The sequence below is a fragment of the Haliotis asinina genome, chromosome 7 (assembly GCF_037392515.1).
Source record: "Haliotis asinina isolate JCU_RB_2024 chromosome 7, JCU_Hal_asi_v2, whole genome shotgun sequence".
Classification (NCBI taxonomy): Eukaryota; Metazoa; Mollusca; class Gastropoda; order Lepetellida; family Haliotidae; genus Haliotis; species Haliotis asinina.
In genome coordinates, this window is record NC_090286.1 from 65,747,975 (window position 1) to 65,809,786 (window position 61,812).

General features: G+C 45.4%; 2 protein-coding genes across 4 annotated transcripts; one reads left to right on the forward strand and one right to left on the reverse strand.

Annotated features, from left to right (window-relative positions):
- Positions 1-671: 671 nt before the first annotated feature.
- LOC137291539 (annexin A5-like) lies at positions 672-54,010 on the reverse strand. 3 transcript variants are annotated; one of them, XM_067822916.1, is made up of 9 exons: positions 53,874-54,010; positions 5,516-5,597; positions 4,893-4,987; positions 4,078-4,191; positions 3,902-3,989; positions 3,579-3,730; positions 3,025-3,205; positions 2,654-2,766; positions 672-2,033 (listed from the first exon to the last, which is right to left on the reverse strand). In XM_067822916.1, exons 2-9 carry the CDS (start codon positions 5,580-5,582, stop codon positions 1,869-1,871), a joined length of 975 nt encoding a protein of 324 aa, XP_067679017.1. In that variant the 5' UTR covers positions 5,583-5,597; positions 53,874-54,010; the 3' UTR covers positions 672-1,868. The 3 variants fall into 3 exon arrangements, with proteins under 3 accessions (XP_067679017.1, XP_067679018.1, XP_067679016.1); XM_067822917.1 differs by having other exon boundaries at positions 53,671-53,953; XM_067822915.1 differs by lacking the exon at positions 53,874-54,010 and adding an exon at positions 6,510-6,734.
- On the forward strand, positions 43,498-59,649 carry LOC137291540 (uncharacterized). Its single transcript, XM_067822918.1, has 2 exons — positions 43,498-43,751; positions 59,094-59,649. The coding sequence occupies exons 1-2, from the start codon at positions 43,498-43,500 to the stop codon at positions 59,575-59,577; spliced, it is 738 nt and encodes a 245-aa protein (XP_067679019.1). The 3' UTR covers positions 59,578-59,649.
- The last annotated feature ends 2,163 nt before the right edge of the window (positions 59,650-61,812 follow it).

The window sequence follows — 61,812 nt, forward strand, 5'->3', positions numbered from 1 at the left end:
AAACTTGTTCACTGCTCTGTATTCAACTGGCTCCATTATCACGCCTTACTTACTTACAGTATGGCACTTGTCAAAGATATCTTTCATACTTCAATGCTGAAATTATAACATGACTCGTAAACATATGTTTCATTACTCACATGAAGTTTCAGCCACATGTGAAAACCAGAAGTAGGTCAGGGGAAATCTTTAATGAAAGTCCCTAGTATATGTGGTGAACAGGGGTTTTTGAGTGTCAGCTGCTCTGGACACAGCTAGTGTCAAACAGACAGGTGTAAATGCTTCAAAGCCAAGCTGAAGTGCAACAGTCACTGCCACAATAATTTTTCCTGTTCAAAAAAGTGATGTTGAAATTGTGATCTGCTTTTGTAGATTAAGTGAAATCCGGCATTTAGCACATACACCCCCTCATATGTCAAATATCTACACAAGTAATTGTTATGAATTATGTCATTGGTCTGATCCACTGATAAGAATTTCTGTCACCAGTGGCCGATGTTGAGGTGGGAATAGATCTCCAGTGACTGATGTTGTATGACAAAGCGAATGGAAACAAGATTGCCACTCTGTTTCCTTCAACATGGCTGCTTTGCCATACTGTCTCCTTCAACATGGCCGCTGTGCTATGCTGTCTCCTTCAAGTACTGCAATACATGAGACACTGAAGCAAGTTGTGTGGCGTAAACATTTTATATCTTACAGAACAGTAATAAGTAAAGTTGCTACAAATCGTGTTAAAACAGGGTAGAATTGTGCTACACAGCATTGCATCATTTATTGCAAGTGTTCCTGCCCTATTCGGTTAGGGCATACCTGTGACTACTATCACAACTACGGGACAGCTATTGAGTAGTTTTGGCTGAAATACAAATAACAAAAATATCCAAAGCTTGGAGATGCTAACTTGTCCGAGAGTTACCTCCCTTTTAAATACCAGTAAGATTGTTCTACTTGTATTTGATGTTTGAAGTGTAGATATTATTTACCATGCTTTAGTCATCAGTCTTCTATTGTGCTGTAGAAAATATACTTCTTAAGTAAGTTTTTAAGTAATGTTCCAAGGACCCCTTATTTCTTTCAGTTATTGTTAAGGCTGACTGACTGAGTTGGTTTTTACACCGTTTTCAGCAATTTTCCAGCAACATCACAGTGGGGAACACCATACGTGGGCTTACTGTTATGAGTTATTGTGCCTCAAGGGATAATGATGTTTAGTGTAGTCATTTTGTGAGGTCAGTGAAAGTCACCAGGACTGAGAGTATTGAATTCATATCCAAGTATGTCACAAGTACAAATGAGAATATATTAGTATCACTACCAATCTCCTCATTAACTAAGAAACTGTCATGGAAATGCAAGGCAACGTCAAGTACACCAAGTTTATGGTCTGTGTTTCTTGAGATCTACAATAGTGAAAGAGTAACTGGATTGCACCACATGAATGTGTCCTCAACAACAGCCAGGTATTGAAGGCAGATGGACAAGGATCATAGGGGGAAATATTTTTTTCTATAAATTCTCAGAAGTATTTCTTAATATTGTAGGTAATAGTTGTAAAAGTCAACGGTTGTAAGTATACTTGGACACATCTTTGGAAACTGGGAACTGAGTTGCAACTAAACAATCCTCTTATATAAACACTGGAACATATGGTAGGAGGTTAATGCATGTTGTGTCACTGATTTGTGTTCTCTACACGTTACATATGAGAAATAGGTGACTGGAACCAAGAGAACATGAATAACCCGAGACTCCCATTCCCTCTTCCCATCCTGCTTCTGTCACTTTGATGTCTTGGAAACACGCGGCCTGTGTGCCAGAACGCCACCAGGTGTCGCAACATGAAGTGATGAAGTGTGATCCTGACTTCAACTTGACTCCTTCTTTTGTCCGGCGACTCCCTGGCTTTCTCCGCTCTGTGTCAGCTGCAGGAGCAGCTTCCGGTAGTCACCAGAAGTGTCCTCCCGGATGTGCTGTGCCAGGGATGACTTGTACTCCTTCTCGTAGACCTCCGCCACGTCCTGCAGATCCACCTGTCAACATGTACTGTTTGTTGTGAAAACTGCACTGATTTATATGACAGTGTTATGGGGTTGATCTGAAAATATTCGAATCTGAACTAGACGATTCAATGATCCATAAGTAGAGCGTATGACGATTGTTTACCAAGTCGCCCTAACTAACTGCTTCGCGGTCTCTGACTATTCCGATCTCATGTTGATGAAACCCTTGACACAGCACCACCTGGTCCAAGTCTAAAACAGTTTTTGAAAGGCATTCAGAAGTTGCATAACATGAATACACGAGGCAGCAAGAATTAGCTCAGAAACTTTGTGTAAAGAAAATATGAGAATTTGTTATCAATAAGTACGCTAACGCAGGCCTTGAAAGATACTGATGAAATTTGCAATATAAGAGGACCACGAGTTGGCCTGACTAGACCCATCTTGTGGAGCTGTCCCAAGTCCACTGTATGTATGACATGTCTGCTGTACAACTCAGTAAGAAACAGATCTCTCTCACAAGGAGCATTGTTGTTCGTGCCATCATCTGCTTTTACTGAGCTCCTCTAATACTGACAGGTATTCGGGATATTGCAGGGACCCAGTGTCCCTCACCTCGCACTGCCCACCCCATCCCCGTCTGCACGTACCTCAGAGTGGGACACCACCAACTGCATCAGACGTTCGTCATCTGTTCCCTTCCCGTCCATACTCTCAAACAAACATTTTGCGAAGAACTTTAATGGGTCCTTCACGTAATTAACTGGAAGTAAATATTGTCGGATTAGATAGTCGAAGTGAAAGATATTCATTGCAATAATAAATATGCAAGGGTTGTTTCCCTTACGTATTTCAGGAGCCTGTGGTCGTGAGTTCTGTCCCTTGTTCTCCCTGATTAGCTTCTGGCTTTGTCAGCATTCCTCAAAGTAGTATTTAACCGAACTCACGCATTATTGACTCATATGTAAAATATTGCGTGCGTGCGTACGTGCGTGATACCTGGGGATGTGTATTGACTCACCTATTGCCAGAAAAGCTTTCTGTGTATCTCCACTCATCTCCCCGATAATGGCACCTTCTATATCCTTGCCTGCGTACTCCTTGTAGAGCTCAAACACCTTCCTAAGATGGGGGATGCTCCGAGTCACAAGAACCTTGTTGAAGACATCCTCTTCCGTGGCGAATCTCAAACCCTCACCTCCCTGGGAACATTGTCACATCGGACACGAAGCAGCATTATACCACGGTATCGTACGCACGCACGCACACATCCATACATCTGAACCCAGAACTTAGGTAGTGTTTGATGAAGAAGTCGTGTTGGTTTACAAAGATGTATGATGACATTTGTAAATAATTTATGAACTGAAGTTTAAATTGTTTTTGTGTGCCTAAAACAGTGTCACTGCATTATATATTTTCATAACGTGGTGAAACGAAACTAAATCCATCAGACTTTCAGGATTTCAAGTGCGAGTATGAAGGTATATCAACTGTCGGTACCACAAGGAATGTCTGGGACACCACAAGCAGGCACCAACGTCATGAAACACGCCTTGACAAGTTGATACTCACGTTATACACGTCCTCCATGTCGGCCTTGGCGGCGGCGTCTTCAACCATCTGCTCCACTGATCTTTTGCCCTGCACGAGACCAACCAGAACGCGCTGGAAGTCACCTGACACCTCCGACTTGATGTCCTCTTCTAGGTCGGCCTGGAACAACTCTGGGAAACAATGGACATGGAATTTACGTCATGAAGACAAACGAACTTATCGTACACTCTGTAATACACATCTCTCCAGGTAGTAAAACTCAGTCTAACTAACAGTCTTTATGCTATGTTCAAGATTACAGACAGTCGGTTCCTACTCTCCTTTCTCTCTTGTCTGCTCACCTTTGTACACAGTCTTTATGTCCTGGATCTCCATGTTGGACCTGGAGACCAGAATGTCGATGATATGAGACTCCTTGGTGCCAAGTCTCTGAAACAACACAGTCATACTGAGATATGAGTAACATATGGTTCCCTGGACCTACTGGTACTGGTAATACAGTCCGCTGTTAACATACCTTCATGGCGTTCTTCAGACAGAAGGCATCGAAGTACCTGGCCGGCATCAACAGGTACAGGCAGAGAGACTCGAAGTGACCCGCCAGCTCACCCTTTAGGTCTTCAATGAGATCCTTTAGAAATAGAGTGAGTGGATTTAGTTTTACCCCGCTTTTGGCGATGTCACGACGGAGGACACCACAAGTGGGTTTCACACATTGTACCCATGTGGGGAGCTGAACCTGGGTCTTCGGCGTGAAGCCAACCCTTTTACCACTAAGCTACCCCACCTATCTACTTAAGAAAATAGAGAACTGTTTCAGTGAATAGCTTACAATTTGTTTGAGTGTCATTCTAGAAGTTGGTGGGATAGAGATGACAAGACTTTATGGATGATCAACTTCTTTATTTTGAAGTTCGGGCGGTGGGATAGTCTAGTGGTTAGAGCGTTCGCTAGTCATGACAAAGCCATGGGTTCAATTCCCCACGTGGGTACAATGTGCGACGGGACATTGCTAAAAGCCTCGTAAAACTAATATAGATTCTTATACCGTTTCCGCAAATATGGAAAAATAGTTATAAGAATCTATACCTAGAAATCGCCATTGACAAAATAAAGAAGTTGATCATCCAAAAAGTCTTGTCATCTCTGAATAGGTTACATTCGCGGACAATGCGCTGAACAAATGTGAAAACGGTAAACACGTTCAGGGCAGATATGTTTAGAGATATGTTTGAATCCTAAACGGCATAAGCATTTGGTGAGTTATATTAGATGTAGGGTTTTGGGTTTTTTTTGTCCAGCCATGTATGTGTGCCCAGACAAGCTGCATACCGTGCCGAAACACGACTTGTACTTGTCCTTGATCTCCTGCCGCTGGGCGTTGTTGTGTTCCGTGAGAACCTTGATGATCTGGTGCTCGTCTGTACCTGCAACAAGGACGTCTCCATACATACAGATGGCAGCCAGAGAGAATTGTCCGGGAAGTGTATGCTATGTATCGGTTACTCGGTGTACACCTCCACTTGACGTCTGGTCCGTCTTAAGGGCACGCCATAAGCACATACATGTTGTGTGTGTTGTTTTTTACTTTGTAATGTTGAGTACTGTCTGCATTTCAAAATCAGTACCCAGTCCCTTCAGTATATGGGATATATCTCACCCAGTCCATTCAGTATATGGGATATATCTCACCCAGTCCTTTCGGTAAATGGGATATATCTTACACAGTCCCTTCAGTGTATGGGATATATCTCACACAGTCCCTTCAGTATATGGGATATATTTCACCCTGTTCCTTATGGGATATATCTCACACAGTCCCTTTAGTATGACATATGTGGGACATATCTCACCCAGTCCTTGCAGTATATGAGATACTAGCATATCTCACCCAGTCCAATCAGTATACGGCATATGTCCCACCCAGACCCTTCAGTATATGTGACATATCTCACCCAATCCCTTCATGGCCTTGCGGAGACGACCTGCGGCATGCTCTGAGTTGAAGGAGGTGGCATCCATTCCTCGGATTGTACCCTGTAGTCACGTGATTCAATGTACATTTTTACATCATATAAGATTTTATCAATACTGAGCAAACGTTTACCCTAGAGTCGACCTCGAGTTATGTGATGCACTGCTTCATGGAATGGGTCTCTCATCACGGACTCCTGGAAACGTGGGATGGACGTGTTACCTAACATTGCCGTGGTGTTCAGGACCAGTGTTTCTGCCTCGGGAAACATTCATTCCAGTGGATATGTACACAGTCATAAACTCGCACAGGCATGTGCCACAGATTAACAGAAGCTGCAACTAGATTATCAACGGAAGGATAGGAAAATGTATAGGTGAACATCTATTTGTTTCAATAGGAGCGCCTGTTAAAATCTAGGGTAGGTTCTTACATGTTATCAAGCACGTGACTCCTATTGTAATAAAAACGTTGTTCATCCACACATTCCTGTCCTTTATGAACCCCATTTTGCAAACATCTCTCAAAGAAATGGAAAATGTTTTTAGAAAAAGCGACAGTATGAACGGGTTGTGATGAAGGGAGACAACCGCGCTTTAGTGTGCAGCCGTCCTCCGTTACTACCATCACAATCGTGTTCTACTACAATGTAGTTGGTGCACGAGAACTGTGTCTGGAGTGCTCACGATTTATTGCACAAGAAATCTGTTTTATATGAGCACAGCCAGCATGTCAAGTGTCACTGTCTTTCATGGCCCCATATCCACATTCGACAAGCTTTGTTTACATTAGCAACCATCTCCCGAAAGATCACTTTCTGTCTCACTTGTACTAAGCATGGAACTGCTCAACAGCAGGCGACATGCACACAGCAGACGACCCAAACCGTCAACCGCGTGAGATAAGGCCTGTTATTACATGGTTTCATTAAGCATGTAAAGGGATGATCACATGATACGGAATATCAAACTCACTTGACAGTATGAAGCCGCCATCGCTGCGTGTGGAACTGATCGATATCGTCCAGTCATGTGACCAACCTGTTGTCCGCTGTTGCATGGTACACTCCTCCATGGTTGTGGGATAAACAAAACAACGAAGTTGTGCCTTTCTAAAGTGGGACGAGGGGAGTCATATTGAATGCTGCACTACGTGGAGAGGTACTCAATGGCGGCGCGGGGACAATGGCTATTGAGTGTCTGGAAGTGAAATGGTTGAAAGGCATTGACACATTATTAGTTAGTGACAACCTACAGACACATAAGTATCCTACAGTATTACAGTACTAACGTTCAGTGTCTGGACCTACAGTTTTACAACATTAGTAACCTTCACTGTCTGAATGTCATTAACACCACTGACTGTGTCAGCCCCCATTTGAATGTCATTAACACCACTGACTGTGTCAGCCCCCAGTTGAATGTCATTAACATCACTGACTGTGTCAGCCCCCAGTTGAATGTCATTAACACCACTCACTGTGTCAGCCCCCAGTTGAATGTCATTAACACCACTGACTGTGTCAGCCCCCAGTTGAATGTCATTAACATCACTGACTGTGTCAGCCCCCAGGTGAATGTCATTAACGGCACTGACTGTGTCAGCCCCCAATTGAATGTCATTAACACCACTGACTGTGTCAGCCCCCAGTTGAATGTCATTAACATCACTGACTGTGTCAGCCCCCAGTTGAATGTCATTAACACCACTTACTGTGTCAGCCCCCAGTTGAATGTCATTAACATCACTGACTGTGTCAGCCCCCAGTTGAATGTCATTAACATCACTGACTGTGTCAGCCCCCAGTTGAATGTCATTAACACCACTTACTGTGTCAGCCCCCAATTGAATGTCATTAACATCACTGACTGTGTCAGCCCCCAACTGAATGTTATTAACACAACTGACTTTGTCAACCCCCATTTCAATGTCATTAACATCACTGACTGTGTCAGCCCCCATTTGAATGTCATTAACATCACTGACTGTGTCAGCCCCCAGTTGAATGTCATTAACACCACTGACTGTGTCAGCCCCCAATTGAATGTCATTAACAGCACTGACTGTGTCAGCCCCCAGTTGAATGTCATTAACGGCACTGACTGTGTCAGCCCCCAATTGAATGTCATTAACACCACTGACTGTGTCAGCCCCCAGTTGAATGTCATTAACATCACTGACTGTGTCAGCCCCCAGTTGAATGTCATTAACATCACTGACTGTGTCAGCCCCCAGTTGAATGTCATTAACACCACTGACTGTGGCAGCCCCCAAGTGAATGTCATTAACACCACTTACTGTGTCAGCCCCCAATTGAATGTCATTAACAGCACTGACTGTGTCAGCCCCCAATCGAATGTCATTAACGGCACAGACTGTGTCAGCCCCCAACTGAATGTCATTAACACCACTGACTGTGTCAGCCCCCAACTGAATGTCATTAACACCACTGACTGTGTCAGCCCCCAGTTGAATGTCATTAACATCACTGACTGTGTCAGCCCCCAATCGAATGTCATCAACAGCACTGACTGTGTCAGCCCCCAGTTGAATGTCATTAACACCACTGACTGTGTCAGCCCCCAGTTGAATGTCATTAACATCACTGACTGTGTCAGCCCCCAATTGAATGGCATTAACACCACTTACTGTGTCAGCCCCCAGTTGAATGTCATTAACATCACTGACTGTGTCAGCCCCCAATCGAATGTCATTAACGGCGCTGACTGTGTCAGCCCCCAGTTGAATGTCATTAACACCACTGACTGTGTCAGCCCCCAGTTGAATGTCATTAACATCACTGACTGTGTCAGCTCCCAATTGAATGTCATTAACACCACTGACTGTGTCAGCCCCCAGTTGAATGTCATTAACATCACTGACTGTGTCAGCCCCCAGTTGAATGTCATTAACACCACTGACTGTGGCAGCCCCCAGTTGAATGTCACTAACACCACTGACTGTGTCAACCCCCAATTGAATGTCACTAACATCACTGACTGTGTCACCTCCCAATTGAATGTCATTAACACCACTGACTGTGGCAGCCCCCAATTGAATGTCATTAACATCACTGACTGTGTCAGCCCCCAACTGAATGTTTTTAACACCACTGACTTTGTGAACCCCCATTTCAATGTCATTAACAGCACTGACTGTGTCAGCCCCCATTTGAATGTCATTAACATCACTGACTGTGTCAGCCCCCAATTGAATGTCATCAACACCACTGACTGTGTCAGCCCTCATTTGAATGTCATTAACATCACTGACTGTGTCAGCCCCCAGTTGAATGGCATTAACATCACTGACTGTGTCAGCCCCCATTTCAATGTCATTAACAGCACTGACTGTGTCAGCCCCCAATTGAATGTCATTAACATCACTTACTGTGTCAGCCCCCAACTGAATGTCATTAACACCACTGACTGTGTCAGCCCCCATTTGAATGTCATTAACATCACTGACTGTGTCAGCCACCAATTGAATGTCATTAACACCACTGACTGTGTCAGCCCCCATTTGAATGTCATTAACACCACTGACTGTGTCAGCCCCCAGTTGAATGTCATTAACATCACTGACTGTGTCAGCCCCCAATTGAATGTCATTAACACCACTTACTGTGTCAGCCCCCAATTGAATGGAATTAACAACACTGACTGTGTCAGCCCCCAATCGAATGTCATTAACGGCACTGACTGTGTCAGCCCCCAACTGAATGTCATTAACACCACTGACTGTGTCAGCCCCCAACTGAATGTCATTAACACCACTGACTGTGTCAGCCCCCAGTTGAATGTCATTAACATCACTGACTGTGTCAGCCCCCAATCGAATGTCATTAACGGCACTGACTGTGTCAGCCCCCAGTTGAATGTCATTAACACCACTGACTGTGTCAGCCCCCAGTTGAATGGCATTAACATCACTGACTGTGTCAGCCCCCAATTGAATGGCATTAACACCACTTACTGTGTCAGCCCCCAGTTGAATGTCATTAACATCACTGACTGTGTCAGCCCCCAATCGAATGTCATTAACGGCACTGACTGTGTCAGCCCCCAGTTGAATGTCATTAACACCACTGACTGTGTCAGCCCCCAGTTGAATGTCATTAACATCACTGACTGTGTCAGCCCCCAATTGAATGTCATTAACACCACTTACTGTGTCAGCCCCCAGTTGAATGTCATTAACATCACTGACTGTGTCAGCCCCCAGTTGAATGTCATTAACACCACTGACTGTGTCAGCCCCCAATTGAATGTCATTAACATCACTGACTGTGTCAGCCCCCAACTGAATGTTATTAACACAACTGACTTTGTCAACCCCCATTTCAATGTCATTAACATCACTGACTGTGTCAGCCCCCATTTGAATGTCATTAACATCACTGACTGTGTCAGCCCCCAGTTGAATGTCATTAACACCACTGACTGTGTCAGCCCCCAGTTGAATGTCATTAACAGCACTGACTGTGTCAGCCCCCAGTTGAATGTCATTAACGGCACTGACTGTGTCAGCCCCCAATTGAATGTCATTAACACCACTGACTGTGTCAGCCCCCAGTTGAATGTCATTAACATCACTGACTGTGTCAGCCCCCAGTTGAATGTCATTAACATCACTGACTGTGTCAGCCCCCAGTTGAATGTCATTAACACCACTGACTGTGGCAGCCCCCAAGTGAATGTCATTAACACCACTTACTGTGTCAGCCCCCAATTGAATGTCATTAACAGCACTGACTGTGTCAGCCCCCAATCGAATGTCATTAACGGCACAGACTGTGTCAGCCCCCAACTGAATGTCATTAACACCACTGACTGTGTCAGCCCCCAACTGAATGTCATTAACACCACTGACTGTGTCAGCCCCCAGTTGAATGTCATTAACATCACTGACTGTGTCAGCCCCCAATCGAATGTCATTAACACCACTGACTGTGTCAGCCCCCAGTTGAATGTCATTAACACCACTGACTGTGTCAGCCCCCAGTTGAATGTCATTAACATCACTGACTGTGTCAGCCCCCAATTGAATGGCATTAACACCACTTACTGTGTCAGCCCCCAGTTGAATGTCATTAACATCACTGACTGTGTCAGCCCCCAATCGAATGTCATTAACGGCGCTGACTGTGTCAGCCCCCAGTTGAATGTCATTAACACCACTGACTGTGTCAGCCCCCAGTTGAATGTCATTAACATCACTGACTGTGTCAGCTCCCAATTGAATGTCATTAACACCACTGACTGTGTCAGCCCCCAGTTGAATGTCATTAACATCACTGACTGTGTCAGCCCCCAGTTGAATGTCATTAACACCACTGACTGTGGCAGCCCCCAGTTGAATGTCACTAACACCACTGACTGTGTCAACCCCCAATTGAATGTCACTAACATCACTGACTGTGTCAGCTCCCAATTGAATGTCATTAACACCACTGACTGTGGCAGCCCCCAATTGAATGTCATTAACATCACTGACTGTGTCAGCCCCCAACTGAATGTTTTTAACACCACTGACTTTGTGAACCCCCATTTCAATGTCATTAACAGCACTGACTGTGTCAGCCCCCATTTGAATGTCATTAACATCACTGACTGTGTCAGCCCCCAATTGAATGTCATCAACACCACTGACTGTGTCAGCCCTCATTTGAATGTCATTAACATCACTGACTGTGTCAGCCCCCAGTTGAATGGCATTAACATCACTGACTGTGTCAGCCCCCAATTGAATGTCATTAACATCACTGACTGTGTCAGCCCCCAATTGAATGTCATTAACATCACTTACTGTGTCAGCCCCCAACTGAATGTCATTAACACCACTGACTGTGTCAGCCCCCATTTGAATGTCATTAACATCACTGACTGTGTCAGCCACCAATTGAATGTCATTAACACCACTGACTGTGTCAGCCCCCATTTGAATGTCATTAACGGCACTGACTGTGTCAGCCCCCAGTTGAATGTCATTAACATCACTGACTGTGTCAGCCCCCAATTGAATGTCATTAACACCACTTACTGTGTCAGCCCCCAGTTGAATGTCATTAACATCACTGACTGTGTCAGCCCCCAATCGAATGTCATTAACACCACTGACTGTGTCAGCCCCCAGTTGAATGTCATTAACACCACTTACTGTGTCAGCCCCCAGTTGAATGTCATTAACATTACTGACTGTGTCAGCCCCCAATTGAATGTCATTAACACCACTTACTGTGTCAGCCCCCATTTGAATGTCATTAACATCACTGACTGTGTCAGCCCCCAATTGAATGTCATTAACACCACTGACTGTGTCAGCCCCCATTTGAATGTCATTAACACCACTGACTGTGTCAGCCCCCAGTTGAACATCAGTAACATCACTGACTGTGTCAGCCCCCAATTGAATGTCATTAACACCACTTACTGTGTCAGCCCCCATTTGAATGTCATTAACACCACTGACTGTGTCAGCCCCCAATTGAATGTCATTAACACGACTGACTGTGTCAGCCCCCATTTGAATGTCATTAACAGCACTGACTGTGTCAGCCCCCAACTGAATGTCATTAACACCACTGACTGTGTCAGCCCTCAGTTGAATGTCATTAACATCACTGACTGTGTCAGCCCCCAATGGAATGTCATTAACGGCACTGACTGTGGCAGCCCCCAGTTGAATGTCATTAACACCACTGACTGTGTCAGCCCCCAGGTGAATGTCATTACCATCACTGACTGTGTCAGCCCCCAATTGAATGTCATTAACACCACTTACTGTTTCAGCCCCCAGTTGAATGTCATTAACATCACTGACTGTGTCAGCCCCCAATCGAATGTCATTAACGGCACTGACTGTGTCAGCCCCCAGTTAAAATGTCATTAACATCACTGACTGTGTCAGCCCCCAATCGAATGTCATTAACGGCACTGACTGTGTCAGCCCCCAGTTGAATGTCATTAACACCACTGACTGTGTCAGCACCCAGTTGAATGTCACTAACACCACTGACTGTGTCAACCCCCAATTGAATGTCACTAACATCACTGACTGTATCAGCTCCCAATTGAATGTCATTAACACCACTGACTGTGGCAGCCCCCAATTGAATGTCATTAACATCACTGACTGTGTCAGCCCCCAACTGAATGTTATTAACACCACTGACTTTGTCAACCCCCATTTCAATGTCATTAACAGCACTGACTGTGTCAGCCCCCATTTGAATGTCATTAACATCACTGACTGTGTCAGCCCCCAGTTGAATGTCATTAACACCACTGACTGTGTCAGCCCCCAGTTGAATATCATTAACAGCACTGACTGTGTCAGCCCCCAGTTGAATGTCATTAACGGCACTGACTGTGTCAGCCCCCAGTTGAATGTCATTAACACCACTGACTGTGTCAGCCCCCAACTGAATGTCATTAACACCACTGACTGTGTCAGCCCTCAGTTGAATGTCATTAACATCACTGACTGTGTCAGCCCCCAATGGAATGTCATTAACGGCACTGACTGTGGCAGCCCCCAGTTGAATGTCATTAACACCACTGACTGTGTCAGCCCCCAGGTGAATGTCATTACCATCACTGACTGTGTCAGCCCCCAATTGAATGTCATTAACACCACTTACTGTTTCAGCCCCCAGTTGAATGTCATTAACATCACTGACTGTGTCAGCCCCCAATCGAATGTCATTAACGGCACTGACTGTGTCAGCCCCCAGTTAAAATGTCATTAACATCACTGACTGTGTCAGCCCCCAATCGAATGTCATTAATGGCACTGACTGTGTCAGCCCCCAGTTGAATGTCATTAACACCACTGACTGTGTCAGCCCCCAGTTGAATGTCACTAACACCACTGACTGTGTCAACCCCCAATTGAATGTCACTAACATCACTGACTGTGTCAGCTCCCAATTGAATGTCATTAACACCACTGACTGTGGCAGCCCCCAATTGAATGTCATTAACATCACTGACTGTGTCAGCCCCCAACTGAATGTTATTAACACCACTTACTGTGTCAGCCCCCAGTTGAATGTCATTAACATCACTGACTGTGTCAGCCCCCAATCGAATGTCATTAACGGCGCTGACTGTGGCAGCCCCCAATTGAATGTCATTAACACCACTGACTGTGTCAGCCCCCAGTTGAATGTCATTAACATCACTGACTGTGTCAGCCCCCAATTGAATGGCATTAACACCACTTACTGTGTCAGCCCCCAGTTGAATGTCATTAACATCACTGACTGTGTCAGCCCCCAATCGAATGTCATTAACGGCGCTGACTGTGTCAGCCCCCAGTTGAATGTCATTAACACCACTGACTGTGTCAGCCCCCAGTTGAATGTCATTAACATCACTGACTGTGTCAGCTCCCAATTGAATGTCATTAACACCACTGACTGTGTCAGCCCCCAGTTGAATGTCATTAACATCACTGACTGTGTCAGCCCCCAGTTGAATGTCATTAACACCACTGACTGTGGCAGCCCCCAGTTGAATGTCACTAACACCACTGACTGTGTCAACCCCCAATTGAATGTCACTAACATCACTGACTGTGTCAGCTCCCAATTGAATGTCATTAACACCACTGACTGTGGCAGCCCCCAATTGAATGTCATTAACATCACTGACTGTGTCAGCCCCCAACTGAATGTTTTTAACACCACTGACTTTGTGAACCCCCATTTCAATGTCATTAACAGCACTGACTGTGTCAGCCCCCATTTGAATGTCATTAACATCACTGACTGTGTCAGCCCCCAATTGAATGTCATCAACACCACTGACTGTGTCAGCCCTCATTTGAATGTCATTAACATCACTGACTGTGTCAGCCCCCAGTTGAATGGCATTAACATCACTGACTGTGTCAGCCCCCAATTGAATGTCATTAACATCACTGACTGTGTCAGCCCCCAATTGAATGTCATTAACATCACTTACTGTGTCAGCCCCCAACTGAATGTCATTAACACCACTGACTGTGTCAGCCCCCATTTGAATGTCATTAACATCACTGACTGTGTCAGCCACCAATTGAATGTCATTAACACCACTGACTGTGTCAGCCCCCATTTGAATGTCATTAACGGCACTGACTGTGTCAGCCCCCAGTTGAATGTCATTAACATCACTGACTGTGTCAGCCCCCAATTGAATGTCATTAACACCACTTACTGTGTCAGCCCCCAGTTGAATGTCATTAACATCACTGACTGTGTCAGCCCCCAATCGAATGTCATTAACACCACTGACTGTGTCAGCCCCCAGTTGAATGTCATTAACACCACTTACTGTGTCAGCCCCCAGTTGAATGTCATTAACATTACTGACTGTGTCAGCCCCCAATTGAATGTCATTAACACCACTTACTGTGTCAGCCCCCATTTGAATGTCATTAACATCACTGACTGTGTCAGCCCCCAATTGAATGTCATTAACACCACTGACTGTGTCAGCCCCCATTTGAATGTCATTAACACCACTGACTGTGTCAGCCCCCAGTTGAACATCAGTAACATCACTGACTGTGTCAGCCCCCAATTGAATGTCATTAACACCACTTACTGTGTCAGCCCCCATTTGAATGTCATTAACACCACTGACTGTGTCAGCCCCCAATTGAATGTCATTAACACGACTGACTGTGTCAGCCCCCATTTGAATGTCATTAACAGCACTGACTGTGTCAGCCCCCAACTGAATGTCATTAACACCACTGACTGTGTCAGCCCTCAGTTGAATGTCATTAACATCACTGACTGTGTCAGCCCCCAATGGAATGTCATTAACGGCACTGACTGTGGCAGCCCCCAGTTGAATGTCATTAACACCACTGACTGTGTCAGCCCCCAGGTGAATGTCATTACCATCACTGACTGTGTCAGCCCCCAATTGAATGTCATTAACACCACTTACTGTTTCAGCCCCCAGTTGAATGTCATTAACATCACTGACTGTGTCAGCCCCCAATCGAATGTCATTAACGGCACTGACTGTGTCAGCCCCCAGTTAAAATGTCATTAACATCACTGACTGTGTCAGCCCCCAATCGAATGTCATTAACGGCACTGACTGTGTCAGCCCCCAGTTGAATGTCATTAACACCACTGACTGTGTCAGCACCCAGTTGAATGTCACTAACACCACTGACTGTGTCAACCCCCAATTGAATGTCACTAACATCACTGACTGTATCAGCTCCCAATTGAATGTCATTAACACCACTGACTGTGGCAGCCCCCAATTGAATGTCATTAACATCACTGACTGTGTCAGCCCCCAACTGAATGTTATTAACACCACTGACTTTGTCAACCCCCATTTCAATGTCATTAACAGCACTGACTGTGTCAGCCCCCATTTGAATGTCATTAACATCACTGACTGTGTCAGCCCCCAGTTGAATGTCATTAACACCACTGACTGTGTCAGCCCCCAGTTGAATATCATTAACAGCACTGACTGTGTCAGCCCCCAGTTGAATGTCATTAACGGCACTGACTGTGTCAGCCCCCAGTTGAATGTCATTAACACCACTGACTGTGTCAGCCCCCAACTGAATGTCATTAACACCACTGACTGTGTCAGCCCTCAGTTGAATGTCATTAACATCACTGACTGTGTCAGCCCCCAATGGAATGTCATTAACGGCACTGACTGTGGCAGCCCCCAGTTGAATGTCATTAACACCACTGACTGTGTCAGCCCCCAGGTGAATGTCATTACCATCACTGACTGTGTCAGCCCCCAATTGAATGTCATTAACACCACTTACTGTTTCAGCCCCCAGTTGAATGTCATTAACATCACTGACTGTGTCAGCCCCCAATCGAATGTCATTAACGGCACTGACTGTGTCAGCCCCCAGTTAAAATGTCATTAACATCACTGACTGTGTCAGCCCCCAATCGAATGTCATTAATGGCACTGACTGTGTCAGCCCCCAGTTGAATGTCATTAACACCACTGACTGTGTCAGCCCCCAGTTGAATGTCACTAACACCACTGACTGTGTCAACCCCCAATTGAATGTCACTAACATCACTGACTGTGTCAGCTCCCAATTGAATGTCATTAACACCACTGACTGTGGCAGCCCCCAATTGAATGTCATTAACATCACTGACTGTGTCAGCCCCCAACTGAATGTTATTAACACCACTGACTTTGTCAACCCCCATTTCAATGTCATTAACAGCACTGACTGTGTCAGCCCCCATTTGAATGTCATTAACACCACTGACTGTGTCAGCCCCCAGTTGAATGTCATTAACACCACTGACTGTGTCAGCCCCCAGTTGAATGTCATTAACAGCACTGACTGTGTCAGCCCCCAGTTGAATGTCATTAACGGCACTGACTGTGTCAGCCCCCAATTGAATGTCATTAACACCACTGACTGTGTCAGCCCCCAGTTGAATGTCATTAACATCACTGACTGTGTCAGCCCCCAGTTGAATGTCATTAACACCACTTACTGTGTCAGGACCCAGTTGAATGTCATTAACATCACTGACTGTGTCAGCCCCCAATTGAATGTCATTAACACCACTTACTGTGTCAGCCCCCAATTGAATGGAATTAACAACACTGACTGTGTCAGCCCCCAATCGAATGTCATTAACGGCACTGACTGTGTCAGCCCCCAACTGAATGTCATTAACATCACTGACTGTGTCAGCCCCCATTTGAATGTCATTAACATCACTGACTGTGTCAGCCCCCAGTTGAATGTCATTAACACCACTGACTGTGTCAGCCCCCAGTTGAATGTCATTAACAGCACTGACTGTGTCAGCCCCCAGTTGAATGTCATTAACGGCACTGACTGTGTCAGCCCCCAATTGAATGTCATTAACACCACTGACTGTGTCAGCCCCCAGTTGAATGTCATTAACATCACTGACTGTGTCAGCCCCCAGTTGAATGTCATTAACATCACTGACTGTGTCAGCCCCCAGTTGAATGTCATTAACACCACTGACTGTGGCAGCCCCCAAGTGAATGTCATTAACATCACTGACTGTGTCAGCCCCCAAATGAATGTCATTAACACCACTTACTGTGTCAGCCCCCAATTGAATGTCATTAACAGCACTGACTGTGTCAGCCCCCAATCGAATGTCATTAACGGCACTGACTGTGTCAGCCCCCAACTGAATGTCATTAACACCACTGACTGTGTCAGCCCCCAACTGAATGTCATTAACACCACTGACTGTGTCAGCCCCCAGTTGAATGTCATTAACATCACTGACTGTGTCAGCCCCCAATCGAATGTCATTAACAGCACTGACTGTGTCAGCCCCCAGTTGAATGTCATTAACACCACTGACTGTGTCAGCCCCCAGTTGAATGTCATTAACATCACTGACTGTGTCAGCCCCCAATTGAATGGCATTAACACCACTTACTGTGTCAGCCCCCAGTTGAATGTCATTAACATCACTGACTGTGTCAGCCCCCAATCGAATGTCATTAACGGCGCTGACTGTGTCAGCCCCCAGTTGAATGTCATTAACACCACTGACTGTGTCAGCCCCCAGTTGAATGTCATTAACATCACTGACTGTGTCAGCCCCCATTTGAATGTCATTAACAGCACTGACTGTGTCAGCCCCCATTTGAATGTCATTAACATCACTGACTGTGTCAGCCCCCAGTTGAATGTCATTAACATCACTGACTGTGTCAGCCCCCAGTTGAATGTCATTAACACCACTGACTGTGGCAGCCCCCAAGTGAATGTCATTAACATCAGTGACTGTGTCAGCCCCCAATTGAATGTCATTAACACCACTTACTGTGTCAGCCCCCAATTGAATGTCATTAACAGCACTGACTGTGTCAGCCCCCAATCGAATGTCATTAACGGCACTGACTGTGTCAGCCCCCAACTGAATGTCATTAACACCACTGACTGTGTCAGCCCCCAACTGAATGTCATTAACACCACTGACTGTGTCATCCCCCAGTTGAATGTCATTAACATCACTGACTGTGTCAGCCCCCAATCGAATGTCATTAACAGCACTGACTGTGTCAGCCCCCAGTTGAATGTCATTAACACCACTGACTGTGTCAGCCCCCAGTTGAATGTCATTAACATCACTGACTGTGTCAGCCCCCAATTGAATGGCATTAACACCACTTACTGTGTCATCCCCCAGTTGAATGTCATTAACATCACTGACTGTGTCAGCCCCCAATCGAATGTCATTAACGGCGCTGACTGTGTCAGCCCCCAGTTGAATGTCATTAACACCACTGACTGTGTCAGCCCCCAGTTGAATGTCATTAACATCACTGATTGTGTCAGCTCCCAATTGAATGTCATTAACACCACTGACTGTGTCAGCCCCCAGTTGAATGTCATTAACATCACTGACTGTGTCAGCCCCCAGTTGAATGTCATTAACACCACTGACTGTGGCAGCCCCCAGTTGAATGTCACTAACACCACTGACTGTGTCAGCCCCCAATTGAATGTCACTAACATCACTGACTGTGTCAGCCCCCAGTTGAATGTCATTAACATCACTGACTGTGTCAGCCCCCAATTGAATGGCATTAACACCACTTACTGTGTCAGCCCCCAGTTGAATGTCATTAACATCACTGACTGTGTCAGCCCCCAATCGAATGTCATTAACGGCGCTGACTGTGTCAGCCCCCAGTTGAATGTCATTAACACCACTGACTGTGTCAGCCCCCAGTTGAATGTCATTAACATCACTGACTGTGTCAGCCCCCAGTTGAATGTCATTAACATCACTGACTGTGTCAGCCCCCAGTTGAATGTCATTAACACCACTGACTGTGGCAGCCCCCAAGTGAATGTCATTAACATCACTGACTGTGTCAGCCCCCAAATGAGTGTCATTAACACCACTTACTGTGTCAGCCCCCAATTGAATGTCATTAACAGCACTGACTGTGTCAGCCCCCAATCGAATGTCATTAACGGCACTGACTGTGTCAGCCCCCAACTGAATGTCATTAACACCACTGACTGTGTCAGCCCCCAACTGAATGTCATTAACACCACTGACTGTGTCAGCCCCCAGTTGAATGTCATTAACATCACTGACTGTGTCAGCCCCCAATCGAATGTCATTAACAGCACTGACTGTGTCAGCCCCCAGTTGAATGTCATTAACACCACTGACTGTGTCAGCCCCCAGTTGAATGTCATTAACATCACTGACTGTGTCAGCCCCCAATTGAATGGCATTAACACCACTTACTGTGTCAGCCCCCAGTTGAATGTCATTAACATCACTGACTGTGTCAGCCCCCAATCGAATGTCATTAACGGCGCTGACTGTGTCAGCCCCCAGTTGAATGTCATTAACACCACTGACTGTGTCAGCCCCCAGTTGAATGTCATTAACATCACTGACTGTGTCAGCCCCCATTTGAATGTCATTAACAGCACTGACTGTGTCAGCCCCCATTTGAATGTCATTAACATCACTGACTGTGTCAGCCCCCAGTTGAATGTCATTAACATCACTGACTGTGTCAGCCCCCAGTTGAATGTCATTAACACCACTGACTGTGGCAGCCCCCAAGTGAATGTCATTAACATCAGTGACTGTGTCAGCCCCCAATTGAATGTCATTAACACCACTTACTGTGTCAGCCCCCAATTGAATGTCATTAACAGCACTGACTGTGTCAGCCCCCAATCGAATGTCATTAACGGCACTGACTGTGTCAGCCCCCAACTGAATGTCATTAACACCACTGACTGTGTCAGCCCCCAACTGAATGTCATTAACACCACTGACTGTGTCATCCCCCAGTTGAATGTCATTAACATCACTGACTGTGTCAGCCCCCAATCGAATGTCATTAACAGCACTGACTGTGTCAGCCCCCAGTTGAATGTCATTAACACCACTGACTGTGTCAGCCCCCAGTTGAATGTCATTAACATCACTGACTGTGTCAGCCCCCATTTAAAATGGCATTAACACCACTTACTGTGTCATCCCCCAGTTGAATGTCATTAACATCACTGACTGTGTCAGCCCCCAATCGAATGTCATTAACGGCGCTGACTGTGTCAGCCCCCAGTTGAATGTCATTAACACCACTGACTGTGTCAGCCCCCAGTTGAATGTCATTAACATCACTGACTGTGTCAGCTCCCAATTGAATGTCATTAACACCACTGACTGTGTCATCCCCCAGTTGAATGTCATTAACATCACTGACTGTGTCAGCCCCCAGTTGAATGTCATTAACACCACTGACTGTGGCAGCCCCCAGTTGAATGTCACTAACACCACTGACTGTGTCAGCCCCCAATTGAATGTCACTAACATCACTGACTGTGTCAGCCCCCAGTTGAATGTCATTAACATCACTGACTGTGTCAGCCCCCAATTGAATGGCATTAACACCACTTACTGTGTCAGCCCCCAGTTGAATGTCATTAACATCACTGACTGTGTCAGCCCCCAATCGAATGTCATTAACGGCGCTGACTGTGTCAGCCCCCAGTTGAATGTCATTAACACCACTGACTGTGTCAGCCCCCAGTTGAATGTCATTAACATCACTGACTGTGTCAGCCCCCATTTGAATGTCATTAACAGCACTGACTGTGTCAGCCCCCATTTGAATGTCATTAACATCACTGACTGTGTCAGCCCCCAGTTGAATGTCATTAACATCACTGACTGTGTCAGCCCCCAGTTGAATGTCATTAACACCACTGACTGTGGCAGCCCCCAAGTGAATGTCATTAACATCAGTGACTGTGTCAGCCCCCAATTGAATGTCATTAACACCACTTACTGTGTCAGCCCCCAATTGAATGTCATTAACAGCACTGACTGTGTCAGCCCCCAATCGAATGTCATTAACGGCACTGACTGTGTCAGCCCCCAACTGAATGTCATTAACACCACTGACTGTGTCAGCCCCCAACTGAATGTCATTAACACCACTGACTGTGTCATCCCCCAGTTGAATGTCATTAACATCACTGACTGTGTCAGCCCCCAATCGAATGTCATTAACAGCACTGACTGTGTCAGCCCCCAGTTGAATGTCATTAACACCACTGACTGTGTCAGCCCCCAGTTCAATGTCATTAACATCACTGACTGTGTCAGCCCCCAATTGAATGGCATTAACACCACTTACTGTGTCATCCCCCAGTTGAATGTCATTAACATCACTGACTGTGTCAGCCCCCAATCGAATGTCATTAACGGCGCTGACTGTGTCAGCCCCCAGTTGAATGTCATTAACACCACTGACTGTGTCAGCCCCCAGTTGAATGTCATTAACATCACTGACTGTGTCAGCTCCCAATTGAATGTCATTAACACCACTGACTGTCTCAGCCCCCAGTTGAATGTCATTAACATCACTGACTGTGTCAGCCCCCAGTTGAATGTCATTAACACCACTGACTGTGGCAGCCCCCAGTTGAATGTCACTAACACCACTGACTGTGTCAGCCCCCAATTGAATGTCACTAACATCACTGACTGTGTCAGCTCCCAATTGAATGTCATTAACACCACTGACTGTGGCAGCCCCCAATTGAATGTCATTAACATCACTGACTGTGTCAGCCCCCAACTGAATGTTTTTAACACCACTGACTTTGTGAACCCCCATTTCAATGTCATTAACAGCACTGACTGTGTCAGCCCCCATTTGAATGTCATTAACATCACTGTCTGTGTCAGCCCCCAATTGAATGTCATCAACACCACTGACTGTGTCAGCCCTCATTTGAATGTCATTAACATCACTGAGTGTGTCAGCCCCCAGTTGAATGTCATTAACATCACTGACTGTGTCAGCCCCCAATTGAATGTCATTAACATCACTGACTGTGTCAGCCCCCAATTGAATGTCATTAACATCACTTACTGTGTCAGTCCCCATTTGAATGTCATTAACAATACTGACTGTGTCAGCCCCCATTTGAATCTCATTAACATCACTGACTGTGTCAGCCACCAATTGAATGTCATTAACACCACTGACTGTGTCAGCCCCCAGTTGAATGTCATTAACACCACTGACTGTGTCAGCCCCCAGTTGAATGTCATTAACATCACTGACTGTGTCAGCCCCCAATTGAATGTCATTAACACCACTTACTGTGTCAGCCCCCAGTTGAATGTCATTAACACCACTGACTGTGTCAGCCCCCAATCGAATGTCATTAACACCACTGACTGTGTCAGCCCCCAGTTGAATGTCATTAACACCACTTACTGTGTCATCCCCCAGTTGAATGTCATTAACATCACTGACTGTGTCAGCCCCCAATCGAATGTCATTAACGGCGCTGACTGTGTCAGCCCCCAGTTGAATGTCATTAACACCACTGACTGTGTCAGCCCCCAGTTGAATGTCATTAACATCACTGACTGTGTCAGCTCCCAATTGAATGTCATTAACACCACTGACTGTCTCAGCCCCCAGTTGAATGTCATTAACATCACTGACTGTGTCAGCCCCCAGTTGAATGTCATTAACACCACTGACTGTGGCAGCCCCCAGTTGAATGTCACTAACACCACTGACTGTGTCAGCCCCCAATTGAATGTCACTAACATCACTGACTGTGTCAGCTCCCAATTGAATGTCATTAACACCACTGACTGTGGCAGCCCCCAATTGAATGTCATTAACATCACTGACTGTGTCAGCCCCCAACTGAATGTTTTTAACACCACTGACTTTGTGAACCCCCATTTCAATGTCATTAACAGCACTGACTGTGTCAGCCCCCATTTGAATGTCATTAACATCACTGTCTGTGTCAGACCCCAATTGAATGTCATCAACACCACTGACTGTGTCAGCCCTCATTTGAATGTCATTAACATCACTGAGTGTGTCAGCCCCCAGTTGAATGTCATTAACATCACTGACTGTGTCAGCCCCCAATTGAATGTCATTAACATCACTGACTGTGTCAGCCCCCAATTGAATGTCATTAACATCACTTACTGTGTCAGTCCCCATTTGAATGTCATTAACAATACTGACTGTGTCAGCCCCCATTTGAATCTCATTAACATCACTGACTGTGTCAGCCACCAATTGAATGTCATTAACACCACTGACTGTGTCAGCCCCCAGTTGAATGTCATTAACACCACTGACTGTGTCAGCCCCCAGTTGAATGTCATTAACATCACTGACTGTGTCAGCCCCCAATTGAATGTCATTAACACCACTGACTGTGTCAGCCCCCAGTTGAATGTCATTAACACCACTGACTGTGTCAGCCCCCAGTTGAACATCAGTAACATCACTGACTGTGTCAGCCCCCAATTGAATGTCATTAACACCACTTACTGTGTCAGCCCCCATTTGAATGTCATTAACACCACTGACTGTGTCAGCCCCCAGTTGAATGTCATTAACGGCACTGACTGTGTCAGCCCCCAGTTGAATGTCATTAACACCACTGACTGTGTCAGCCCCCAGTTGAATGTCATTACCATCACTGACTGTGTCAGCTCCCAATTGAATGTCATTAACACCACTTACTGTGTCAACCCCCAGTTGAATGTCATTAACATCACTGACTGTGTCAGCCCCCAATCGAATGTCATTAACACCACTGACTGTGTCAGCCCCCAGTTGAATGTCATTAACACCACTGACTGTGTCAGCCCCCAGTTGAATGTCATTAACAATACTGACTGTGTCAGCCCCCAGTTGAATGTCATTAACACCACTGACTGTGTCAGCCCCCAGTTGAATGTCATTAACATCACTGACTGTGTCAGCCCCCAATTGAATGTCATTAACACCACTGACTGTGGCAGCCCCCAGTTGAATGTCACTAACACCACTGACTGTGTCAACCCCCAAATGAATGTCATTAACATCACTGACTGTGTCAGCTCCCATTTGAATGTCATTAACACCACTGACTGTGGCAGCCCCCAATTGAATGTCATTAACATCACTGACTGTGTCAGCCCCCAACTGAATGTTATTAACACCACTGACTTTGTCAACCCCCATTTCAATGTCATTAACACCACTGACTGTGTCAGCCCCCATTTCAATGTCATTAACAGCACTGACTGTGTCAGCCCCCATTTGAATGTCATTAACACCACTGACTTTGTCAACCCCCATTTCAATGTCATTAACAGCACTGACTGTGTCAGCCCCCAGTTGAATGTCATTAACATCACTGACTGTGTCAGCCCCCAATTGAATGTCATCAACACCACTGACTGTGTCAACCCCCAAATGAATGTCATTAACATCACTGACTGTGTCAGCCCCCAGTTGAATGTCATTAACATCACTGACTGTGTCAGCCCCCAATTGAATGTCATTAACATCAGTGACTGTGTCAGCCCCCAGTTGAATGTCATTAACATCACTTACTGTGTCAGCCCTCATTTGAATGTCATTAACAGCACTGACTGTGTCAGCCCCCATTTGAATGTCATTAACATCACTGACTGTGTCAGCCACCAATTGAATGTCATTAACACCACTGACTGTGTCAGCCCCCATTTGAATGTCATTAACACCACTGACTGTGTCAGCCCCCAGTTGAATGTCATTAACATCACTGACTGTGTCAGCCCCCAATTGAATGTCATTAACACCACTTACTGTGTCAGCCCCCAGTTGAATGTCATTAACATCACTGACTGTGTCAGCCCCCAATCGAATGTCATTAACACCACTGACTGTGTCAGCCCCCAGTTGAATGTCATTAACACCACTTACTGTGTCAGCCCCCAGTTGAATGTCATTAACATTACTGACTGTGTCAGCCCCCAACTGAATGTCATTAACACCACTTACTGTGTCAGCCCCCATTTGAATGTCATTAACATCACTGACTGTGTCAACCCCCAATTGAATGTCATTAACACCACTGACTGTGTCAGCCCCCATTTGAATGTCATTAACACCACTGACTGTGTCAGCCCCCAGTTGAACATCAGTAACATCACTGACTGTGTCAGCCCCCAATTGAATGTCATTAACATCACTGACTGTGTCAGCCCCCATGTGAATGTCAATAACACCACTGACTGTGTCAGCCCCCAGTTGAATGTCATTAACGGCACTGACTGTGTCAGCCCCCAGTTGAATTTCATTAACACCACTGACTGTGTCAGCCCCCAGTTGAATGTCATTAACATCACTGACTGTGTCAGCTCCCAATTGAATGTCATCAACACCACTTACTGTGTCAGCCCCCAGTTGAATGTCATTAACATCACTGACTGTGTCAGCCCCCAATCGAATGTCATTAACACCACTGACTGTGTCAGCCCCCAGTTGAATGTCATTAACACCACTGACTGTGTCAGCCCCCAGTTGAATGTCATTAACAGTACTGACTGTGTCAGCCCCCAGTTGAATGTCATTAACACCACTTACTGTGTCAGCCCCCAGTTGAATGTCATTAACATCACTGACTGTGTCAGCCCCCAATTGAATGTCATTAACATCACTGACTGTGTCAGCCCCCAATTGAATGTCATTAACATCACTGACTGTGTCAGCCCCCATTTGAATGTCATTAACAGCACTGACTGTGTCAGCCCCCATTTGAATGTCATTAACATCACTGACTGTGTCAGCCCCCAATTGAATGTCATTAACACCACTTACTGTGTCAGCCCCCAACTGAATGTCATTAACACCACTGACTGTGTCAGCCCCCAACTGAATGTCATTAACACCACTGACTGTGTCAGCCCCCAATTGAATGTCATTAACACCACTGACTGTGTCAGCCCCCAGTTGAATGTCATTAACGGCACTGACTGTGTCAGCCCCCATTTGAATGTCATTAACACCACTGACTGTGTCAGCCCCCAGTTGAATGTCATTAACATCACTGACTGTGTCAGCCCCCATTTGAATGTCATTAACAATACTGACTGTCTCAGCCCCCAGTTGAATGTCATTAACACCACTTACTGTGTCAGCCCCCAGTTGAATGTCATTAACATCACTGACTGCGTCAGCCCCCAACTGAATGTTATTAACACCACTGACTTTGTCAACCCCCATTTCAATGTCATTAACAGCACTGACTGTGTCAGCCCCCATTTGAATGTCATTAACATCACTGACTGTGTCAGCCCCCAATTGAATGTCATCAACACCACTGACTGTGTCAGCCCTCATTTGAATGTCATTAACAGCACTGACTGTGTCAGCCCCCAGTTGAATGTCATTAACATCACTGACTGTGTCAGCCCCCAATTGAATGTCATTAACATCACTGACTGTGTCAGCCCCCAATTGAATGTCATTAACATCACTAACTGTGTCAGCCCCCATTTGAATGTCATTAACAGCACTGACTGTGTCAGCCCCCATTTGAATGTCATTAACATCACTGACTGTGTCAGCCCCCAATTGAATGTCATTAACACCACTTACTGTGTCAGCCCCCAACTGAATGTCATTAACACCACTGACTGTGTCAGCCCCCAACTGAATGTCATTAACACCACTGACTGTGTCAGCCCCCAATTGAATGTCATTAACACCACTGACTGTGTCAGCCCCCAGTTGAATGTCATTAACGGCACTGACTGTGTCAGCCCCCATTTGAATGTCATTAACACCACTGACTGTGTCAGCCCCCAGTTGAATGTCATTAACATCACTGACTGTGTCAGCCCCCATTTGAATGTCATTAACAGCACTGACTGTGTCAGCCCCCAATTGAATGTCATTAACATCACTGACTGTGTCAGCCCCCAGTTGAATGTCATTAACACCACTGACTGTGTCAGCCCCCAGTTGAATGTCATTAGCACCACTGACTGTGTCAGCCCCCAGTTGAATGGCATTAACATCACTGACTGTGTCAGCCCCCATTTGAATGTCATTAACACCACTGACTGTGTCAGCCCCCAGTTGAATGTCATTAACACCACTGACTGTGTCAGCCCCCAGTTGAATGTCATTAACACCACTGACTGTGTCAGCCCCCAGTTGAATGTCATTAACGGCACTGACTGTGTCAGCCCCCAGTTGAATGTCATTAACACCACTGACTGTGTCAGCCCCCAATTGAATGTCATTAACACCACTGACTGTGTCAGCCCCCATTTGAATGTCATTAACAGCACTGACTGTGTCAGCCCCCAGTTGAATGTCATTAACATCACTGACTGTGTCAGCCCCCAATTGAATGTCATTCACACCACTGACTGTGTCAGCCCCCATTTGAATGTCATTAACACCACTGACTGTGTCAGCCCCCAGTTGAATGTCATTAACACCACTGACTGTGTCAGGGCCCAGCTGAATGTCATTAACACCACTGACTGTGTCAGCCCCCAATTGAATGTCATTAACACCACTGACTGTGTCAGCCCCCAGTTGAATGTCATTAACGGCACTGACTGTGTCAGCCCCCAGTTGAATGTCATTAACACCACTGACTGTGTCAGCCCCCAGTTGAATGTCATTAACATCACTGACTGTGTCAGCCCCCATTTGAATGTCATTAACAGCACTGACTGTGTCAACCCCCATTTGAATGTCATTAACATCACTGACTGTGTCAGCCCCCATTTGAATGTCATTAACATCACTGACTGTGTCAGCCCCCATTTGAATGTCATAAACACCACTGACTGTGTCAGCCCCCAGTTGAATGTCATTAACACCACTGACTGTGTCAGCCCCCAATTGAATGTCATTAACACCACTGACTGTGTCAGCCCCCAGTTGAATGTCATTAACGGCACTGACTGTGTCAGCCCCCAGTTGAATGTCATTAACACCACTGACTGTGTCAGCCCCCAGTTGAATGTCATTAACATCACTGACTGTGTCAGCCCCCATTTGAATGTCATTAACAGCACTGACTGTGTCAGCCCCCATTTGAATGTCATTAACATCACTGACTGTGTCAGCCCCCAATTGAATGTCATTAACAGCACTGACTGTGTCAGCCCCCATTTGAATGTCATTAACACCACTGACTGTGTCAGCCCCCAGTTGAATGTCATTAACACCACTGACTGTGTCAGCCCCCAATTGAATGTCATTAACACCACTGACTGTGTCAGCCCCCAGTTGAATGTCATTAACGGCACTGACTGTGTCAGCCCCCAGTTGAATGTCATTAACACCACTGACTGTGTCAGCCCCCAGTTGAATGTCATTAACATCACTGACTGTGTCAGCCCCCATTTGAATGTCATTAACATCACTGACTGTGTCAGCCCCCAATTGAATGTCATTAACACCACTGACTGTGTCAGCCCCCATTTGAATGTCATTAACATCACTTACTGTGTCAGCCCCCAGTTGAATGTCATTAACATCACTGACTGTGTCAGCCCCCATTTGAATGTCATTAACACCACTGACTGTGTCAGCCCCCAGTTGAATGTCATTAACATCACTGACTGTGTCAGCCCCCAGTTGAATGTAATTACCACCACTTACTGTGTCAGCCCCCAGTTGAATGTCATTAACATCACTGACTGTGTCAGCCCCCAGTTGAATGTCATTAACACCACTGACTGTGGCAGCCCCCAAGTGAATATCATTAACATCACTGACTGTGTCAGCCCCCAATTGAATGTCATTAACACCGCTTACTGTGTCAGCCCCCAATTGAATGTCATTGACAGCACTGACTGTGTCAGCCCCCAATCGAATGTCATTAACGGCACTGACTGTGTCAGCCCCCAACTGAATGTCATTAACACCACTGACTGTGTCAGCCCCCAACTGAATGTCATTAACACCACTGACTGTGTCAGCCCCCAGTTGAATGTCATTAACATCACTGACTGTGTCAGCCCCCAATCGAATGTCATTAACGGCACTGACTGTGTCAGCCCCCAGTTGAATGTCATTAACACCACTGACTGTGTCAGCCCCCAGTTGAATGTCATTAACATCACTGACTGTGTCAGCCCCCAACTGAATGTCATTAACACCACTGACTGTGTCAGCCCCCAACTGAATATCATTAACACCACTGACTGTGTCAGCCCCCATTTGAATGTCATTAACACCACTGACTGTGTCAGCCCCCAGTTGAATGTCATTAACATCACTGACTGTGTCAGCCCCCAATTGAATGTCATTAACACCACTTACTGTGTCAGCCCCCAGTTGAATGTCATTAACATCACTGACTGTGTCAGCCCCCAATCGAATGTCATTAACACCACTGACTGTGTCAGCCCCCAGTTGAATGTCATTAACACCACTTACTGTGTCAGCCCCCAGTTGAATGTCATTAACAATACTGACTGTGTCAGCCCCCAATTGAATGTCATTAACACCACTTACTGTGTCAGCCCCCATTTGAATGTCATTAACATCACTGACTGTGTCAACCCCCAATTGAATGTCATTAACACCACTGACTGTGTCAGCCCCCATTTGAATGTCATTAACACCACTGACTGTGTCAGCCCCCAGTTGAACATCAGTAACATCACTGACTGTGTCAGCCCCCAATTGAATGTCATTAACACCACTTACTGTGTCAGCCCCCATGTGAATGTCATTAACACCACTGACTGTGTCAGCCCCCAGTTGAATGTCATTAACGGCACTGACTGTGTCAGCCCCCAGTTGAATGTCATTAACACCACTGACTGTGTCAGTCCCCAGTTGAATGTCATTAACATCACTGACTGTGTCAGCTCCCAATTGAATGTCATTAACACCACTTACTGTGTCAGCCCCCAGTTGAATGTCATTAACACGACTGACTGTGTCAGCCCCCAATCGAATGTCATTAACACCACTGACTGTGTCAGCCCCCAGTTGAATGTCATTAACACCACTGACTGTGTCAGCCCCCAGTTGAATGTCATTAACAATACTGACTGTGTCAGCCCCCAGTTGAATGTCATTAACACCACTTACTGTGTCAGCCCCCAGTTGAATGTCATTAACATCACTGACTGCGTCAGCCCCCAACTGAATGTTATTAACACCACTGACTTTGTCAACCCCCATTTCAATGTCATTAACAGCACTGACTGTGTCAGCCCCCATTTGAATGTCATTAACATCACTGACTGTGTCAGCCCCCAATTGAATGTCATCAACACCACTGACTGTGTCAGCCCTCATTTGAATGTCATTAACAGCACTGACTGTGTTAGCCCCCAGTTGAATGTCATTAACATCACTGACTGTGTCAGCCCCCAATTGAATGTCATTAACATCACTGACTGTGTCAGCCCCAAATTGAATGTCATTAACATCACTGACTGTGTCAGCCCCCATTTGAATGTCATTAACAGCACTGACTGTGTCAGCCCCCATTTGAATGTCATTAACATCACTGACTGTGTCAGCCCCCAATTGAATGTCATTAACACCACTGACTGTGTCAGCCCCCAACTGAATGTCATTAACACCACTGACTGTGTCAGCCCCCAACTGAATGTCATTAACACCACTGACTGTGTCAGCCCCCAATTGAATGTCATTAACACCACTGACTGTGTCAGCCCCCAGTTGAATGTCATTAACGGCACTGACTGTGTCAGCCCCCAGTTGAATGTCATTAACACCACTGACTGTGTCAGCCCCCAGTTGAATGTCATTAACATCACTGACTGTGTCAGCCCCCATTTGAATGTCATTAACAGCACTGACTGTGTCAGCCCCCAATTGAATGTCATTAACATCACTGACTGTGTCAGCCCCCATTTGAATGTCATTAACACCACTGACTGTGTCAGCCCCCAGTTGAATGTCATTAGCACCACTGACTGTGTCAGCCCCCAGTTGAATGGCATTAACATCACTGACTGTGTCAGCCCCCATTTGAATGTCATTAACACCACTGACTGTGTCAGCCCCCAGTTGAATGTCATTAACACCACTGACTGTGTCAGCCCCCAGTTGAATGTCATTAACACCACTGACTGTGTCAGCCCCCAGTTGAATGTCATTAACGGCACTGACTGTGTCAGCCCCCAGTTGAATGTCATTAACACCACTGACTGTGTCAGCCCCCAATTGAATGTCATTAACACCACTGACTGTGTCAGCCCCCAATTGAATGTCATTAACACCACTGACTGTGTCAGCCCCCAGTTGAATGTCATTAACATCACTGACTGTGTCAGTCCCCAATTGAATGTCATTAACACCACTGACTGTGTCAGCCCCCATTTGAATGTCATTAACACCACTGACTGTGTCAGCCCCCAGTTGAATGTCATTAACACCACTGACTGTGTCAGCCCCCAGCTGAATGTCATTAACACCACTGACTGTGTCAGCCCCCAATTGAATGTCATTAACACCACTGACTGTGTCAGCCCCCAGTTGAATGTCATTAACGGCACTGACTGTGTCAGCCCCCAGTTGAATGTCATTAACACCACTGACTGTGTCAGCCCCCAGTTGAATGTCATTAACATCACTGACTGTGTCAGCCCCCATTTGAATGTCATTAACAGCACTGACTGTGTCAGCCCCCATTTGAATGTCATTAACATCACTGACTGTGTCAGCCCCCATTTGAATGTCATTAACATCACTCACTGTCTCAGCACCCATTTGAATGTCATTAACACCACTGACTGTGTCAGCCCCCAGTTGAATGTCATTAACACCACTGACTGTGTCAGCCCCCAATTGAATGTCATTAACAGCACTGACTGTGTCAGCCCCCATTTGAATGTCATTAACACCACTGACTGTGTCAGCCCCCAGTTGAATGTCATTAACACCACTGACTGTGTCAGCCCCCAATTGAATGTCATTGACACCACTGACTGTGTCAGCCCCCAGTTGAATGTCATTAACGGCACTGACTGTGTCAGCCCCCAGTTGAATGTCATTAACACCACTGACTGTGTCAGCCCCCAGTTGAATGTCATTAACATCACTGACTGTGTCAGCCCCCATTTGAATGTCATTAACATCACTGACTGTGTCAGCCCCCAATTGAATGTCATTAACACCACTGACTGTGTCAGCCCCCATTTGAATGTCATTAACATCACTTACTGTGTCAGCCCCCAGTTGAATGTCATTAACACCACTGACTGTGTCAGCCCCCATTTGAATGTCATTAACACCACTGACTGTGTCAGCCCCCAGTTGAATGTCATTAACATCACTGACTGTGTCAGCCCCCAGTTGAATGTAATTAACACCACTTACTGTGTCAGCCCCCAGTTGAATGTCATTAACATCACTGACTGTGTCAGCCCCCAGTTGAATGTCATTAACACCACTGACTGTGGCAGCCCCCAAGTGAATATCATTAACATCACTGACTGTGTCAGCCCCCAATTGAATGTCATTAACACCGCTTACTGTGTCAGCCCCCAATTGAATGTCATTGCAGCACTGACTGTGTCAGCCCCCAATCGAATGTCATTAACGGCACTGACTGTGTCATCCCCCAACTGAATGTCATTAACACCACTGACTGTGTCAGCCCCCAACTGAATGTCATTAACACCACTGACTGTGTCAGCCCCCAGTTGAATGTCATTAACATCACTGACTGTGTCAGCCCCCAATCGAATGTCATTAACGGCACTGACTGTGTCAGCCCCCAGTTGAATGTCATTAACACCACTGACTGTGTCAGCCCCCAGTTGAATGTCATTAACATCACTGACTGTGTCAGCCCCCAATTGAATGGCATTAACACCACTTACTGTGTCAGCCCCCAGTTGAATGTCATTAACATCACTGACTGTGTCAGCCCCCAATCGAATGTCATTAACGGCACTGACTGTGTCAGCCCCCACTTGAATGTCATTAACACCACTGACTGTGTCAGCCCCCAGTTGAATGTCATTAACATCACTGACTGTGTCAGCCCCCAATTGAATGTCATTAACACCACTTACTGTGTCAGCCCCCAGTTGAATGTCATTAACATCACTGACTGTGTCAGCCCCCAGTTGAATGTCATTAACACCACTGACTGTGTCAGCCCCCAATTGAATGTCATTAACATCACTGACTGTGTCAGCCCCCAACTGAATGTCATTAACACCACTGACTTTGTCAACCCCCATTTCAATGTCATTAACAGCACTGACTGTGTCAGCCCCCATTTGAATGTCATTAACATCACTGACTGTGTCAGCCCCCAGTTGAATGTCATCAACACCACTGACTGTGTCAGCCCCCAGTTGAATGTCATTAACAGCACTGACTGTGTCAGCCCCCAGTTGAATGTCATTAACACCACTGACTGTGTCAGCCCCCAGTTGAATGTCATTAACAGCACTGACTGTGTCAGCCCCCAGTTGAATGTCATTAACACCACTTACTGTGTCAGCCCCCAGTTGAATGTCATTAACATCACTGACTGTGTCAGCCCCCAGTTGAATGTCATTAACGGCACTGACTGTGTCAGCCCCCAGTTGAATGTCATTAACATCACTGACTGTGTCAGCCCCCAATCGAATGTCATTAACGGCACTGACTGTGTCAGCCCCCAGTTGAATGTCATTAACACCACTGACTGTGTCAGCCCCCAGTTGAATGTCATTAACACCACTGACTGTGTCAGCCCCCAGTTGAATGTCATTAACATCACTGACTGTGTCAGCCCCCAATCGAATGTCATTAACGGCACTGACTGTGTCAGCCCCCAGTTGAATGTCATTAGCACCACTGACTGTGTCAGCCCCCAGTTGAGTGGCATTAACATCACTGACTGTGTCAGCCCCCAACTGAATGTTATTAACACCACTGACTTTGTCAACCCCCATTTCAATGTCATTAACAGCACTGACTGTGTCAGCCCCCATTTGAATGTCATTAACATCACTGACTGTGTCAGCCCCCAATTGAATGTCATCAACACCACTGACTGTGTCAGCCCTCATTTGAATGTCATTAACATCACTGACTGTGTCAGCCCCCAGTTGAATGTCATTAACATCACTGACTGTGTCAGCCCCCAATTGAATGTCATTAACATCACTGACTGTGTCAGCCCCCAATTGAATGTCATTAACATCACTGACTGTGTCAGCCCCCATTTGAATGTCATTAACAGCACTGACTGTGTCAGCCCCCATTTGAATGTCATTAACATCACTGACTGTGTCAGCCCCCAATTGAATGTCATTAACAGCACTGACTGTGTCAGCCCCCATTTGAATGTCATTAACACCACTGACTGTGTCAGCCCCCAGTTGAATGTCATTAACACCACTGACTGTGTCAGCCCCCAATTGAATGTCATTAACACCACTGACTGTGTCAGCCCCCAGTTGAATGTCATTAACGGCACTGACTGTGTCAGCCCCCAGTTGAATGTCATTAACACCACTGACTGTGTCAGCTCCCAGTTGAATGTCATTAACATCACTGACTGTGTCAGCCCGCATTTGAATGTCATTAACAGCACTGACTGTGTCAGCCCCCATTTGAATGTCATTAACATCACTGACTGTGTCAGCCCCCAATTGAATGTCATTAACACCACTGACTGTGTCAGCCCCCAGTTGAATGTCATTAACACCACTGACTGTGTCAGCCCCCAGTTGAATGTCATTAACACCACTGACTGTGTCAGCCCCCAATCGAATGTCATTAACACCACTGACTGTGTCAGCCCCCAGTTGAATGTCATCAACGGCACTGACTGTGTCAGCCCCCAGTTGAATGTCATCAACACCACTGACTGTGTCAGCCCCCAGTTGAATGTCATTAACATCACTGACTGTGTCAGCCCCCATTTGAATGTCATTAACAGCACTGACTGTGTCAGCCCCCATTTGAATGTCATTCACATCACTGACTGTGTCAGTCCCCAATTGAATGTCATTAACACCACTGACTGTGTCAGCCCCCAACTGAATGTCATTAACACCACTGACTGTGTCAGCCCCCAGTTGAATGTCATTAACATCACTGACTGTGTCAGCCCCCAATCGAATGTCATTAACGGCACTGACTGTGTCAGCCCCCAGTTGAATGTCATTAACACCACTGACTGTGTCAGCCCCCAGTTGAATGTCATTAACATCACTGACTGTGTCAGCCCCCAATTGAATGTCATTAACACCACTTACTGTGTCAGCCCCCAATTGAATGTCATTAACAGCACTGACTGTGTCAGCCCCCAATCGAATGTCATTAACGGCACTGACTGTGTCAGCCCCCAACTGAATGTCATTAACACCACTGACTGTGTCAGCCCCCAACTGAATGTCATTAACACCACTGACTGTGTCAGCCCCCAGTTGAATGTCATTAACATCACTGACTGTGTCAGCCCCCAATCGAATGTCATTAACGGCACTGACTGTGTCAGCCCCCAACTGAATGTCATTAACACCACTGACTGTGTCAGCCCCCAACTGAATGTCATTAACACCACTGACTGTGTCAGCCCCCAGTTGAATGTCATTAACATCACTGACTGTGTCAGCCCCCAATCGAATGTCATTAACGGCACTGACTGTGTCAGCCCCCACTTGAATGTCATTAACACCACTGACTGTGTCAGCCCCCAGTTGAATGTCATTAACATCACTGACTGTGTCAGCCCCCAATTGAATGTCATTAACACCACTTACTGTGTCAACCCCCAATTGAATGTCATTAACAGCACTGACTGTGTCAGCCCCCAATCGAATGTCATTAACGGCACTGACTGTGTCAGCCCCCAACTGAATGTCATTAACACCACTGACTGTGTCAGCCCCCAACTGAATGTCATTAACACCACTGACTGTGTCAGCCCCCAGTTGAATGTCATTAACATCACTGACTGTGTCAGCCCCCAATCGAATGTCATTAACGGCACTGACTGTGTCAGCCCCCAGTTGAATGTCATTAGCACCACTGACTGTGTCAGCCCCCAGTTGAATGTCATTAACATCACTGACTGTGTCAGCCCCCAATCGAATGTCATTAACGGCACTGACTGTGTCAGCCCCCAGTTGAATGTCATTAACACCACTGACTGTGTCAGCCCCCAGTTGAATGTCATTAACATCACTGACTGTGTCAGCCCCCAATTGAATGTCATTAACACCACTGACTGTGTCAGCCCCCAGTTGAATGTCATTAACATCACTGACTGTGTCAGCCCCCAGTTGAATGTCATTAACACCACTGACTGTGTCAGCCCCCAGTTGAATGTCATTAACATCACTGACTGTGTCAGCCCCCAGTTGAATGTCATTAACACCACTGACTGTGGCAGCCCCCAATCGAATGTCATTAACATCACTGACTGTGTCAGCCCCCAATTGAATGTCATTAACACCACTTACTGTGTCAGCCCCCAATTGAATGTCATTAACAGCACTGACTGTGTCAGCCCCCAATCGAATGTCATTAACGGCACTGACTGTGTCAGCCCCCAACTGAATGTCATTAACACCACTGACTGTGTCAGCCCCCAACTGAATGTCATTAACACCACTGACTGTGTCAGCCCCCAGTTGAATGTCATTAACATCACTGACTGTGTCAGCCCCCAATCGAATGTCATTAACGGCACTGACTGTGTCAGCCCCCAGTTGAATGTCATTAACACCACTGACTGTGTCAGCCCCCAGTTGAATGTCATTAACATCACTGACTGTGTCAGCCCCCAATTGAATGTCATTAACACCACTTACTGTGTCAGCCCCCAATTGAATGTCATTAACAGCACTGACTGTGTCAGCCCCCAATCGAATGTCATTAACGGCACTGACTGTGTCAGCCCCCAATTGAATGTCATTAACACCACTGACTGTGTCAGCCCCCAACTGAATGTCATTAACACCACTGACTGTGTCAGCCCCCAGTTGAATGTCATTAACATCACTGACTGTGTCAGCCCCCAATCGAATGTCATTAACACCACTGACTGTGTCAGCCCCCAGTTGAATGTCATTAACACCACTGACTGTGTCAGCCCCCAGTTGAATGGCATTAACATCACTGACTGTGTCAGCCCCCAATTGAATGTCATTAACACCACTTACTGTGTCAGCCCCAATTGAATGTCATTAACAGCACTGACTGTGTCAGCCCCCAATCGAATGTCATTAACGGCACTGACTGTGTCAGCCCCCAATCGAATGTCATTAACGGCACTGACTGTGTCAGCCCCCAGTTGAATGTCATTAACACCACTGACTGTGTCAGCCCCCAGTTGAATGGCATTAACATCACTGACTGTGTCAGCCCCCAATTGAATGGCATTAACACCACTTACTGTGTCAGCCCCCAGTTGAATGTCATTAACATCACTGACTGTGTCAGCCCCCAATCGAATGTCATTAACGGCACTGACTGTGTCAGCCCCCAGTTGAATGTCATTAACACCACTGACTGTGTCAGCCCCCAGTTGAATGTCATTAACACCACTGACTGTGGCAGCCCCCAATTGAATGTCATTAACATCACTGACTGTGTCAGCCCCCAACTGAATGTTATTAACACCACTGACTTTGTCAACCCCCATTTCAATGTCAGTGACAGCACTGACTGTGTCAGCCCCCATTTGAATGTCATTAACATCACTGACTGTGTCAGCCCCCAATTGAATGTCATTAACACGACTGACTTTGTCAACCCCCATTTCAATGTCATTAACAGCACTGACTGTGTCAGCCCCCAGTTGAATGTCATTAACAGCACTGACTGTGTCAGCCCCCAATCGAATGTCATTAACATCACTGACTGTGTCAGCCCCCAATTGAATGTCATTAACATCACTGACTGTGTCAGCCCCCAGTTGAATGTCATTAACAGCACTGACTGTGTCAGCCCCCATTTGAATGTCATTAACAGCACTGACTGTGTCAGCCCCCATTTGAATGTCATTAACACCACTGACTGTGTCAGCCCCCAATTGAATGTCATTAACACCACTGACTGTGTCAGCCCCCAATTGAATGTCATTAACACCACTGACTGTGTCAGCCCCCAATTGAATGTCATTAACACCACTGATTGTGTCAGTCCCCAGTTGAGTGTCACTAACACCACTGACTGTGTCAGCCCCCAATCGAATGTCATTAACGGCACTGACTGTTGCAGCCCCCATTTGAATGTCATTAACACCACTGACTGTGTCAGCCCCCATTTGAATGTCATTAACATCACTGACTGTGTCAGCCCCTAATTGAATGTCATTAACACCACTTACTGTGTCAACCCCCAGTTGAATGTCATTAACACCACTGACTGTGTCAGCCCCCATTTGAATGTCATTAACACCACTGACTGTGTCAGCCCCCAATTGAATGGCATTAACAGCACTGACTGTGTCAGCCCTCATTTTCATGTCATTAACATCACTGACTGTGTCAGCCCCCAATTGAATGTCATTAACAGCACTGGCTGTGTCAGCCCCCAGTTGAATGTCATTAACAGCACTGACTGTGTCAGCCCCCAGTTGAATGGCATTAACATCACTGACTGTGTCAGCCCCCAATTGAATGTCATTAACATCACTGACTGTGTCAGCCCCCAATTGAATGTCATTAACATCACTGACTGTGTCAGCCCCCATTTGAATGTCATTAACACCACTGACTGTGTCAGCCCCCATTTGAATGTCATTAACATCACTGACTGTGTCAGCCCCCAATTGAATGTCATTAACACCACTGACTATGTCAGCCCCCAGTTGAATGGCATTAACACCACTGACTGTGTCAGCCCCCAGTTGAATGTCATTAACACCACTGACTGTGTCAGCCCCCAATTGAATGTCATTAACACCACTGACTGTGTCAGCCCCCATTTGAATGTCATTAACACGACTGACTGTGTCAGCCCCCATTTGAATGTCATTAACATCACTGACTGTGTCAGCCCCCAACTGAATGTTATTAACACCACTGACTTTGTCAACCCCCATTTCAATGTCATTAACAGCACTGACTGTGTCAGCCCCCAGTTGAATGTCATTAACATCACTGACTGTGTCAGCCCCCAATTGAATGTCATTAACATCACTGACTGTGTCAGCCCCCAATTGAATGTCATTAACATCACCGACTGTGTCAGCCCCCAGTTGAATGTCATTAACACCACTGACTGTGTCAGCCCCCAATTGAATGTCATTAACATCACTGACTGTGTCAGCCCCCAATTGAATGTCATTAACATCACTGACTGTGTCAGCCCCCAGTTGAATGTCATTAACAGCACTGACTGTGTCAGCCCCCATTTGAATGTCATTAACATCACTGACTGTGTCAGCCCCCATTTGAATGTCATTAACACCACTGACTGTGTCAGCCCCCAGTTGAATGTCATTAACACCACTGACTGTGTCAGCCCCCAATTGAATGTCATTAACACCACTGACTGTGTCAGCCCCCAATTGAATGTCATTAACACCACTGACTGTGTCAGCCCCCAGTTGAATGTCATTAACATCACTGACTGTGTCAGCCCCCAATCGAATGTCATTAACGGCACTGACTGTTGCAGCCCCCATTTGAATGTCATTAACACCACTGACTGTGTCAGCCCCCAGTTGAATGTCATTAACATCACTGACTGTGTCAGCCCCTAATTGAATGTCATTAACACCACTTACTGTGTCAACCCCCAGTTGAATGTCATTAACACCACTGACTGTGTCAGCCCCCATTTGAATGTCATTAACATCACTGACTGTGTCAGCCCCCAGTTGAATGTCATTAACAGCACCGACTGTGTCAGCCCCCAATTGAATGTCATTAACACCACTGACTGTGTCAGCCCCCAAATGAATGTCATTAACAGCACCGACTGTGTCAGCCCTCATTTGAATGTCATTGATATCACTGACTGTGTCAGCCTCCAGTTGTGTGCCTTTAACAGCACTGACTGTGTCAGCCTACAACTGCAGGTTGTCACGTGGAATCAAGTGTCCATCTGGGGATGAGCGTTATGAAACCATGCCTGTAGTTAACTCGACATGAGTATATGTACTCTGCATCTGAGGCCCTGTACTTTACTGACATTCTGCTTAGTGCCAATCGACACTAAGGCCTCATTCAGGGAGATACTGTGATACGGGTAAAGCAGTTTGTAACATGTGTCAATATACAAGTTAAAATACTACGTTCACAGACCTCAACAATTACACCCTCGGACTGTTTCATGCACACGACTACTACATGCGCTGTATAATTGGCATAGAACACGCGATATATTCTGCCGTCTCTCCATGCATACTAATAGTGACACCCTGATACTGCAATGTGATGCTCAGTTGGGGAATATGAAATTATTATCTGCAATATGCTGAGACGTATCAGTCGTCTGTGTAACTTAACACACAAAGAACTACCGAACCCTGGATACAGCCCACACCTAGGATACAAGCCACACCTAGGATACAAGCCACACCTGGGATATAGCCCACACCTAGGATACAATCCACACCTGGGATACCGTCCACACCTAGGATGCAATCCACACCTGGGATACAGCCCACACCTAGGATACAATCCACACCTGGGATACAGCCCACACCTAGGATGCAATCCACACCTGGGATACAGCTCACATCATGTATACAGTCCGAACCTGGGATAAAGCCCAAACCTTGAAAACAATCCACACCTGGAATACAACCCACAACCGGGATACAACCCATATCTCTGAGATACCCCGCACCTGTGATTCTGCCCACGCTTGGGCTACAATCGTCACCTGAGATACAACCACACCTGGGACACATCCCGCCCCTGATATACAACTGACACCGGTGATACATCCCACATCTGAGATACATCCCACACCTGGGATAAAACCCACACTCGGGATATACCTCATATTCGGAATACAGCCAACACCCGGGATCCAGTCCTCACCTGGGATACAGCCCACACTTGAGATACAACCCACTCCTAGATACAGCCCACACCTGAGATACAGTTCACATCTGGGGAACAGCCCACACTTGGGATATGTACAGCCGACACCCGCCATACAGCCTATACCTAGGATACAACCCACGCTTGGGATAGAGCCCACACCTGGGATAAAGCCCACAATCAAACTCTTCCGGGTAGGTATACCGGGACTGTAGGTTCACTGGAACACAAGGTACATGGGATGATTAGGCGCACTGGGACACAATTTAAGTATACTGGGACTGTTGGCACATTTGGGGAGACCCGCACATACTGTGTGCAACTGAGTGGCGCTTCCTCTGACGTTGGTGATGGTGCTGTTGTTGACAGCGATGATGCATTATTATATAACTGAATGATTACAGTATCCAACTGCCAGACGTCATCTTCGCAGACAGATGCCAAACGACATGAAGCATTCTCAGCACCACATTTTATATGGTTTCACAAAATACGTAAACACAAATCTGGGTCTGGACATAAGCCTCGTGGTCTTTGCTGGTGACTGGCATTTTTTAGACGCACTTCATCCCGTTGCAACATGTTTTCGAAAGGAAAATAGTTGCAACTTTCTCACGATACATTTGCCCTGTGGCCATGTTCTCCACGCTGAAATATTCATGCGCATACCGGGACTAATTCATGTCGTGAATCGGGGTGGAGATGAAGTGAATAAGTACGGGCATTAAAGGGGTGGCATGCTCCCTCTCCTGGGAAACTTGTTATGACGCAGGGCAGGTAATATGTATTGATCAACAGGTATTGATACTTGGAAGAATTGCACAAGTGACTGTATCGGCGAAACCATTACTCATAGATTAGTGAGGCATTAAACCAAAATATATACTGGGTAACAGCGATGGCAGAACTGTACTCTAACATACATGGGGCCATGCACGATGTGAGATGGAACTGTTCATGTGCTAGGGCCGTGGGAGATATAAGATGTAAACTATCCACGAGTAAGGACTGCGAGCGATATGAGATAGGAACTATCCACGTGCTGGAGCTGTGGACGATATAAGATGGGAACTATCCAAGTGTGAGGACATGATGTGAGATGAGAACTAATCACGTGCTAGAGCTATGGGCGGTATGAGATGGAAACTATCCATGTGTGGATCATTGAGATAGGAGCTATCCTGGGGAACTATCCTAGCCAGTCCAAAGACTGTAGACGATGTTGAATGTATGCAAAAACAGACATTTATGACAAATGACTAAGCCGGTACATGAACAAGGGTGAAGACATGAGATGGCGGTGTTTTACATCACAGAAATAGTGGTCCATGAAATATGAAAACTAACTTCCGAGCAGCAGTTGACTTCATGCAGTGGTGATTGGTGGAATGTATGTAACGAACAGGGCGTATTTTATTGAATGGTATTCCGGGAAAGTGAGGATATTCGAGTGTTTGATAAAGACGTGTTATGGTTTCGCTGACAGCTGCTATAACTCACTGTGATAAAACTGTGTAGGTCATCCAAACATTGCGCAGTGACCAGGAACGACGCAATACTTCTGAATGCATATCGCACAGAGTATAATTGTCACATGCGTGAACTGTTATTGGCCGTTAGCTAAAGCAAACAACTGATATTCATGTTCTACGCAACCAGCTACATCAACATAGCGCAGGGTCAGAAATTGCTGTCACCTCTGTTACGTCACACTTGACATCAGACATTAACCGTCTGTCGCAGGGAAATAGACGTTCTTGCTAGACGCAAATAGTATGTCGACAGGAGGCGGTCTTGCTAGACGCAAATAGTATGTCGACAGGAGGCGGTCTTGCTAGACGCAAATAGTATGTCGACAGGAGGCGGTCTTGCTAGACATCAACATATCGTCGGTAGGACAAATATGTATTTACTAGACACAAACAGGCTCTCGTTAGAATGAAGACTGGCACACACGAACAGGTTGTGCCTTTACGAGACGTTTCCAATCCACGTTTAACATTGGTATTTCAGTATATATTGTCTGTCTGTATATCTGCAGGTTCAAAAACAGTAGAACATAGCTGTCGTCAAGGTAAGCATCTCCGAAGACTCCTTGGAGTACTTAGTCCTCAACACGAGGGTTGGTATCAGAGGACATGATGAGGCGGTGTCAGGACCGGAACGCCGTCCCGCTCTCGGAGAGGTACATAATTATCCCTGAGGACTTGTTCCAGGACCTGTCAAGAACTCCCACTACCATCGACCTGACTCTACAGAGACAGCACCACGGTACACAGAGGACTGCCGGTACCTACCCCCGCCCTCGGCCCCTCCCCACGCTTGAGTGGGCCAGACATCACCCTCCGGATAATGGTTATAGACTGATAGGGGTGCACAGACAGAGCGAGTTCAGGTAGGTAAATTCAGTTGAAGATCTTTACGAAGGGTGAGATTGATTTTAAGCCACATATAAAAGTATTTCAGAAATACCACGGTAACTGACATCAAGGAAGGTTTCATGGAGCATGTCCTTTGACTTGGAGTTCAGTCTCGGATGTTCTCGTGGATGGACGTCTAATGGATATCAACTTCATGATTGTTTGTGACGACCTTTCAGAGTACTTCTCATTCGGTGATTATTCTGTGTGCATTGCAGAGACGCGTGAGGTATATGGAGTGATACAGTGATAAGAAAGTGTTGCATCACAGTGGCTGTGTACATCCTGAGACAGTCAGTGGTACATCATAACACCGAGATGTTGATGTATGTCGAATCTCCGGCATCACATTTGGCCGTCAGACTCGGTGTCTTGCACGGATACTTCAGACACGATAACGTGGTCGAACATTTCTCGCAGATACACCTCAGCTGCCTGGTATAGTTCCGTTCCGGCGTTAAAGAACGAATAAACTCATTTTTGGTACTCTTTTTATCACTGCATATGAAAGAAAGACTTCTGGTTAGTCATAAACGGAACACCATTCTTTTTTTCCTTTTTTTTAAAAAAGAAAAACAGGAAAAAACAAACTTGTGGTTAATTAATACCAAGCCCTTAAAAGTTGCTAAAAAGCCGTCTGCTTTTCTCTCGCCCGCAAACGAAACAGCAGACAGGTTACGTAACTCTGTCGCCAGAGCCCTGCAGAACATCATTGAAGGAACGATTTTCACTTAGTTGTATAGAAAATGTGTAGAGAAACGAGAAATCGTTATTTTGCTGATTTCTCGACGTCACCAAAGACATGCCGAATTGTTGTGTTGCCGTCAATTGCTCCTTGGGGTCGGGTGATAGTGTCACTATGCACAGATTTCCACCGGACCCCGTAGTTTGTGCTTAAATTGATTGTTTGTGTGTGTGAAACGAGGGTGTGGAAGCCTGTGGTATATACTAAATCGGATGGTTCGACCCCTACCACGCTTCCGGGATAGAAAATGGAGTTCAAGTTTCATCGAGTTTATGAAATCAAGACTTCTTACTACACATTGTTGACCAAAATGATTTTGCATGAATATAACGCTTTCTTCCTCGGAAACGAGGTTGTGGTCGAAGTGACAATATTATCGTAAGTAATATTATATTGACCCCCGCCTCGCTCCCAAGAGTGAAATTGTTATGTTATAAGCAATGTCATGTAAAATCCTCATGTCCATCAATAACATACATATTTAATTACCAGTGAAAAGTAATTTCGATTTTGTAAGTCGGTGAAAACAAACTTAAATAGAATTCATGCACAGACAGGGCGCCGCCATTTTTGAAAATCGCGAAGTCACGGACTAAAGTCCATTTGAATTAATGAGATTATGTTTTTGTTTTCATCAAGTTAGAAAATCAAAACTACTTTCAACTAGTAGTTAGATATGTATTTGAATCATGACCAAAGGGAGTTTGCATGACACAACCTGTAACATAACATAAGCGAGGTCGGGGTAGAAGTGAAAATACTGCGCGTTAAATTTCTTCACTTGCTAAATTTACTTGGTTTGTAACGTTCACTCACCAGTATGTAGACACTTGTCAATATACGTCTTTATACTTGGTCTCATAATCCTAATTACGTTATAATCATACTTGTGTGCATTTTGAAACTTAATAAAAAGAAGCGACCTGCGAATGTATAACAGGAATGTAATATCTAGACATTTTATAGTTTGCCTATATATGAATCATAATTCGCACGCACTAGTGTATGTCGTCTGTATCATTACACTTCACGACGAAAACAATGATTCTGTTGAATGCTACGACAACTTAATAAAAACAAAATGCAAGTGTTAAAATTATAACAACTTAAAGTTACAGGAGCAATGTCAGGCTATTACCTTGTTCGGGGAATGTATCCATCAATAAAAAACAAGTGATATATAATTCATTTGCAGATATCCCAAGTGATGTGTCTTATAACAGTCTAATATACGAAAACGTGGCGTATCGTTTCGGGTTTTTCACATTGCTGTATAGTTTCATTGGTTACCCAAGATAGCACACCTGGCAACTAATTGCATAATGTGCGTCATTCTTTTGAAAAAGTAATTGAGTTAGCCAATAATGAGCAATCAATCTAAGTATTGGAGGTTAATCCTTTGAAAGAAGGGTGTTGTTTGTACATAGACACAGACACGACAGAGTGTATTCAGTATGGATTAGTAAATGTACATACATAAACACTACCTTTTGACAAATCCCCATTTAAATCCGCATAAAAGTAATTAATCAATCAGCGTGTTATCGGTTAATCTTTGGGGATCTTTGTCGGGTAATCTAAGTGGCGTTACCACTAATTATATCTGTTATGAATTCATTAACTGAGCATCGAGTGAATGATGACAAATAACGTGTAGGTTTATGCCACCTAACACGGATTACATCCAAGCGACACCAAGTGATTTTGACAGAATCGTCTATGAAAACAAGGATTGTAACTCGGAAACTAGGCAAAGCAGAAGACAAAACTACATGATAGTAGATTTGGAGAACATATAGCTTTCATTTTTCACAACAGCTGTAGCGATTTCAGGTTTGTACAAACCTGTAAACGAAATAGTTTACCCCCTGAAATGTAGATGAATTCTGCATAGACCCTCATATCTATACCTACTATTACATCATGGAGACGCGCTGCTCTGATTGGTTGAAATTTCGTTTGCGGCTGAGAATTGTGAACTGTTGTGAAAAAGGTTGATTTAAGGTAAACAAAGATCGAAATGAGCAGTTTTAATGCCGGAGTTTCATTTAAAACGATGTCAGTGAGTGATTTATGCATTTGCACCCCCTAGAGTATATCCATATGTGTCGCTGGCTGGAACCTGCATCGGAGTTGAGTGGTTAGACTATCCCACAGTCCCTGAACCACATTATGTTCCCTACAACCAAGCCCTCCCAGCAGTGATGAGGCTCTTATGAAGCAAGTCGGGATTTCCCCAGGTTCAGTCTGAATATCTGGTTGGTCTTGGGCTCCTTTTCAATTTGAACAGATTTGATTGTTACAATCAGAATTATATATTCAGAGACTAAGCATTAGTCTAGTGAGTGGTTTGTATCAGTCGGCCTTGACCCCCTTGACAGTGGGTGTCGAACCTATTCCAGAACAGTGAATAGCTTTTTCTTATTTCTACACTTCTTTAGATTGTGAACTTGATAAGCGTCTGTTTGACTGACTCTTTAAAGTGACCATGTATACCCGTTTTATGTCGTTACATCTCGAATATGTACATTGAGACCATGTATTTTTGTACTTTACTTAGTCCTCTCTCTATATATATATTCATGTCTACTTACATACACACACACGCACGCACGCACGCGCCCACGCACACACATCGCGTCCCTCCCAGCTGCAGCGAAGACGCGAGACACATGTACAACACTGGACATCTCTATTTCTAAGAGAGTCGTTGAAGGAACCAACTGAATGGCTTTGTTGTGAAGAAAGACAAAGGTACACGACAGAAGTGCAGGATAAAGCAAGCACATTTCAATCCTAATTGTACATTGCCTTCAGTCAGACTGTCTATATTATAAGGAGCATCTACCCGTATCACAGACAGTAGTATACACGATAGTGGTGCTGTGACAGGTAGATGCGCTCCCAGGCATTGGTGACATCATTCGAATCTTTGGTCGTCAGCTTTCCGGATGGAATACATCTTGGGTGTCAAGCCGACGATGAGCGTGCGGGCATATTTGTCCTTCATCTTGGGGAGCATTTTTTTTGTTGGTCTGGCTGTGCATAGGGTGGTCTTTGGGGTAGCCACTGGTGTTGTAGAGGTGCACGTCCTCGGTGCAAATTTCTATCAGCAGGGAATCCATGTCCGTGTACAGCACTTTGCTTTTGTCACTGTACAGCTTCTTGAGATCATTGTAGAAGTCGTACATCAAGTGTTTGGATAGGTCAAGGATGCTCATCCTGACGGAAACATGTCGATTGATGTTGCTTTTGGTTGTCCATCTTTACCAAGCCGTTGTCAAAGATGTTGCTCCAGTTCAACGATGGGATGGCGATGAGTTTCCAGAGTTTTGCTTCCTTGGTGGATCGGACGAGCCTGACGTCAATGCTGGTCTTGCTGAACACCAAGTTATTCAGAGCTTGTAGAGGTTTTTCTCGGAGTTGGTGTTGGCCTTTTTCCACAAGTCTGTGTTCAACCTGCTATATAGCTCCATCCAAGGACTTTGATCGAATTTCAACATTGAATGGATTTTGGCGAGTTTCATTCCCAATAACAGGTACAGCTGCAGGCTGCAATAGTCAACGACGTATTTGGTTTTGGTCATCACGTTTGACATGAGTGTTTCGAGTTTTTGTCATCTTATTGTTCCCCAACAAGTTTCACTGGTAGTCAGACATCCATTCCAGGTTCACTATCAATCGTTTGGGGGCCAACGGATAGCTGTTGTGCGCGTTGAGTAATTCCTTTTGGTATACCAAATCGACTTCGAGGATGTAGCCTTTGCTCGAATCCGGTGCAATGTTGTTAATGTCAATTGACGAGGGCAATTCGAATCCACCAGTGGGGAGGTACTGACTCATGGCCCAGCCATACAGGTTGATGACGTCATGGTAGAGGATGTGTTTGGTCAGTGGGATGGGATGGATCGTAATCTGTGACATACCTGTCGTTGGAATTTGCGTAGACCATGGAGATGCCGCCTCTGAGGCACCTTTTGTCCATGAACAGGCGCATGTTGTAATCTGTGAGCAGTTTCAGTTTCATGAGAATGCTGGAGGTGAATAGTACGACACGGGATCCAGCCTGTACTGGTTCATGCATCTTTTTCTGAAAATTTCGAACACGTCGGCCAGCAACATCACGTCAGTTTTCAGGTAGAGGTCGTGGTAATCGCCCAGGGACTTTGCATCCGAGTTTGTCCTACACTTTGATGGCATGCAGATAATCATCCTGGTTGATGCTGAGTCACTAAAACTGCTGTGAAATCATTTGATGAGAGGTAATTGCCTTTCGTCAAACTTGGTCCAGTTGTCTATGTACTCTTAAGGACAGACACCTTTTCTCAGTAGCAGATATCTACTCTCGGGGTCAGTGTAGCGACTGTTGATGTCAAAGTCTGCTGGGTCATTGGCGTACACCAGGCTGTCCACAGACGACAGCTGGAACTGAACTTTGTCGATGAATTTCAGACCTTCCAAGGAGAACAAGTAATATTTTTACGTGTTGCTATGGATTCACGTTATTCTGCCGTTGACTTTCCTGACCTGCTTGATCAGGTAGCAATTGTACTCGTGAAGGTTGTGAATGACAACAGGGTTCTAAATGGTCTTGGGGTCGACTTGAGGTTGCACATGTTGTGAGCAGTGCCTCTGTACTTGCCAGTGACATGGCAGCGTTCTCTCACGACGTCAGTGTTGAGGGATTCGTCACACACATGGCAAATCTTCGCATTTTTGTGAGCAAGTTTGTCCTCCGACATGATGTGCATGATAACTTTTGCCTGATGATTTTCTCTTCGGCTTTCAAGACCTTGAGAAACATTTGACTGCATCGGGACCTCTGTAGATCAAGGGAGCGTTCATTCATCATTCATTGCATTGAACAACCTTGTAACTGAACACACATGCTTCATGTTCCTGCATTTCGTACATGAAACGTTTGTCCGGGAATGGAGCGACGGTGTCAACGTTTTTGATGAGGGCTTCAAAGTCAGCGTAGATGCATTCTCTTCCCACAGAGGCTACTTGTCATATATTGCTACAAACCTCTGTTCTAATACATCCATATTTCGCAGCTCTCATAAAATCCCCTAGTGGCCAAAAATGGCGGCAGATTTATCTCCCTTTCTTCTGTCCAATCAGAACACGTGTTATATCGACCTAGATTCAACTTGACAAATGCAAGCAATGTGGAGAAACAAAAATGACATGACTGAGTTCTGTCTAGAAGAAACATTTGAGTATCGCGCTCGGGAAGAGATTCTAGTTTTCACGATGCACCCGGAAATTACCAACATCTTGCTAACGATCACTTTTGATACAAGGTCGCTGATTGCACTACTAAATCTGATTGCCTCCAATCACGAGTCTTGAACATTCGCACCATGAAAGGGTTGTATTAGAACAGAGGTTACGTGGGAAGACATGACAAGTAGCCACTTTGAGGAGAGAATGGTGTAGACGATATTTGTGGTTGACAAATTTCAAGACGTTGTCTTTTTCAATCGGCATATGTTCCACGCCTCTGAAATCCTCCCGGTGCGATTCCAGCAGGTTGGCAGGCACCGTTCGCAAAAGTGTTTTTTTCTTCGTCGTATTTTGGTCATGCAACAGTTGACTCATATATTTCATCACTGTGTACGTCCAGGTAGACCTCATCGATCATGTCCACGGCCCAACCCAAGCCCGTGTGCAAGTACCGTTCCAAGGTTTCTCAATTTTTTTGCAAACGAGGTGTCGATGGACCTGTTGACATTATCGGGTTGAGTGATGACTGGGTAAAACACTCCACGTACGTGCATATTGAATGTATATGATAGCGTCTTACGTATGTATAACATGTACATCACACTCCCGGGAATTACGAGCAGCAAATGTGTTGGATAAGCTCAAAGTCACACAATGTAACATAACCTACTACTCGCGATGGTCAAACATCGACGTGGAGAGAAACAACAAGCTGTTCATCGACAATGTAATTCACGTGTTGACGAACGTGTGCATGCTGAAAGAAAAAATCTTCAAACCATTCGGAGCCAGTCTCAAACTCAAGGAGTCGGACAGCATGCTCAAACTAACGAACGGAGAACAACCCATCAAACTAGGCAGACCATTGGCAAAAATGCTCAGGTTTTCCAAGGACAACGTGACACCACGACAAATCGCCACGGGATCAAATTTGCCGTGCCTTGTCCCTTCCCTTGAGCTGTGTGTTCATCTCAATCATCTCAAGGCAAACGGCCTTCCACCCTGCTGAGGGCCATGCTGGTGAAAACAGACAAATTCAACGACGTTCACGCTGAACTGTTTTTGTCGCGAAAGTACAAGAAATTAACACGAGGCAACATCACAAAGTAAAACGTGTTTTTTAGACATAAAACACGAACCTATCAGTATAGAATACTTTGGCGTCACGCTGCACATCAAGCAATGACCGAAGCTTCAGGTCTTGGAACCATGTGACTGAGAAAATGCACCGACATAGCAGTAGTGCCGGTCAGTGGTGGTAACCTAGATGATTGCATCAACACCAAAGGAATGGTGAGCAACAAGAGGCATGACCTCATCCACAACCACTTGGACGAATGGACGATATCTCGAGCCTTCGAGGGGACTCACCAAAGGCTTATTTTTTAAAATTAAGCCTTTAGGCAGGAGCTGGAACAGTACCGCTATCGCGCATACTACTCAGATTGTCTGTACTAGAATGTACATCTACCCGTACTATCAATTGCCTGCATGTGTTATAAGGAGCATCTACCCGTGCTACAGATCGTCGGCACCAGAAGGCACATCTTCCCGTTCTACAGGCCATTTGTAATAGAAGACACATCTTCACTTACTGCTGATTGGTGTGCCTTGGGGGACATCTAACCGCCCTACAGACTGCCCTAGATATAGTTCATATCAACATGTACGACAGACTGCCTGTACTCTAGGGCACATCTACTCGTACTGTAGAGAGCCTTTACGAGTGGGCACATTTACCGGTACTACAAATAGTTAATTATGACGGAGAGTCATCTGGTAGTACATAGACAGTGTCGACATAAGTTTAGGTCCCCACGGCATTGGCATGTGTCTCTCTGTCGGACCCTGCCCAAACCGTGTTGTCTCTATCGGATTGGACACTGGTGAATGTTGACAGGTATGCACTATAGCAGCAATGCGGGGGTGTGACGTAGGCAAGGGAGTGATAATGTCCACCCTAGCTGCTGGGTCCACGTGGTCTTATCATGGCGGTGACCGCCATACACCCACGTGTGGCTGGCATCGCGCCAAGTTTCATGAAACTACAGTTTTAGGGGTATGAATACAATGGCACACCAATGGTTCCATTCGTGGAGTTTAAAATTGATGCAATTAATGGTATCAATTATTGATTGTCATTATCAGAGTTCAGGTCCCGAGTTAACCAATTGATTCACCAATCAATACGGCCACATATACAACTTGAGAAACGTTAAATACCCCTACAAATTTGTTGAAGTTCAGTTTGGGTGTGGTGATTCAAATTATGACAATGTTCATTTACATTTTCGCAAGTGTACCTTGTGGTATGTGTGTCCTAAGCACCCTCTGTGGAGGGTATACAGGTGTATTTGTATCGTCAGGTGCTGTTTACTTCGTGCCACATGTCGGTATTGAATGGCATAGGTTACAGTTTTCAATCATGTTTTCCCATAAAAGGCGACTCAGCTTGTCGTAAGAGGCGACTAACGGGATCGGGTGGTCAGACTCGCTGACTTGGTTGACACATGTCATCGGTTCCCAATTGTGCAGATCGACGCTCAGGTTGTTGATCACTGGATTGTCTGGTCCAGACTCGATTATTTACAGACCGCCGCCATATAGCTGTAATATTGCTGAGTGCGGCATAAAACTAAACTCACTCACTCACTCAATCAATCATGTTTTCTGTGACTATGGTACCAAGAGGAATATCAGATGCCCAGAGATGTCAAATTATTGGTATCGAGAATGCAGGTGGTCGGGAAATGAATGTCAACCTCACAGTTGTCAGTCGTTTGGTCGGAAAGTAAACCCATGAGGGACGCCCAAGGGTGAAGTCAGATCGCGACGACAGGAAACTATTGAGACTCACACTACAACAACCATTCACCACAAGCACTGGACTGTAGCACCTCTGGCGGTTACCATTTCGCCGGGGCTGTACGAGAACTACCGGAAATAAAGCTAGAAAGGTCAGCAAACATCCTCCATTGAGCCTTTATCACCAACAAGGTTGATATACCTATGAGGTGACTTCTACATCTGGTTTGTACAAACCGACAGTGAACAGGTGTACGTCTGTTTATACAGGTCCACAAGTGACAAGTCAGTGTTACCTTTCATAGATTAAAATCTATTCTTCACTTCAAGTGCCATTATAGTCTTCCATAGTTCATTTCATAGATATCCAAGATGTCCACAGGGCTTTCAGGAACATGACGCAACACATTAATTTACTAATGTAATTTATGTAAATACACGTATTCATAATTTTAGATAAATGTTAGAAGTCATTTTGCCAGAACACGTTTTGGGCCGTATGACAGTCGTCTTAATTAATATCGATAAATTTGATAAATGATGTCAGTGAGATATCTTAACCAGGGGATCGTTTCTTCAAGTGACACCGGCCTTCATGTTCATGCATACCACCCCTCGGACAGATAGGGATGTAGTCAAAGGTCAAAGGACAGGCAACTCAGATCAAAGTATCCATCAGATTAATGGATCTAAGACTGTCATGCTGGGAACACACGTCAGAATATCCATCAGGCTAATGGAATGTTTGTCCATAAGCGGTTTCATATTGGAAAAGATAGATTTAGTTCTTAAAAGGGCCCTAGGATCTACAACAGAATCCACAATGTAGGAGGACACAATATCTCATGACTTGTAGTCGAATTCGTGCCACTGACCTATAACACTTTCGAAATGGCCCCTGGGAGAAAGCAACCTGTCGTCTGCACGCCTGTCGACCTGTTGGATTATCGTCGGTGACTGTTTACCAAACTGTTACATAGGCAATAATCACAGAGGCGGAAAATATGCGAGCTTGCCTTCAACCTCGTAACCCGTTGAATAGGCTTGTCGAAATTACAAATCTAATCCTTGCCTAAAGCAGACGACAATACAGCGCGGGCTGAACACTTACTTACCCTTTCTGTACCATGAGTTTCGCGTAGTTAGAACAGCAAGGAGGGCGTGTTAGGATGTATCGGCCCGACGACGTCCCCCAAGACGTCCCTTATGGGACCCTGGGTGAAGAGAAAAGGGCTACAAACAGGTAAGTTTGAGCCTCACTCGAGTGGCTTCATCCGGTCCTAGCTATTGATTCAAATATGTTAGAGTATCAACTAACCTGCTTCCACTTGTACTTTCAACTGTTTGAAATATTGATGACAGTCGCATCATCTGACATTCAGTGTGTCTACCAAGATTGCACCAACTAAACACTCAAACCGTCACACGTCCTGAAAGCATCATATCAGCCACTACAAACATCTATCTGACTCTTGCTCACAGGTATGCATGACAAAAAAGAAGATACCGTACACAATCTCCCGTTGTTGAAATACCTGCAATCATGTCATATGACAAGTACACACGTACACAGATAAGTACTGGAATACTGGACGCCGATAAGTACTGTAATATTGGACACAGATAAGTACTGCAATACTGGACATGTACCGGAATACTGGACACATATAAGTACTGGAACACTGCAGACAGATAGGTACTGATAAGTACTGCAATACTGGACATGTACCGGAACACCGGACACAGACAAGTACTGGAATATTGGACACAGGTAAGTACTTCTATACTGTACACAGATAGGTACTGGAATACTGTACACAGATAAGTACTGGAATACTGGACACAGATAGGTACTGGAATACTGGACACAGATAAGTACCGGAATACTGGCAGTCCTGGAAAACTGGGGTGAGGTGTACACGCCCCACCTATGTTCTCAAACATCAAATATTTACGAAAAGGAAGAAACCTACTTCGGTGAGACAAAGGTGTCAGGTGAACTGTGTATCTTCATTCAACATATCTGAAATAAATCACATCTGAAAAACAAAGATATATATCGATTTCCCACAATGCAGCGTGTAGCAATGTGAATGTATATGTTTACACAACACAGTTTATGAAAGTGTATTGCCGTAGTGCCGGGAGTATTTGTTTGGCTGTTGTTCGGATCTAGACAGTCGTGAAACGCCCTGTGAAGGAGTACGGATTTCATGTCTGTCATCGTAGTAAAACAAGGTAGGTTATTTCTCATACACTATTTCATAAACAGGAAGAACTGACGTCAATTGTGTGTTGGGTATTCCAGATCACATACAATGTCCATGGATACAATGATAGTTGTATTGTTCCATGACGTCATACAGCCGTTATACCTTCTCCAAATACTCATTGTTGTATAACTAATTTATCCCGAGCTCTATGTGGACGACATTGCAGTATAACACGTCAAATGTCCCTCACATGCATGTGTGTAAACAACTCGCCAAGGGACATAACCCAGAGGCTCCACTTTTGAACTTCATCTCTTCGTGAAGGTCTTCGTACCGTGGACCCTTTGAAGTCTTCACATCTTGACTCTTGACAAAAATGCAGTTATGTATTTCATCATGCTTTACACTTTCATTTCATCATACTTTACACTGCCACAAGCCAGCTGACCTGGAAACAACACTACCGTGCTTTGATGTTCACTGTTTATATGTGAGTGCAAACTATATCTGTCAAACCAGCAACTTATCAAATTTATGAAACGCAGCTCAGGTATGTCTTTATTTGACAAGTCCCTTGGGCACAGCTACCCAGCACCTATGCATGTATATGCGAACTGCAATCAACCACCCGGCACCTATACATGTGTATGTGAACTGTGATCAGCCACCCTGCACCTATGTATGTATATGCGAACTGTGATCAACGACCTTGCATCTATGCATGTATATGCGAGCTGTGATCAATCACCTATGCATGTACATGTGCTCTTTCATGAACCACCCAGCACCTATATATGTGTATGCGACCTATGACTAACCACCCAGGATCTGCTACGAGTACGGCCACTGTTACGGGTGACAACCTCACGACGCCCCAGCTGCAATTATATGGCAGGGTGTTTGTGTATATACACTTGTATCACCCTCACATAACGCACGGCGACCGTCTACTTCAACTGTTCTTGTTTTTAATGCCCCCATTGTTCAGCTTGCGCCCAAACACACATTGATGTGTTTATCAAAGCTTCGGAATGTAGTACTGGATTTATCCTTCAAGCAGGACACTCAATGGGTTTGCAGTGCGTTCGTGCGTTCGTGCGTGCGTGCGTGCGTGTGCACCGGAGCAATAATATACATCCTGTACATTTATATCACATTTAACTCAGGCAGTCTTGTTCAGACTATACAGGCTATGTTCTACGGTGATGAAAAAATGTGTAAGTTACACGATGTATTGGCCCTTAAGCCCATGCGTAACACAATGTTCAGCATATAACAGTAATGAATACCGTACACAGATCTAATGTTCTCTTTCTCTCAACTGTGGAGGCGAGCAACGCCTGTCAGCGCCTTTCTACGGCCATACATAGCAAGGTGCTCGCTGACTGGCTGGCAGTCCCGGGCGTGTGCCGCTCCAGATCGTGGTCCGATACCAGCTGTAATTGATTACATATCGATAAGTCGGGGTATTGAAGAAATTAGATTATAAGATTATATGATCGATCAAACGATAAAAAATTACTGCAGTAATGATTATAAGTGAAGGCAGCTGTTTCAAATTACGTGCTGCCTGATGGTCTGCAGAAAGTGCTTGGTATATACTGGGTGTAGGAATGTTGTTGCTATATTCTGCGTAGAGTCTGATGGTCTGCAGAAAGTGCTTGGTATATACTGGGTGTAGGAATGTTGTTGCTATATGCTGCGTCTAGTTTGATGGTCTACAGAATGTTGTTACTAAATACTGCGTGAAGTCTGATGGTCTACAGAATGTTGTTACTAAATACTGCGTGGAGTCTGATAGTGCTGTATACCGCGTGGAGTTTGGTGGTCTACAGAATGTTGTTGCTGTATACCGCGTGGAGTCTGATGGTCTACAGAATGTTGTTGCTGTATACCGCGTGGAGTCTGATGGTCTACAGAATGTTGTTGCTGTATACCGCGTGGAGTCTGATGGTCTACAGAATGTTGTTGCTGTATACTGCGTGGAGTCTGATAGTGCTGTATACTGCTTAGAGTCAGATGGTCTACAGAATGTTGTTGCTGTATACTGCGTCTAGTCTGATGGTCTACAGAATGTTGTTCCTGTATACCGCGTGGAGTCTGATGGTCTACAGAATGTTGTTTCTGTATACTGCGTGGAGTCTGATGGTCTACAGAATGTTGTTGCTGTATACTGCGTGGAGTCTGATGGTCTACAGAATGCTGTTGCTGTATACCGCGTGGAGTCTGATGGTCTACAGAATGTTGTTGCTGTATACCGCGTGGAGTCTGATGGTCTACAGAATGTTGTTGCTGTATACTGCGTGGAGTCTGATAGTGCTGTATACTGCTTAGAGTCAGATGGTCTACAGAATGTTGTTGCTGTATACTGCGTCTAGTCTGATGGTCTACAGAATGTTGTTCCTGTATACCGCGTGGAGTCTGATGGTCTACAGAATGTTGTTTCTGTATACTGCGTGGAGTCTGATGGTCTACAGAATGTTGTTGCTGTATACTGCGTGGAGTCTGATGGTCTACAGAATGCTGTTGCTGTATACCGCGTGGAGTCTGATGGTCTACAGAATGTTGTTGCTGTATACCGCGTGGAGTCTGATGGTCTACAGAATGCTGTTGCTGTATACTGCGTGGAGTCTGATGGTCTACAGAATGCTGTTGCTGTATACTGCGTGGAGTCTGATGGTCTACAGAATGTTGTTGCTGTATACTGCGTGGAGTCTGATGGTCTACAGAATGCTGTTGCTGTATACCGCGTGGAGTCTGATGGTCTACAGAATGTTGTTGCTGTATACCGCGTGGAGTCTGATGGTCTACAGAATGCTGTTGCTGTATACCGCGTGGAGTCTGATGGTCTACAGAATGCTGTTGCTGTATACTGCGTGGAGTCTGATGGTCTACAGAATGTTGTTGCTGTATACTGCGTGGAGTCTGATGGTCTACAGAATGCTGTTGCTGTATACTGCGTCTAGTCTGATGGTCTACAGAATGTTGTTGCTGTATACTGCGTGGAGTCTGATGGTCTACAGAATGCTGTTGCTGTATACTGCGTCTAGTCTGATGGTCTACAGAATGTTGTTGCTGTATACCGCGTGGAGTCTGATGGTCTACAGAATGTTGTTGCTGTATACTGCGTCTAGTCTGATGGTCTACAGAATGTTGTTGCTGTATACTGCGTGGAGTCTGATGGTCTACAGAATGCTGTTGCTGTATACTGCGTGGAGTCTGATGGTCTACAGAATGTTGTTGCTGTATACCGCGTGGAGTCTGATGGTCTACAGAATGTTGTTGCTGTATACTGCTTAGAGTCTGATGGTCTACAGAATGTTGTTGCTGTATACCGCGTGGAGTCTGATGGTCTACAGAATGTTGTTGCTGTATACTGCTTAGAGTCTGATGGTCTACAGAATGTTGTTGCTGTATACTGCGTGGAGTCTGATGGTCTACAGAATGTTGTTGCTGTATACTGCTTAGAGTCTGATGGTCTACAGAATGTTGTTGCTGTATACTGCGTGGAGTCTGATGGTCTACAGAATGTTGTTGCTGTATACAGCGTGGAGTCTGATGGTCTACAGAATGTTGTTGCTGTATACTGCGTGGAGTCTGATAGTGCTGTATACTGCGTGGTTTCTGATGCTCTACAGAATGTTGTTGCTGTATACCGCGTGGAGTCTGATGGTCTACAGAATGTTGTTGCTGTATACTGCGTGGAGTCTGATAGTGCTGTATACTGCGTGGAGTCTGATGGTCTACAGAATGTTGTTGCTGTATACCGCGTGGAGTCTGATGGTCTACAGAATGTTGTTGCTGTATACTGCGTGGAGTCTGATAGTGCTGTATACTGCGTGGAGTCTGATGGTCTACAGAATGTTGTTGTTGTATACCGCGTGGAGTCTGATGGTCTACAGAATGTTGTTGCTGTATACTGCGCACAGCGGGTATAAGCCGTAGTGCCACGATACAGCATAAGCTATTGTTTGGGCTATTGTTATTAGGTGAGAATAACGATGTGCATGTATACCATTGTAACACGACGGGTAAGACTGTTTAAGAATTGCCGTGTGTCTAACTAGTGCAGGACAGTGATACAGCAGGTAATACTGTTACAGATATTTTTCAGTTTGTCTTGGTATGTTTCAGTATCAATGTTTGTCTTGGTATGTTTCAGTTCAATGTTTGTCTTGGTATGTTTCAGTTCAAAGTTTGTCTTGGTATGTTTCAGTTCAAAGTTTGTCTGGGCATGTTTCAGTTTAATGCTTTTCTTCGTATGTTTCAGTATCAATGCTTGTCTGGGCATGTGTCAGTTCAAAGTTTGTCTTCTTATGTTTCAGTGCGATGGATCATGGCACCGATCCTAACGAGGATTCTGATGACGTCATCAACCAGGTTGCTCAAGCCAACATCTTGAAGGCTGACTCTTCCTACATTTTGCCTCAAATCCGTGCATCGCCGTGTCTTATGCATTCCAAACAAGGCAGACGACAGGATCTGGCGTACTCAACACACCATCATGGTGGCAGGGTTCCAATTCACCTTGGTCATAGGACAGTCAGAGACACATCAGTGAGACAAACTGTTCACACATACAACTTTGAAACAAAGCAACATGAACATCTTACGACCAAACCCCCCTCGGTTGTGGCGTACAAGGGCCCACAGCTTCCTGGAGAGTGTAAATCTCAAGACTTGGTCATGTCCTGGCTCCTCCGCGGCTCCGCACCAGCTCAACAGAACCACTTCCCAGATATTGTTAAAAACGGACAACAAAGCAAAACGTCAAAACAGCGACATATGAATTCTTTACTCAGTGAATAATGCACTAAGATACGTTGGCATTTCTTTTATCATTTCATATTCGACCCGCCATTGAACTGTACACCGTCGTTAGATGATGGACGGTGTTTGGGACCTGTTAGTACTGGGCTACGTGCAGAGCAGAATAGACAGAATCGTTCGTGTTTAACGGAGGTGTCATATAAGACGTGGGACCAAATATTGACTACTGCTTCAACGGTGATGCTTTCGGGTACTGTTGTTATTGGTTAGATGGGGAGAAAGAAGTGATCTGTGTGTGTGTGTGTGTGTGTGTGTGTGTGTGTGTGTGTGTGTGTGTGTGTGTGTGTGTGTGTGTGTGTGTGTGTGTGTGTGTGTGTGTGTGTGTGTGTGTGTGTGTGTGTGTGTGTGTTTCATTATAGTAAATGGGGTGCTTGGTACAAAAGTTCTCTGTGTTACATGTGCGGAGCTCCAGATACATGTGTGTCTTGTGTATGTATATGAGCACTGTAGGGGATGTCGACCCAGAAGTGATTTGACAAGGAAGTCAAATACGGAACTGAGATGAATCGGAGGCGAAAGTGAGATAGCCGGAGAGTCGGAGGTGGAAGTGATATAGACTGAAGGTCGGAGGTGGATGAGATAGACGGAGGGTCGGAGGTGGAAGTGAGATAGACGGAGGGTCGGAGGTGGAAGTGGGATAGACGGAGGGTCGGAGGTGGAAGTGAGAAAGACGGAGAGTCGGAGGTGTAAGTGGGATAGACGGAGGGTCGGAGGTGGAAGTGAGATAGACGGAGGGTTGGAGGTGTAAGTGATATAGACTGAAGGTCGGAGGTGGATGAGATAGACGGAGGGTCGGAGGTGGAAGTGAGATAGACGGAGGGTCGGAGGTGGAAGTGAGATAGACGAAGGGTCGGAGGTGGAAGTGAGAAAGACGGAGAGTCGGAGGTGTAAGTGGGATAGACGGGGAGTCGGAAACGGAAGTGAAATAAACAGGGAGTCGGAAGCGCAAGTGAGAAAAACGGGGTGTCGGAGGCGGAAGTGAACAAGGGGAGCGAATGTCTCTTTACTATTGTTGACCACGACATGGCTCTACAACATGCCTCGAGATATCCAGGGCGAGTATTAAAATGGACGGTAGAGGAAATGTCAGCGCCTGTAATTAAAGCTTCGAGAAGTTCAACTCGTGGCTATAGAATATGCTGAATATAATCTCCCGCTCTATCTTTGAGACATTTCTGTATCAACTTGACGGTGTCATACACATACATACAATTATAACCATGAATATTAATGGAATACATTTTGGCTTTGTATGCCTTCTGGTGTTTGTAAATCCGTGAAATTAACAGTTTTGAGAAGACCCACGAGTGAGTGAGTGCGTTTACTTTTACGCTGCTTTTAGCAATAGTGCAGCACTATTACCCAGGGGACGTCAGCAATATCACCCAGGTTACATCAGCAATATCACCCAAGGGACATGCATCAGGAATGTGTTTAGCACATTGTATCCATGTGGGAAATCGAACCCAGGTCTTCAGCGCAACAAGCGAACGCTTCAAGACTACCCCACTGCCCCGACAGGACATGCTATATAGAAAGCGGAAATTAATGCATGTTTCGGACACACACTACCAAACCCCCAAAGTCGATGTGATGAGAGAGGAGCAGAGTCACGGTGTACCGGGATTCGAACCCATTCGACTCTTGGCACGCCCCTGGGACGGACACAGTATAACGAAGGATACAGTGCCTCATAACACGCATCGAATGTGAATTCATTGGTCATTCCATAGATATTTATACCAAAGATATAAACAGTGTTCAATATTGACACTCTGCTAAGTGTTATTGTAAGGTTTTCAGTCAGCTGCGCGACGAGTTCACCTTATTAAACCATCTAGAGTAGATTGTCCGCAACGCTAATTAAGCCTAATCAAAACGTAAGCTTCACAGGAAACCGCAGGTCAGCGTCACACAAAACAATAATATGAACCATCATCATCTGGTTACTGGAAGTCGGTCCTGCTGCATCACACCGACCTATTGTCGGCACAGCTACGTCACACGGACCTATAGTCGGCACAGCTACGTCACACCGACATATTTAGTCGTCACAGTTACGTCACACCGACCTATAGTCGTTACAGTTACGTCACACTGACCTATAGTCGTCACAGTTACGTCACACCGACCTATAGTCGTCACAGTTACGTCACACCGACCTATAGTCGTCACAGTTACGTCACACCGACCTACAGTCGGAACAGCTACGTT

Excerpts from the sequence above, each read along its gene's own strand:
- LOC137291539 (XM_067822915.1), bottom strand. The coding sequence starts at position 6,566 with ATGACTGGACGATATCGATCAGTTCCACACGCAGCGATGGCGGCTTCA. Across the intron at positions 5,598-6,509 it reads TGGCGGCTTCATACTGTCAA|GGTACAATCCGAGGAATGGA; the intron begins GTGAGTTTGATA and ends ACGTGACTACAG. Across the intron at positions 2,767-3,024 it reads GAAAGCTTTTCTGGCAATAG|TTAATTACGTGAAGGACCCA; the intron begins GTGAGTCAATAC and ends ATTTACTTCCAG.
- LOC137291540 (XM_067822918.1), top strand. The coding sequence starts at position 43,498 with ATGAGGCGGTGTCAGGACCGGAACGCCGTCCCGCTCTCGGAGAGGTAC. Across the intron at positions 43,752-59,093 it reads CACAGACAGAGCGAGTTCAG|TGCGATGGATCATGGCACCG; the intron begins GTAGGTAAATTC and ends CTTATGTTTCAG.